This window comes from Pituophis catenifer, unplaced genomic scaffold, assembly GCF_029215685.1.
Source record: "Pituophis catenifer annectens isolate HBS135680 unplaced genomic scaffold, rPitCat1.0.hap2 SCAF_9, whole genome shotgun sequence".
Taxonomy (NCBI): Eukaryota; Metazoa; Chordata; class Lepidosauria; order Squamata; family Colubridae; genus Pituophis; species Pituophis catenifer.
In genome coordinates this window covers 5,272,303-5,343,256 of record NW_027256889.1, presented here as the reverse complement: position 1 = coordinate 5,343,256, position 70,954 = coordinate 5,272,303, and the positions used below count along the sequence as shown (strand labels likewise).

Here is a 70,954-nt window from a genome sequence, read left to right as displayed (position 1 = left end):
CTGGTTTATTGCCAATATAATCATTGTTAATATTCTTCTGTATCCTGATATGAAAAAGCCAGTGCTTCCATCAGTTGTCCTGAAATTGATGCACTCCTAATGTCTGGATTGCAGTTCCCATCATCCCCAAACAACATAACTGACAGACCTGCAATGTATCACGCAACATCGAGGCTATTAAAAGTGTGCATATTCCAAATACTACAATTTATGGGGGAAAAAATGATGTATTTCTCCCATCATCCCTCTTTAACAGCCCAAGCGGTTTTTTTATAGGCCTGCAATTTTAGCTAAAATACTCCTAATTGCCAATTATTTTCTTCTTTCTCATCACGATAACCATGTCTCCCTTTTGGAAAAGTTACATCTCTGCAATTTCATTCTCCACATCCCCTTCCTTGTCTCCTTCCATAAGATCTTCCATGAACATCTCAACCTTCTCCTTTTCCTGAATACTTTCTCTCTCTATCTTTGCTGTTGCATATCTCATAACAAACCCTTTTGATTCCCCTTCCTCTCTAAAACTTTTGGGCAGAGACTCTGGTCTTTGTGCTGTATCTAACATCTACCAACTTGGTGATCCGACCTGCTTCAATGCAGTGTGGCTTGGTCACTCAGTCATTTAAATATATGGAGTAGTGTCTGCTTTTATAGATGAGTCATTACACCTCAAAACAGTTGGCATCTTGTCTTTGCTACTACATCAGAATAACAGAATAAGAGAGTTGGAAGGGACCTTGGAGATCTTCTAGTCCAACCCCCTGCTCAGGCAGGAAGCCCTACACCATTTCAGACAAATGGTTGTCCAATCTCTTCTTAAAAACCTCCAGTATTGGAGCACCTACAACTTCTGGAGGCAAATCATTCCACTGATGAATTGTTCTAACTGTCAGGAAATTTATTCTTAGTTCTAGATTGGTTCTCTTCTTCATTAGCTTCCACCCATTCCTTCTTGTCTTGCCTTCAGGTGCTTTGGACCCCCTCTTCTTTGTGGCAGTCCCTCAAATTGGATCCTATCCATCCATATAGATCCTATCCTATGATCAATACCACTTGATATTATTGTTATTCAGGAATTGTGCCTAATGCCAGAAATTAATGCTGTCTCCAGACCGTCATCTCCTGCCTGTGAGGCCCACCAGTCCTGGCCTTATTGTTAGTGGAAACTCTTCCAGACTAAGTACGAGCCAGCCGTGTGCAGCAACTGCCAAAAAAGCCAACACAGTTCTAAGCTGCATAAACAGAGGGATAGAATCAAGATCACGTGAAATGTTAATACCACTTTATAAGGCCTTGGTAATACCACACTTGGAATACTGCATTCAGATTTGGTCGCCCCGATGTAAAAAAGATGTTGAGACTCTAGAAAGAGTGCAGAGAAGAGCAACAAAGATGATTAGGGGACTGGAGGCTAAAACATATGAAGAATGGTTGCAGGAACTGGGCATGGCTAGTCTAGTGAAGAGAAGGACCAGGGGATACATGATAGCAGTGTTCTAATATCTCAGGGGCTGCCACAAAGAAGGGGGAGTCAAGCTCTTCTCCAAAGCACCTGAAGGCAGGACAAGAAGCAATGGGTGGAAACTAATCAAGGAGAGAAGCAACTTAGAACTAAGGAGAAATTTCCTGACTGTTAGAACAGTTAACCAGTGGAACAACTTGCCTCCAGAAGTTGTGAATGCTCCAACACTGGACGTTTTTAAGAAGAGGTTGCACAACCATTTGTCTGAAGTGGTGTAGGGTTTCCTGCCTAAGCAAGTGGTTGGACTAGAAGACCTCCAAGGCCCCTTCCAACTCTGTTAGTTTTTGGTGTCATCCAGTCAGGGAATTTTTCTGCATTCTTAATGTACCTGCTCAAGTGGAGATATGCTTGTAATAAGATGCAGAGGCCAAAGATAAGCATCAGTTCAGTTAATCTAGGTTAAGTTTAGCCCCTCCCCCCCCAAAAAAAATCTGCTGGAATTGCAGCTTCTAGAATTTCTGCCCCTGAAACAACCAGAAAAAAAAAATATGGAGAAAAGAGCCACCAAAAAAAACAACAACAAAAAAACCCCAAAGAAGAGGCTAGAAAAACTCTATGTAGACATCTCATAATATCTTAAAAACGTAAATAGAAGCTTATACAAATTTTGCATAGTGTGGGAAAAATGGATGTGTTTATGTTTCTTCCTTTTATAACACTCCTCTGCGGAAATTGAATAGTGAAAGATTCAGGACAGACAAAGGCACTTGTTTTCACAATAGACAGCCACAGAATCTCTAATCTATAGAACCTCACAGGGATATATGTTGGTGAGAATTACTAGCTTAGGAGGCTTTAAATAAAGGAGAAATAGAATATTCACGGACAATAAAGTGATTGTCAGTGGCTAATCAGGATGGCCATATCTTCTTCCTGGATCAGTGCAAAATGCCTTTCGCTGAGTCCATTGCCCATTTTAGGCTTCTTCTACTTTGGTCACCATAGGAACAGATAGATGATGGAGTGGAACTTCTCCCTCCTCTGATCCAGGAAAGTTTTGCCAGATTCCCATGTAGCCACCTGAGGGAATGGTGAACGATAATAATACCCCGTTGTAAAAAGCTTCTGTGAATTGGCACGAAGGGAATAGCTAAGGAAACTTTGTCAGGTCCAGCTGCAGTGGCTTACGTGGTTAATTTTGGCTAATGCTATAGATGCAAAGGATTCCTGTATTCAGTTTCCAGCAGTGGCTCCATGCTTGGGCTAACAGAAAAAGTCATGTTTAAGAATCTGGCGAGTGCTTCCAATCATTGTAGAGCTATTCCTCTTCATACTTTACAGGCCTGGAAATTAGTGTCGCTATTTCCATTCGTGGCTGAAGTTGATGAGCATTATCATCCGTCTCATCTGGAAGGCTTTGGGCTGGGAAAAGGGGCTGCCCTGAACTAGATGAATCTTCCTGTGACTTAATACGGGGTACCATAAAGAGAGGCGTGTTAACTAGCTGAATCTTTTAGATTTCTGCAGACTCCATTTCCAGAAGAATATCAACAGATCGGAGAGCATTAAGAATCGGCCAAGAAAGATGATTCAAAGTACTTTAGGACATGCACTATGGGGACAGGCTGAAAGATTTTGGGATCTTCAATCAGATACATAGATTTAGCAGAAACAGAGACATAAAAGTCATGTTTAGGTACATACAGGGATGACTCCAGGGAAGATGGACCATGAACTGTCTTTCGTGGCCTCAGAAACTAGCACCACAAATAACAGGTATCAATTGCAGCTACCTAGACTCCATTTGAATATCAACTCAAGCTTCCTGATGGCAAAAATCTGTTCAACACTGCAGTAGTCTTTCTGAATTGTGGCTCTTTCATCTCAAGAGGTTAAGACCCTGCTAGTTACACTCCTCTCTTTATGGTACCCCCGTATTAAGTCACAGGAAGAAGCCACCTTTCATGGATAGTTGAAATGATTTCCTTGCACAATGTGGAGAGTTGGACTAGAGGATCTTTCTGGTTCCTTCCAACTCGATAGTTCTGTGGTTCTATGAGAAGAGAGAGAAACTAGGATCCAGAGGAAGGTTAAGCAAGAATTCCCACCAATGGGATTCCCCGATCACCAGAGTTTCTAATGGAAAATCAGGTTCGCAGCTGAGCTGAAAATAAATTGGTTCAGCTGCCAAACATAGACAGCAGAATAGGATTTCACCAATACAAAGCTCATTTGAAGGCCCCCTCCCACCCCCTGTGTAGAGTACATTTTGTTTTGCTGCTTGGGTTTTTTTTTTATTATTATTATTGCATGACTCCCCCATCCTTTTATGCACAGTGGCTTTGAGTAGAAATGCCGAGGCCTGCGTTTGTGTTATTCTAGAGTCACTTTGATGAGATGGGTGGCGTAGAAATTTAATAAATAAATACATAAATAATTCCGCATGCAAATATAAAGTCAGCCAGTGAGCTACAGATTCGGTGAACGTCTCATCCAAACAGGTGACTTTACAATGAGTAGGTGACTTTGAGAAGAAGTCCCTTGGACTGTGGACTAGAAGTTTAGGTGAGAAGGGGAGAGGGATGGTGTGTGGGGTCTTCTCAAGGAATGTCAACATTTAGCTTTCCTCTTACCTGGTCAAGAGAGAGACTTATTTCAGCCCCAAGAGGATCTTTTCTCTCCCCCCCCCTTAAAAAAGTAAGCAGCTACAGTGCAATTCTCTTTGGAAAAGTGGATTTTGGTGAGAATCATGGAATCGTAAGTTTGGAAGAAGACACTTAGGCTGCAAAGTCCCATTGGCAGCTCTGTGCAAGAACCTTTCTTGAAGAAACTCCCAACGGCAGAAACTTCTAAAGTTAATCGGCCAAAAAGGGTTTTTTTGCGTGCTACCTTTAAAATAATAAAATACTTATCGGCTTTTAGCCTTTTTTTTTCTTCTTCCACATTTCTCACTGATGACACTGTGATGGAGTTGGAATTGTCTACCTCAGGGGCATCCAAAGGTCTAGTGATCGTATCTATGTTCTGCCAAGGGATGTGGCCTGCAGCAGCGTCCAAACTTGGCAAATTTAAGACTTGTGGACTTCAGCTCCCAGAATTCCCCAGCCAGCCATGCTGTTGAAGTCCACAAACTTGCCAAGCTTGGACACCCCCTGATCTGCCTTTAATCAAGGCTCAACTTCTCATGCAAGAGAGAACACATTTGCCAAATGCCCTTTCTGATGCATAACCCTTCAAAAGTGCAAGGCCCAGAGTTTTCTTTTTCATGTTGATAACCCTTAAATCTACAGCAGGAGGCGTAATTCCTCCCCCCCCCATTTCCTCCTCTTTTTTTTAAAGGCATGGTTACTTTACCTCTGACTCCATCTCCGATGCGAGAGCACATAGTGAGGTTGTTTTCTGGTTCAGTGCTATGTTCTGCACATGCTTAAAAGTGACCTTTTTCACAGCCTCTGATGTTCTGTCACAAAATAAATGTGTCAACAAAATTGTGGGCCAGACTTTGGGCCTCAAAGCTAGTGTGGCGATGAACCGGTTACATAGATTATAAGGACATTCTTAAGACTAATAAGAAGGCAGACTAACTTGCATTAATACTTCCGGTTGACCTATGGCGAGGAAGGTTGGTGATTGGGGTAGGGAGAGCTGTTGCTGCAAATTGCCATGTCTGAGCAGGCTGCAAAAATAGGATTAGGTCAATACTCAGGCAAGCCAAACCATAGTTTAGTGTTTTAGGGGAAAGACTAAACTGCATTGAATCATAGGATTAGGCCACATTCAGGCAAGCTAAACCATAGTTTAGGGGAAAGACATAAACTACATTGAATCTTGGAATCCTGCCTTTCTCAAAGGCGCTTTTTCAAAAGGCATCTGAACTTTGTTTTTCCTTTAAAGATCTTTCACTTCTCATCCAAGAAGCTTCTTCAGTCCTGAAGTTTCAGTTCAAAACTGAAGAAGCTTCTTGGATGAGAAGCGAAAGATCTTCAAGAAAAAGCAAAGTCCAGTTGCTTTTGAAAAAAACACCTTTGGGACAACTACGACCTGGATGACTGAGAATCTCCATAGATAATTCTGCCCTCTCTTTCTCCTCTGGCACAGCCCCAAAGATGCGTTGGGAAACTGCCACCTGCCTTTCACATTTACCATATTGCCAGAAGCTGACAAACGATGTCCCTCTTAATTAAGCATCGTGGAAACCATGACTTTTAAACCACGCTCGGTGAAGCTGGTTACTTTCAGCCGAGCCTCGTTAAGATTAATCACAATTTCAGTTGGGATGGCACGCTGAATTGTGCTTAACGCTCAGTGGAAGGAGAAACGGCGTCAGAGGAGCGAAGACGTGGATCGGAAGCAAAAATTGAACGGCAGTCTCACCTGGAACTTGAAGTGTGTTCCCCTAGAGCAGGAGTGAAGAACTTTATGGCCCCTTTATGGCCCGTGGACTTCAACTCCCAGAATTCCTGAGCCATGGTTCCCCAACCCTGCCTTAGAGTGAAATATATTAGGGAAACCCAAAGGTGCTTTTTCAAAAGGCAGCTGGACTTTCTTTGTTTTTCCTTGAAGACGTCTCGCTTCTCATCCTAGAAGCTTCCTCAGTTTTGAACAGAAGCTTCAGAACTGAAGAAGCTTCTGGGATGAGAAGCGAAACGCCTTCAAGGAAAAGCAAAGAAAGCCCAGCTGCCTGTTGAAAGAGCATCTTTGGGACAACCGTGACCTGGACGGCTGAGAATCTCCATAGACATATCCGCGGGGAAATTACGAAAATCCTGAACAAAATTTCTCAGCAGGCTTCAGGGCATTTCTAGTTTGCCACTTAGCAAGGTTTGAATTTTGAAGTTTGGAAACTTGGGCACGGACCCTTAGTTGAAACCCAAGAGCACTTTTAAGAAGGGTCGCCAGATGTTTCAACACCTGGAGCAAAACTTGAGGAACTTTTGCACCGTTTTAAGCGAGAAGTGCAGTCATGTTAAGTTCCTTGTGGACTATCTTGGAAAAAACTCCTTTCTCCTCGTAGGCAAAAGAAGACACAAAGATTCTCTACTTTGTCCCCTCCCTCTGCCTCTTTTCAAACTTGTTCTGCCATCCTGCCCCCCCCAACATGCTCTCTACTTTCACCCCCCCCTTGCTCTTTCCCTTTCCTGCCCACCCTGCTCCTTGGTCCCCTGGGAGCGCACTCTAATAATGTATTTGATCGACTGGCGGCCGCGGACAAGCGATTATTGTCTTGTAGGGAGTCAAAAGTATTGATCGGGGGAGAAATATGAGCAGCGCGATGGAGCCGGCGCGTCACATACAATAACCACAGCCCCGGGGGAGCGCCCACGACACCGGCCGTCTCCTCTCATTACCGCCTGCCTCAGCCAGCCATGGGAACAGGGAGACGGGGCTGGGCAGGGTGCCTGCCTCTTGGTCCTTACTACTGACCTATAGGCCTATTGCTATTCTAGCCACAGGTTCCTCACATACAGCACTGGGGAGGGCGGGGAGGAAACATAGCTAGTTGTTTAATGAATCTCCCCCTTTCTTTCGCCCAAGACACAGCTCTGCTGTATGCCTTGTACGGTGCTTCCAACCTGTAGCTACCTCCCCAGTCAAATACCAAGCAGGAAAAACAGCCTCATATTTCGATTGGCCAGCAATTCCGAACGGGGAAGGTGAGATCCGTGGCGATGCACACGGAGAAGGTACCGCAGCACAAGGCCGATGTGCCAAACCATAGATCAGAGGAAGACTTGGCTGAAATCGCGCTCCCAAACTGCTCCACGCCTCATTTCCTTAGTCTGTAAACTTCAATAGTCAACTCCAACGGCTTTCTGTGCACTTTGGGGATGTTGGGTCCATGCACACAAGTCCCCAAAAACTTTTGGTGAGATTTATTTTTAGTCTGCTGCTAGGGAAGTGGCAAGGCTGATCTCAGCATGGGGTCTATCTTCACAGCAAAGTTTTAAAATAAGCATTGGAAGAGTTCAAATATTAGATTCTAGATTGTTCTCTCAAAATAGAGCTAGGTGGCCATCAGTGGCTTATATTGCAATCCTAGACATCTGATGAAGACACCAATTTCATTAAACTTAGAAGGATTTATTTCCAGGTATTTTAAAATTGGGCTGTTAAAGCCAACATTCATTCTTTCTTTCTTTCTTTCTTTCTTTCTTTCTTTCTTTCTTTCTTTCTTTCTTTCTTTCTTTCTTTCTTTCTTTCTTTCTTTCCTTTCTTTCTTTCTTTCTTTCTTCTCTCTCTCTCTCTCTCTCTCTCTCTCTCTCTCTCTCTCTCTCTCTCTCTCTCTTTCTTTCTTTCTTTCTTTCTCTCTCTCTCTCTCTCTCTCTCTCTCTCTCTCTCTCTCTTTCTTTCTTTCTTTCTTTCTTTCTTTCCCCTGTAGAGATCAGCAGTGACCCAATTTTACGGGCCTAAATTGACCAGGATCATTTTTTAAAAACTCACAAAACTATTTTTATAAAACATTTCTTTGAAAAATGACGTAATTCCCATTTTACAGATAGTGGACTGAGGTGATTAAACCGAATGTATAAATATAGAAAGCTGTCTCATGTGAAGTTCATTTAGTTTAGTCACGTGACAGAGGATCTTTAAGCGATCAATAAAAGTTCCTTCCCAAGTTTGCAAGCTTTAAATCTTTAAACAGGAAGACTTGGGCATTGGGAGAAGGGGATTATATGGTTTTTTTCCCCCTCAGGATAACAGACATTTTATGCAAGAGGGATCATTACTGATTCTGTAGCTTGGTAAATTTCCCTGTTACTGAGTTAAACTGCTCTCCATCCACCCTTGAGTCAGCAGAAAATTACAGCATAATATAATTTGAGTTTCCATTGCAGATCCCCATCCTGCCTCTGCCGCCTCTGTAGCCAGTCGCATCAGTCACTTGACTTCCTTTCAGGTTAATGGGACATAAAGCCTCACAAATTTTAGACACCTCGAGGCTGCCCTTGACTAATGTTGGAAGAGGAGAAAAACAACTTAACCCTGGCACTGCTAAGGACAACTTAAAACTGGCTTATCATGGGTTGGGGACAAAGCATGGCAACGTCACAGGGACACAGCAGGAAAGGTAGTGCCAGGTGTGAGTGTGGTTAAAGTCCCTTAGCCTGAATGCTGTGGGCATAGATAGCAGATTTGTATAGACGTGAGCAACTGTGCATTTGAGCCCCCAGTTGCCAACTTCAGTAGAAAATTCAGCTTTGAATAAGCCCCACTACTATCTGTGCCACACCGAGATGTGACAATGTGTGTGCACAAACTGGTGGACTTGGCTCTATCATGCCCTTCAGATGTACCTCTGAATTGTCCCAAAGGTTCTTTTTCAAAAGGCAACTGGATTGCCTTTGTTTTTCCTTGAAGATGTTTCGCTTCTCATCCAAGGAAGCCGCTTCAGAGATTTGGAGAAGTTTCTTGGATGATCAGCGAAACATCTTCAAGGGAAAAAAAAAACACACACACACAAAGAAATCCAGTTGCCTTTTGAAAAAAAAGCACCTTTGGGACAACCATGACCTGAGAAATACCTTTGAATTGGGTTACAACTGCAATGTGGTTGTCTCCAGACAAGCTTTTTTTTTTTTTTGGCATTATGTGGGTTTATTCTGAATAGGACAATGGAATGCTCCCATGTAGAAACACTCCTGGGTCTACATCTGGTAGGGGAGATCAGGAGTACAATTTAGTGAATACTGTAGAGGCCTCACTGTCTGATGTTGAGAACAGACATGATGATCATAAGTCTGCTGCTAGCATGGTGTTGCCGTCTCCCGACTGTTGTGGATTGTATGGCCACAACAGGTGAGTTGGAGAATTTGTGGCATTCTGCTTCCCCCAAGTGTTGAGTGGACAAAAATGCAAGTCTAGCCGTTAACAATACAGCCGTCTTACAGACATTAAAAGGTGACTTATCAGAACTTAGCTCCAAACCAGAGGTGGGTTTCAGCAGGTTCTGACCAGTTCTGGAGAACCGGTAGTGGAAATTTTGAGTAGTTCGGAAAACTGGTAGTAAAAATTCTGATTGGCCCCACCCCCATCTATTCTCTGCCTCCTGAGTCCCAGCTGATCGGGAGGGAATGGGGATTTTGCAGTAATCTTTCCCCCTGGAATGGGGACGGAATGGAGATTTTACAGTATCCTTCCCCTGGAGTGTGGTGGGAATGGAGATTTTACAGTATCCTTCCCCTGCCACGCCCACCAAGCCACGCCCAGAGAACCGGTAGTAAAAAATTTTGAAACCCACCACTGCTCCAAACCATATTTTAGATGCTGGAGATCAGTCCTAAATGTGCATAAAGTCATAAAATGTCCCATGGACCATGAACAGGGAGCTTTTCTCCAGCTCAGCTTGATTCTTCCTACTTGATCTTTTAAAGATTCCCTGCGCTGAAATTTCCCTGGATACAAAGACAGGTGAACAAGTCTCTTCCATATACTATAAATATTTTAGATCTAACAATGCCGGATCCATTTTGGGTCGCATGCAGTGTGAGTTGTGTGGTTCCCTACAATGAAGATATTCACGAGTAGGTTTTTGTCTAAGCGATGGATATGGAGTTATAATGTGGTTGCTAATACAGATTCTGAGATGTCACCAGGACGACAGAGGTTGGATTCGTGCTAAGTCGTGAGAGTTGTTGAATAAGCCACAGTGACTGGACCCACATATTTTGCCAAGCCATAAGCCTGATCTATATACTGCAGTGGCTGAGTTTCCACAAGGCACCAAGCCAGAGTCAAACAGATCAGATTTGCATGCTAGGCTCGGCTATTGGGACCACAATTTCCACTGCTTGAGAAAGTTGGTTGTGAAGTGAGTTCTTCCCAATTTTGCAATCTTTTTTTTTTTTGCTGCAAAAAGCTTGGTAAATGAAAGCTCGTATGGTCATTAAGCGAACATGCCGTCCCCCGTTGACTTTGCTTCTCAAAAGCCGGCTTGGAAGCTTGCAGATGGCGATCGCATGCGGCAATGGTCATAAAGTTGTGCCATTCGCCAAGCGCCTGAATTTTGATCATGTGATCATGGGGATGCTACATTGGTCCTAAGTCCAAGGACCAGTTTCCGCTGCCGTTGTAACTTCAACTGGTTGCTAAATGAATGGTTGTAAGTCGAGGACTACCTGCAGCTCATAACATGCTAAGCCTAAAACCACTCACTGAACCATAAAACGCCCAATCGCATTTTAGCCTATACACACATTCTATAGATCCTGTGCCATGCCGATCCTTTGAACTCAACTATGGGGTCCCTTGAGCTTTGGGCACCGCAGACAGAAGCATGGGCACCTGTGGCTACCGTGGCAATTGCACACGTATATCTGTATCTGCTGTGTGACAGTCCTTGCAGTTTTCTTCGCTCCCCCCCACCCCACCCCAGCACACACGCACACCCTGCCATGTCTTCTTCCTCCCAGCTGCTTCCTGCCACATTCACTGTTCTTGCTTCTCAAGCGCCTGGGGACTCCCCAGGCCTGCCCCTAGCTTAGAGGCCCTTCCTTGTCCTGCCACCTGCTTTTTCCTCTCTGGAACAAGTGCCATCCGTCACTGGCAAGCAGGGCCCTTTGGGTCTGTCTCTTCCACATCAGAAGAATTATAGCCATGGTGAACTCGGGCCTGTGGGCAACAGGTAAGCGATAAGAGGTGTACTGCAACTTGGAGGCATCTCACTGTGTTTTCTCTCTCTCTCTGTCTCTGACTCTCTCTCTCTCTTCCTCTGGAATACATTGCCGTCTTCTTCTGGAGATTTCCTTGATGCCGATAAAAAGTTGATTGTAGGGTGGGCTGGCGAAAAGGCAGGGTGCGGGTAACCGAAGCAATGCTGCCTATTCTGGCTGCTTCTGCTTTGAGGCTCGCGACTGCTCTGTCCTAAGCTTCAAGGCTCATCGAGACAAACCCTCCTCTACGGAGTTGTGGAGTGTGTCCCAGACAAATTTTATCTGCCTTCAATCCTGTCTTGCATGGGGTGGAGGGAGAAGAGGGGACAGTATTAGGGGAGGGGCTAGTAAGCCTAAGGTTGGAGGGGGAACACGGGGCTAGGAAGTGGATGTAAGGGGAATTGCACCACTCAGTAATGCCTTAAGAGGACTTGGGAAGTATGGAGCAACCTTACACCGAAGATCAGCTAGAGATAAATGAAAGAGGAAAGCTTGCCTCACTCAGCAAGAGGGCAAGCTATAGATCTACTGGATTCCTATTGAAATCACTGGATCTTTGAAAAGGATGGTCCAACCAGGACCACAGGGCAAGGTTTTTTTTTTTTTTTTTTTGGACTAGCTTGTGAGCCAGCCACTGTCACTATGCTTTAAACAGCGGTTTGACACACAATCATGGTTTCTTTCCGTGCCGTGAAGTTTTGCTGCTGATCTCTGCAGATGCAGAAGTTTGTTAAGGGCCATATGATTGGCAGGTCAGATGTTGGTCTCTAGACACAAGCTGCCTTGGAACCAAACCATACCTGGTGTTTATAGAGTGGTCAGTCTGCTCACCTGGCTTTGTTGTTTGGAAGGTAATTATTTTAGTAGGGCTTTTCCTGGTGTGCAAAGTATATTTCAGGCAAAAGTGGATTTTTTACCTACCCCCCGAAATTTGCAATGTAGATGGGAACCTACCTCCTCCCCCCCCCCCACCCAGGCCACTCCAGTGTTTTTAATCCCAGCTTTTTCTGTAATTGGGCAGCCATAGAAAGCAAGGCAGGGGAACTAGGACTGGCAATGAAGAGGAGGAGGAGGAGGAGGAGGAGGAGGAGTTCTACCCGGAGCTGGCAAGGGGGCTGGTTTTGGGGCTTCTGTTTTTAGTTTGAGTTTCAGTAAATTGAAGGCTTTTTTTAAACCATCTAAAAATGTGAAAGGGAAGCAGAAGTGAAAGCCGACAAAGAGTGGCCAGCAATTTGGAGAGAGGGGGGTGGGCCGCAAATCCCTGGTCCTGATAAATTGGCCAGCACTTCCTGTGTTTTCTGAACAACCCCCTCCCCCCCTTGAAAAGAAAATCCCACCAGATTGCAGTTTTTCCAACGTACGGCATATTCCACGAAGAATAATCCAAACTCAGTCTCTACAATACTTAGTGTCTCCAGAAACTCTGAATTTCATCACAGAAGTTGCCGCTTTCTTTTACCCTTCCTGCTTGTGTTTCGGGACATCCACTTGGTTCTCAGACATATTACATTTCCTCATCTGGAATTTTTTTTTTAAAAATGGAGAAAATTTCACTTAGTCTATGTCTGTAAGACCAGCTGCTGCTTTAAAGGTTCAGGAGCAGAGCAAAAAATGACATAATAAAAGCAGTGGATCTGAATTACAGATAGTCCTCGACTTACAATGACAATTGAACCCAGCATTTCTGTTGTTAAGTGAGACATGTGTTAAGTGAGTTTTCCCTGTTTTACGACCTTTCTTGTCACAGTTGTAAAATGAATCACTGCAGTTGGTCAGTTATAACAAGGTTGTTAAGTGAATCTGGCTTCCCCATTGACTTCACTTGTCAGAAGGTCACAAAGGAGGATCATATAACCCAGGACACTGCAACGGTCATAAATATGAATCAGTTGACAAGCCTCTAAATTTTGATCATGTGACCATGGAGATGCTGCAATGGTCATGAGTGTGAAAAATGGCCATGTCACCTTTTTCGGTTCTGAATCTGGATACATCTTCAGTCCTAGGCTATAACACTCAACTTATTTTTTTTTAAATCTGGAGCATGCATTATTCACTTTCACTAGATATTTTACAAAGAAGCTATAATTTGATTTGTTCCGTCACATCTTGTGAAAGCCGTTGCTATTTGGAACCAGTACAATAGCTTTTAAAATTTTTATTTGATTTTTGATTTTATTTGATTTTATTATTTTATAAGTAACTCAAAGCAATAAACGCAGATAATTGTTCTGCCCCAGCTACGGACCCCGAAGAACGCAGCACACACAAAGTCTGTACAAACCTTAGTTTACTAAATTAAATCAGTCTTTTTCAAACAAAGGCTGTTAATTAACTTTCTTAACAGCCTACAAGAGTCCAAAGAATAAATAATCGTAATCTTACTATGGTTGGCAGAAAGCCCAGAAGCAATTTGCAGGAAACTGATAAGAGAACTAAGATCAAGGCGCGAGGGAGAGTGAACAAAGTTGTTCCCTGCAAATTGCCTCAGTTGTTGTCCTTCCTTAAATAGGCTAAGGAAGTGGCCAATTAGCCCCAAACCTTACTCTCGAGGAGACCTCCTCCTGAGGAGCCACTCCTGCCTTTTGGCAGCTCTGTGCGCCTGTGCATCGAGAAGAGGCTCCTCCTCTTCTTCCTCTTCACTTAAGGGAGCTTCTGGAGGTTCTGAAGGCCCTGGCTGAATCCCTGCCTCTGGCACCACATCTTCTCCAGCCTCCTCATTGTCCAACTCGAGTGCCAGCTGCAGAGGCTGCTGGCGCAGCACCACACCAGCCTCCTTGCTGTCGGAATCAGCTACTAGCTGCACAGGCCGCTGACGGGCCACAACCATAATTCTATTTTGTCCTTCTATTTTTCTAACAACAATCCTGTGAAGTGGGCTGAGAGAGATTGACTGTCCCGACGTCACCCAGCCGGCTTTCATGCCTAAGGTGGGACTAGAACTCACATGCTCCTGGTTTCTAGGCCAGCCTCTAAACCACGATACCAAATTGGGTCTCTAAGTTCCAAATAACATACAGTAGTTTATGGCTTAGCAAAAATTACAAATTTAGCCATGTTTTCTTGCCTCTACCTCTCCTGCTGGCTGTCACTTTTTCCTTTTCTTTCTTTCTATCTTTCCTCCCCTTCCCCTTAAAAAAAATCTTTGTCAAACAAATCTGGGATGCCTGCAATCGGATCACTCCACGCAGGTTCAATCCAGGAACCAACCCTAACCTACCATTTGCTTATTTATATGATGCGGAGTCCTTCTTTTTTTTAAAAAAAAAAAACCCTTCAGAAGGTGCCTTACAACATATGAAAATACAAATAATGCTCATAGTTAAGGGATAAAACCAGTTTGAGACATAAAAATATATGAAGGAAATCCACAACACGAGCAAACCATAACACAAAAATAACGACATTCATTTTTGCATCACTGTTGACCTTCCTGAATCCAATCAACATCCTTCTAATGAAACAATGAGCTGTTTTGTGTTTTTTTAAAAATCTACTACAGCAAAGAGATTGAACTATTCTGGGAATTCCAGAATACAAGGGGAAAACATGCAGCCGGAGTTAACGTTTGCTGCATTTCTGTTTTTAAAATTTAGTACATTGACTTTTAATAGTGCTGTATTGCAGACTCTAGTGAAAAATGAACATGAGATTCAGACACGTCCTAAATTCAGTGTTCTAACACTGAGCCATCCTTAGCAGAATAACAGTTTGAAGACGCTTCTGACACAAATAAAGAATCTGCACTGATACGTCCTCCTCGAAGAGCAGGTAGCAGCTGTAGCAGAATAACAGAATAACAAGGAAGGGACCTTAGAGGTCTTCTAGCCCACCCCCTTCTCAAGCAGGAAACCATTTCAGACAAGTGACTGTCCAGTCTCTTCTCAAAAGCCTTCAATGTTGGAGCACCCAAAATTTCTGAAGGCAGGCTGTTGCACGGGTTAATTGTTCTCACTGTCAAGGAAATTTCTCCTTAATTCCAAGTTGCTTCTCTCCTTGATTAATTTCCATCCGTTGCTTCTTGTCCTGCCTTCAGGGGCTTTGGAAAATAACAAATTGAGTCCCTCTTCTTTGTAGCAGCCCCTCCAATACCGGAACACTGCTATCAATGTTCTCCATGGGTCTTCTACATCCATGGGATATAGACCTTCAATCAAGAATCAAGAATTCGTTCGCCCTTAGTTTTCTGCGTGTCAAGAACAGATTCTTCCTTGTCGGATATCTGCATGTTTCAGAAATCTTGTTAGAGACAAATGAACAAACACACAGTTCCAGATGAAAATGTGCTTCAGAAAATCTACTGCCAGGTGCTTTTATCCCAAATGATCCTGAGAATCGCGCTAGGATTTCTTTCAGCTCTGAAAAAAATTAATAGTCGGGGACATGGTTGATGAAAAGAATGAATTTAACTTGAAAACAGGCTCCATTATATGTTGACTCTGCATTACACAATATTCACAGCTAAGAGGTATTTTCATATCTCTCATAAAAACCTCCCGTTCAGCTTTTATTCAGTCTCAAAAATCCAATTTGATTCTTATGTACATAACGCCTCTCTATTATCTTTGATCACAGATTATAGATTGACATTTCTGGGTTATTTCACCAGCTGTTATCGTACCCACGATCGTTCCCGTATTACCAAACGCTTGCAGCATTAAATGCCAGCTGTGCAGATTGTGGTGGATATACGAGAATGCCATTTGCCCAGCATCACGTACTCTATGGCTTTAGTGTGGGTTTGATAGAAAGAAACTAGGGTGTGAACTTTTACCTTCACTATACCAGGAAAAAGCTCTCTGTTTGCTACCTCTCTAAAAAGATTGCAATTCCTTGAGTTGCTGAAGTTCGTTTTACTACGGGAATTAAGTTCTCCAACAGCCAACTCTCGTCTAGTCAGAGTGGCAGCAACCTTGCGCACACAAAAAAATATATCAAAAAGCTTTGGGAACTACCAGGTTGGCTGAATTACGCAAAAAAAAAAAAAAAAGGGTAACATGGAAACTGTAGAGAGGATTCTGATGGGGAGAAGAGCAGAAATGTCCCATATTGCAGCTGCTACAGAGGTGGGTTTCAGCAGGTTCTGACCAGCGGAAATTTTGAGTAGTTCGAAGAACTGGTAGTAAAAATTCTCACTGGTCCCGCCCCCATCTATTCTCTGCCTCCCAAGTCCCAGCTCCCATCGGGAGGAAATGGGGATTTTGCAGTATCCTTCCCCTGGAGTGGGGTGGTAATGGAGATTTTACAATATCCTTCCCCTGCCACGCCCACCAAGCTATGCCACGCCCACCAAACCACACCTACAGAACTGGTAGTAAAAAAATTTGAAACCCACCGCTTTCCGAAGAGGGAGCGAAATAGAAAACCAGACAGGAAAAGGAATAAATCTGAATATCCTAGAATACAGTTAGTCCTTGACTTCCAACCATAATTGCGCCCAAAATATCCATTGCTAAGCAAGACAGTTGTTAAGTGAATTTTGCCTCATTTTATGACCTTTCTTGCCACATTTGTTAAATGAATCACTGCCGTTGTTAAGTTAGTAAGAAGGTTGTTAAGTGAAATCTGGCTCCCCCCGTTGACTTTGCTTGTCAGAAGGTCGCAAAAGGGGATGACGTGACACCCGGGATGCTGCGACCGTCATAAAAAAATTCCATGGCCAAGTGTGTGAATTTTGATCACGTGACTCTGGGGATGCTGCAATGGTTGTAAATGTGAAAAATGGTCATAAATGACTTTTTTCAGCACCCTTGTACCTAACTTCGAACGGTCACTAAAAGAATTGTTGTAACTTGTGGAAAACCTGTGTTCAGGGCAGGGTGGGCTCTGGATAGGAATAGTTTTATCTAGCAACCTTTCGTTACAAATCTCAAGCTTTAGTTGCAAGTTCTGAAACTATTTTGCTTTTCCTTTTTTTGCACGGCATTCCCTGAAAACTGGTGGAAGGTGGGGTGGAGAGTAGCAATGGCAGTCTCTCCTAAAGTTTCCTTTTTATTACGAAGGAGACGAAGAAATGTAAGGGGAGATGCTGAAAAGGGCGGGCTCCTTCTTCCCTGCTGGGTCTTTAATAGGGGCACGTTTGGCTGAATCTGTTGGACTTATCCTATTCATTATATGAAGGTAAAATCAGTGGTGACACCGGTTGAACTCCTGCTCTGATGTCCAGTTTTTTAAAAAGTGATAGCTTCCAGTGTTTGCTTACAGACCAAGTGGGATTCTGACTGGTGTTGAATGAATAGGAAAACACAGAGAAGCATTTATCATGCTGAACAAGTGGCCTTCCTTCCTTCCTTCCTCCCTCCCTCCCTCCCTCACTATCCTTCCTCCCTTCCCTTTTGTTCTTCCCTCCCTCCCTCCCTCCCTCCCTCCCTCCCTCCCTCCCTCCCTCACTATCCTTCCTTTCCTTTCCTTTCCTTTCCTTTCCTTTCCTTTCCTTTCCTTTCCTTTCCTTTCCTTTCCTTTCCTTTCCTTTCCTTTCCTTCCCGTCCCTTCCCTCCCTCCCCTTCCTTCCACACTTCCTCTCTCCTTCCTTCCCTCCCTCCCTCCCTATCCTTCCTTCCTCCCTCCCTCCCTTCCTGCCATCCCCTTCCTCCTTCCCCTCACTATCCTTCCTCCCTTCCCTTCCCTTTCATTCCTCCCTCCCTCACTATCCTTCCTTCCCTTCCCTTCCCTTCCCTTCCCTTCCCTTCCCGTCCCTCCCTCCCCTTCCTTCCACACTTCGTCTCTCCTGCCCTCCCTCTCTCCCTCCCTCCCATCCCCTTCCTCCTTCCCTCACTATCCTTCCTCCCTTCCCTTCCCTTTCGTTCCTCCCTCCCTCCGTCACTATCCTTTCCTTTCCTTTCCTTTCCTTTCCTTTCCTTTCCTTTCCTTTCCTTTCCTTTCCTTTCCTTTCCTTTCCTTTCCTTTCCTTTCCTTTCCTTCCCTTCCCTTCCCTTTCCTTCCCTTCCCTTCCCTTCCCTTCCCTTCCCTTCCTCCCCTTCCTTCCACACTTCCTCTCTCCTTCCCTCCCTCCCTCCCTCCCTATCCTTCCTTCCTCCCTCCTTCCCTCTCTCCCACCCTCCCTTTCTCCCTTCCTTCCGTATCGCGCTAGATTTAAAAAAGTGGTGATTATGAAACTATCAAATGGCAGAACCTCATTGATGGAAAGAGTGAATTACCTTGGCTGATGATGATGTCACAATACTAACCAGTAGATTCTTTTGCCTCCAATGGATCTTGAACAGACGTTTGGTGGACTCTACTGGTAGGATGGCTCCCTTTTTCCAATCCCTGTTCTACTAGATTACCATACATAGTTTAGATTAGACTATAGTAGGTTATTTAGCACACACTGTCTGTAACAATATCTAAATCAGAAGAACAACCAAGAAACCCAAGCTGTGAGATCACCAGAGTTGGCCACCTCCAGCATCTGCTACCAGAGACCATTGTCTTACTTTATCTAATGAAATGACCGGCAGTATGAATAATATCAACAACCAGTTAGCATAATTTCTTGGAAAGAAATCACTAAATAAAGTGTCACAGAGTCGATGTCCATGATAGGGGCTTATATCTCTATCCACTGAGATGAGCAGACTTAGCGTTAAAGGAGGCTTACTTGGTACAAATTTCCTGCCTCAGAAGGGGAATAATAAACCTGGTTCTCAACCATGGAAGCAACGTATCAGGTTAGTTTTCTCAACATAGGATATAAATGGGAGAAGAGGCTTTATAACAGGAGTCCCCAAACTTGACAACTTCAAGATTTGTGGACTTCAACGCTCAGAATTCTGACTGAGGAATTCTGAGAGTTGAAGTCCACAAGTCTTAAAGTTGCCCGAATTTGGAGACCCCTGCTTTATTTAAAAAGAGCAAAGATATATCAGGGCCAAGGTTCTCTGGATCGAGTAACCAGATATCTCAGGAAAAACCACAAGTAAGACTTGAAGGTAACAATTAGGGAACTGGAGGCTAAAACATATGAAGAACGGTTGCAGGAACTGGGTATGTCTATTCTGATGAAAAGAAGGACTAGGGGAGATATGATAGCAGTCTTCCAATATCTCAGGGGCTGCCACAAAGAAGAGGGAGTCAAGCTCTTCTCCAAAGCACCTGAAGGCAGGACAAGAAGCAATGGGTAGAAACTAATGAAGGAGAGAAGCAACTTAGAACGAAGGAGAAATTTCCTGACTGTTAGAACAATTAACCAGTGGAACGACTTGCCTCCAGAAGTTGTGAATGCTCCAACACTGAAAGTTTTTAAGAAGATATTGGATAACCATTTTGTCTGAAGTGATGTAGGGTTTCCTGCCTAAGCAGGGGGTTGGACTAGAAGACCTCCAAGGTCCCTTCCAACTCTGTTATTCTATTCTATTGTAACCCCATCCTTGTGTTTCCTCTCCAGCAATAATCTTAGTGCCATTTCGCAAAGCTAATAGGAAGCGACATAACTTTCATTCTCCGCGTCTGTCTTAATCCCCTGTTAAAGTCCGTGGTTGTGATCCCCATCGCAAAACCACAGATTCCTGAAAACAGATGTTGTCCTAGGAAGATAGCAGGCAGTGCTTTCTAGAATACAATGTGCCCATCTAGTCCTGGTATGTAGAGGGGGGGGGCTATTGAGGGGTTCCCCTTCTTTGCCAGAGCCATGGGGGTACAAACCTGACAACGAGCCTTCCAATGCTGGCCCCCATGCTTGGCGTATTCTCCTGCCAAAGCTTGGATGGTCCCAAATCCCTGCTTGCATTTCACAAACAACTGAGAATTATTTGGTTTAAATTTTTTTGATTTGGGTGACTTCTGAGGCCACTGGATGCTAACTTTATTTATTGAAGTTTTGTATTATTTTCTTGCATGGTTATCTGCCCACCACGGAGGAGGTATTTAGATATTGAAAAAAAAGAATAAAAAAATAGCAACTTCTTGAAAATGTTAAAGGGGTCTGCAAAAATCTAGATAATTACTCAATGTCAAATTCTAGTGGTCATCCAATATTTCTGCGGTTCCAAATGTTTAGCTTCCTAAGTATATGCTCATTTCTGGATTTTTTTCTTTTCCCTAATTATCCATCCATGCATTCATTGCCCAAATGTGGGCGGGGCCAGCCAGTCCATGTAACTACCGGTTCAGCAAACCAGATGTAAAATTAGCATCCAGTTCACCCGAATCGGTCCGAACCGGCTGAATCCCACCCCTGGTTCCAAGCAAGAATATACTGTGTAGCCTAGATCTCTCAGGGATTTTTTTTTCAGCTGCTTTGCTGAATTACAGTTTTCATTAAAAGAAAACCAAGATTAAACCATTTTATTTCTCGGAGGAGATTTAGAAAAAAAATATATGCAGGCAATAGTCTTCCTACATTTCTTTTCTTTTTTTTAAATATAGCTACACATCTCACACCAGTGACTGTAGGCAGCTTACAAAGATTAAAACACTGAGAACTCACAAGCAATGGTTTTGGAAGTTTCAGAGTTATGGGTTGTTGGAATAATTTGACATCTATGAGGCATTTATTTTCAGATTTTATACAGTTTGAATTCTGCAGTGTCATATTACAAGGTAGGAAGGAGCGAACCTGATAACGTTTTTGTTTCATTTCTTTCTTTTGTTTTAAAGCCATCAATGTTGGTTTCTCTCCAATTCTCAGTTTTTCATTTGTTGGTTTGGTACAAGTCATGTTACCTAGATTTGGCACATAATAGAGCCCTGGTGGAGCAATGGATAGAGTTCGATCCTAACCAGCTCCAGGTTGACTCAGCCTTCCATCCTTCCAAGGGGCCTGGTGGCTCAGCAGACTAATAGCATTATGATTAACACCAGCTGTCTGCAATTACTGCGAGTTCAATTCTCACCAGGCTCAAGGTTGACTCAGCCTTCCATCCTTTCTAAGGTAGGTAAATTGAGGACCCAGTTTGTGGGGGCAATAAGCTGACTTTGTATAAATATACAAAAGTATGAAGGCTATTGCTTAACGCATTGTAAGCCGCCCTGAGTCTCTGGAGAAGAGCGGCATATAAATCAAATTTTTTTAAAAAAAAGGTTGATAAAATGAGGATCCAGTTTGTTGGGGGCCCTAGGCTGAAACTGTAACCACTTAGAGCAGGGGTGTCAAACTCAAGGCCTGTGGGCTGAATCCGGCCTGCAGGGTGCTTAGATCTGGCCCGTAGGACCACTCTGGAAACAGTGAAGGTCCAGCCCACAATGCCTCTGCTAGCAAAAATGGAGCTCGGATGGACCACGCACAGCCCTCATGAGCTCTGTTTTTTGCCGCAACGGCCTCCTGCAGCCGTCTGCCAATGAAAACGGAGCTCCCAAGTTCCGTGCGTGGCCCTCCCGAGCTTCGTTTTTGCTGGCAGAGGGTTGCAGGAGGCCGTCGCAGCCAAAAATGGAGCTTGGGAGCCTGCTGGCAGAGCGCTCAGGCCGCCACAGGCGCCCCCGACACGAGTGACATTGAGTTGGCCATGCCCACCCCACAGCCCCCCCCCCGAGGTCAAACACAACCCTGATGCGACCCTCAATGAAATCAAGTTTGACACCCCTGGCTTAGAGAGAGCTTGTAAAGCACTATGAAGCAGTATATAAGTCTAAGCGCTATTGCTATTGGCACTGATTTCTGGCCCCACTTACCTTCTGTGTATCTTTATCAAAACTCATCTGCATTTTCCTTTCCTCTCCATTTTTTTTTTTTTGGTTCCTTCCTTTTTCTCACAGAAGTAAGAATGTCTAAGCCCTTGGAACTGGAGAAGGTGCGCCTGGAGCTGCAAGAAGACCACACAGGTAAATTGGTTGGATGGGAAGGATAAGAATGTATGTATTCATTAACAAAAAGGCTCTTGCGGAGGCTGGGTGAAATGAGAACCCCCCTTTCCCTGCAGTCTCTGCAGCGGTGGCCTCTTTGAAGCTAATTCATTTTCTTTCTCCTTTTAAATGTAAGAAGGTATTAAAAATACAGAATGCAAGTGAATAAATAAATAAAGAAGATCCCTGCAGGGTCAGTCTCCAGCTTTTCGTTAGAGAGTCTTAATAGAAAAGTCAGGAACCCAGAAATTGGCTTTTTTATACATAATTTTCCCCCAGTCATCTTCAAGATATAAAGGAGCCATTAGGCCTAATAAATAGTATTAATATACTCCTGAGACAACTCGGTGCTACTGTATTGCATTAGCCAGTTCTGGACATGGATCAGAATTAGTATCCGAAGTAGTAGATGAAGGGGAACAAGAGAAAATGATGAAGAATGGAAGGAAGGCTTCTCGGTGCACTGAAAAACAAAGCATTGGGGGGAAAAAAACTATTAAAAGTTACTGTCCTGGGAAAGATAAGGAACTAAGCAAAGGAGAATGGACCAAAGAGAAGAATCAGGCAACGTTTCGTATAAAGTATTGTTATTCAGGAAGGGCAAGCACTGGCTTGATAACCCCAAATCTGATGCTAAATTGAACATCCAACAATTGAAAGAAGCTGTGCTTGACACAGGGTAGATGGAGAGCCCTTGCCTATAAAAGTCACCAAGAATCGGATAGGACTAAATGGTTAAAAACAAGCCAAATGACCAATTGTTATTCATTGGTTTGGGTGCCACTTCAGCAATTGAAGCATTAACAAAAAAATCTCCCTTTGGGACACCATTACCAAATAAATAAAATAAGTATTAAAAGGAGATGCTGCCACAAAGAAGAGGGATCATGTCTTGGTAAGGCCACACTTGGAATACTGCATCAATTTTGGTTGGCACGATGTAAAAAAGATGTTGAGACTCTAGAAAGAGGGCAGAGAAGAGCAACAAAGGTGATTAGGGGACTGGAGACTAAAACATATGAAGAACGGTTGCAGGAACTGGCATGGCTAGTCTAGTGAAGAGAAGGACTGGGTTGACATGATAGCAGTGTTCCAATATCTCAGGGGTTGCCACAAAGAAGAGGGAGTCAAGCTATTTTCCAAAGCACCTGAGGGTAGAACAAGAAGCAATGGATGGAAACTAAAGGAGAGAAGCAACCGAGAACTAAGGAGAAATTTCCTGACAGTTAGAACAAATAATCAGTGGAAAACTTGCCTCCAGAAGTTGTGAATGCTCCAACACTGGAAGTTTTTAAGAAGATGTTGGATAACTATTTGCCTGAAGTGGCGTAGTTTCCTGTCTAAGCAGGGGGTTGGACTAGAAGACCTCTAAAGTCCCTTCCAACTCTGTTATTCTAGTCTATTCTTCAAAGTACCAGAGGGCAGGACAAGAAGCAAAGGATGGACACTAATCAAGGAAAGAAGCAAACTGGAATTAAGGAGAAACTTTCTAACAGTGAGGACAATTAACCAGTGGAAAAGCTTGCCTCCAGAAGTCATGGATGGGTGTTCCATCACTGGAGGTTTTTAAGAAGAGACTGCATAGCCACCTGTATGAAATGGTACAGGGGCTCCTGCTTGAGAAGAGGGTTGGACTAGAAGACCTCCAAGGTCCCTTCCAGCTCTATTCTGAAGGAAGAAAATAACGCAATTCTGCTTCATTGGGCAGCCCCATTCTCTTGTGCAAAGCGAAGCTGGAAGCAAGTGCTTTGGGACTCTTGGATTGCCAAGAATGGGATTATCCCAATTCTGGATGAGACAAGAATCACCTCTGGCTGGGAAGGTGGGACAGATAAAGATTGCTCCAAAAGAAGGTGTTGAAGGGGATGAGTTAGGGGAGGAATGTTCGGAGAACCACTTGTTCCTTCAGCCGGAAAATATTCCCCACTCTATTTTAGAGAAAAGAAGAATAGTAGAGTTGGAAGGGACTTTAGATGTCTTCTATCTAGCCCATCTCCTTGCTCAAGCAGGAAATCTTATACCATTTTAGTCAAGGGGCTGTCCACTCTCTTCTTAAAATCCGCCAGTGATAGAGCACCCACAACTTCTGGAGGCAAGTCATCCCACTGATTAATCACTCATTAAATTTCTCCTCCGTTCTAGGTTGCTTCTCCCCTTGATTGGTTTCCATCCGTTGCTTCTGTGCTGCCTTCAGTTTTCTTTGTAGGATAGGTTGACTCCCTCTTCTTTGTGGCAACCCCTCAGAACCCTGCCGTCACTGCTCTCACAGAAGTACCACATTTCAGAATGATTCTTAAACTAATCGGAACATTAACAAGACCACACCAATAACTTGTGAATGAGGAACAGCGATGCACGATCACACAAATACTTAATACTTTCACAGATCAGCCTTGAAGGATCATCTATCTATATCTAAATACAAATAATGTAAATGAATTGGGAACGGTTGGAGGTGACAAAAATAATGATTGCTTCCTCTGTTTCTTTATCGGCACTATCAAAATTATCAGGGCCATAACAAGATCTTGTACACTGATCTTGTTTTTGGAGAACGAAGCGTGTGAACTCAAAATATACTCGGCAATACATTATATTCTAGGCATTTTTCCTCATTTTTTATTCCTTTTTTTTAATTTTTTTAATTTATTTTTTTTAATTTGATTTATATGTCGCCCTTCTCCGGAGACTCAGGGCGGCTTACAATGCGTTAAGCAATAGCCTTCATCCTTTTGTATATTTATACAAAGTCAGCTTATTGCCCCCACAACTGGGTCCTCAATTTACCTACCTTAGAAAGGATGGAAGGCTGAGTCAACCTTGAGCCTTGGCGAGATTCGAACCCTGCAGTAATTGCAGGCAGCTGGTCTTAATAACCAGCTTAATAACAGGGTGCCTTAAACCCCTGTACTACCAAGGCTCTTTTTGATGTGTCGCTCTGGAGTCTGTTATCTATCCCAATGTATGGGGGGTTATCCGTGGCCCAGAGCCAATGATTCAGCTATTGATATAACACTGCAGAATTGTAGAAACATCTTCACCAGAAATTCAAATTCTTCCAGTTACTATAAGCGGCAGAAGTAGGCGCAGGATGTATCAAGGAATATGAGAAAGAAACAAATGGATCAGCCTCTGTCTGAGGATTTATTATGGAGATTGAGAGATGGGTGGATTGTTCAGATCAAGTTGGCCATTCTTGAGATTCTTTTAGTTTGGACCCTATGTGGTGAATTTAACTTTTTTGCTTCTAGATACAGAAAGAAATGGACCTGACACAAACCATCAGGTGAGAACATTTGGGCAGGAGCAGTGGGAGTAAGGAAATAGTTATACCCTGAAGTGGGCCACAGTCTTAGAGTGCCAGTGCTGAAGTTGCTTCGTGTTTTCCCTTCCAGACTCAGCAGAGCAAACCTTCCCCGTTCTCCCCATCCCCAACCATCACGGGCACCAAGGTAAGTCCCACTTTTTCCTCTGACTACCTACAGATCCACGAGGTGGTGTCATTTCTTCTCAGAATTCCCAATGTTTCTCAACCTTTGACTACTTTCAGATGGGCGGACTCCAACTCCCAGAATTCCTCACCAAGCATTTCTGGCTGGGGAGTTCTGGGAGTTGAAGTCCACCATCATTTAAAGTTGAGGAAGGTTGAGAAACATTGCTCTAAAAAGGCATCTGGCATTCAGATTGGCTTGGACTGACCCTGGGTCAGAAGCTGTGTGGAGGTGGGCTTTAATTTCAGCCCAGGACAGAGGAAAATGGTGGATTCTTGAGGGATGAGGTAATAGGAGTGGTCACCTTTTGTTCTGGGGAATTCTGGGAGTTGAAGTCCACCCATCTTCAAATTGCCACAGTTGAGAAACACTGGTCTAAGCCAGGGGTCTCCAACCTTGGCAACTTTAAGCCTGGTGGACTTCAACTCCCAGAATTCCCCAGCCAGCAAAGCTTTAAAACTAACTGTGTACTAAGTCTTTATAACCAGCTCAACAAACATCTTATTTGTCAGCGATTATATACATCATCTTTTTAAATCTTGGAGGTATGATAGAAGGAAAGGTCACAGGCCATAATTCAGCACCCCAGTTTTTAAACTGCCTCTCTATCCTTGTCTGACTCTAGGGTCTGTTAAGCTTTGAAATGTGACCAAAACCCTTGACGCTTGCTTGAAGGATGCTATGAGAAGTCTGTAAACTCTCTCTCTGCGTGTCTGTTTAGCTGGATTAATCACTTGCATTTTGATTAACTGATTGCACAGAAAAAATTTGCATATTGCCCAAACCACAATCTGTTCCCTTTCTCTCTCTCTCTCTCTCTCTTTTTTTTTGAGACATAGAATTAGATAACTTCAACGCTCAACTCTTAACATAATTTTAAAAGTTGCACTTTCTGCAATATTGCAAACGATTCTGGGTGGCCCTTCAAGCTGCCCACTCCCCTGGAAATCCTGAAACTCCCCCTCCCAAGAAAGGCCAGAGCCAGGCATTGCAGGTCAAAATCGCGCTGACAAAGAAAGACCCCCCAATGGGAAGTGCCCTGCGCTTTTGTTATCAGCCTGATAGGAACTTCTGAATCAAGGTTTGGTTTAAGGGGGGAATTCCCTGCGCCCCAACCCTGGCAGCAAAACAGGAAGCCAAGTAACGATAAAACATCTTGCACTGGTCAGTGGGCGGGATATGAATGTATTGTACTGCATTATTTCTCATCCCTACAAAGAACTCCTTACTAAATATCTGCAGGGTAGCAGAGATTTTAACTTTGCAGGATTTGGATCCCCTTGCTTGGAATTCCTCAAGTCGAAGTACACATGATCTTGGCTGCAGTTGAGGGTCTCCACTGAATCACCCCCTTCGTTTCCCTGCTGGGATAGAGAGCTCAATCTCTCCAGTACAGGATCCTTCCGACAACTGCCCCGTTTCCTTTCTTGACCCTTGGTTCTAGTGTGAGACATAACTATTCGGTTCAGATGAGGGAGCTTCAGGTTTTTTTAAAAAAAAAAATACAAGAAAGGAGCCATCTGTCTTTGTAATAATGGAGTTTGGGCACAGGAAGAAAACACTAGAGTCAGAAAGAGTTTTTCTATGTGGAATTGGAAAGCAAACGGCCTTTATAGGTAGTCCTTGGCTTACAACCCCCATTGAACCCCAGATCTCTGTTGCTAAGCGAAACATTTGTTAAGCAGTTTTGCCCCATTTTATGACCTTTCTTGCCATGGTTGTTAAGTGAATCACTGCAGTTGTTAAGTTAGTAACACGGTTGTTTAAGGAATCTGGCTTCCCCATTTGACTTTGCTTGTCACAAGGTCCCAAAAGGTGACCTGGGGACACTGCAAACCGTCATAAATAAGAGTCAGTTGCCAAGCATCTGAATTTTGATCGCGTGACCCTGAAGCTGCTGCAACGGTTGTAAGTGTGAAAATGGTTCTAAGTCACCGTTTTCAGTGCCGTTGTAACTTTGAACGGTCACTAAACGAACTGTTGTAAGTCGAGAACCATCTGTTTTATGGTTGATCACTACACTCAGCCAGATGTTCAGACTGGACTTGACATTTTTATTTGCCTATCGGGTCCTTCCCAAGCATCTGGGATAGGCAGCTGTGAATATTTGATGGTATTAGAAATTTATTTATTTATTTATTTATTGCGATTTATATGCCGCCTTTCTCCCTAGGGACTCAAGGCGGCTTACAAAATGACAACTTCAATATAAATCACAATACAATACCAAATTAAAATCAGTAACCCAATTAAAAAACAATGTAAAATTATACCAGTGTACCCCCAAACGGATCAGTTTAATTGGCGAAAGAGCCACGTCTTCAGCTCGCGACGGAAGGAAAGAAGGTCGGGGGCTGTCCTGAGCTCAATGGGCAATCCATTCCAAAGGGTCGGGGCTCCCACAGAGAACGCCCTCCCCCTGGGGGTCGTCAGCCGACATTGTTTGGCCGACGGCACCCTGAGGAGGCCGACTCTGTGAGAGCGCACAGGACGATGGGAGAACGGCTGGAGATGGTCCTGCAAGTACCCCGGGCCTAAGCCAAAATATCGTCGCAGGATGTAAGCTGTTCCGAGTAAAGCTGCCTTTTGCAATTGACTGAGGGTGATTTTGTCAGTGCTGATGAAGTTCAGATGTTTTATAATTGCACGCAAGGTGCCTATTACTATTACTCTATGTGGGTAATCTGCAGTTAGGTCCACAGTCTAAGACTGGTGGAAACTCAACAATTCAATAAATAGTAATTAACAATTAATCGATAATTCAATTCAAAATTATGATTATTCCCTTCCAGATCAAAGCTGAAGACTCTACAGAAATGCCTCCAGCTCCAGCCCCAGCTCCAGCCCCTCAAGCTCAGCAGCCGCACCTACCCCAGGCTCAGCTAATGTTAGCGGGCAGCCAACTGGCTGGGGTAAGTGCAACAGGCAGTCTCTGCAGTTGACCCTTGGGTGAAGCGAGGTGAGGTGGAACAGAACGGGATTGAAACCTCTTGAATGATTTCTACCCCGAGTATTGCCATCAAAGGTTGAAGAAAGTGGAGGAGGGAGCTTGCAATCCATGCTGGCAAAATTCAAAACATTCGCTGTAGGATTGGCAATAGCGATAGCACTTACACTTATATACCACTTCACGCTGCCTTACAGCCTTCTCTAAGCGGTTTACTATGTCAGCCTATTAATAGCCTCAGCAATCTGGATCCTCGGAAGGATGGAAGGCTGAGTCAACCTTCAGCCATCGAACTGCCAAACTGAGCCATCGAACTGCCAACAGTTCGATTCTCAGCCTTGAGAATTGAACTGCCAAACTGCGAGCAGTCGGCAGTCAGCAGAATTAGCCTGCAGTACTGCATTCTAACTACTGTGACACCATGGATCATACAATACGACTTTCTCCTAAAAGGAGACTCTCCATGCTAAACATAGTTAAATGGTTTATTGTGATCTAGACGTTACTTACATAGACGTTCATATAAGTACAGGTAGTCCTTGACTTACGGCGACAATTGAGCCCACAATTTCTGTCGTTAAGCGAGACATTTTGTTGAGTGAGGTTTTTTTTCCTTTTTACAACTTTTCTTGCCACCAATTCCCGCAGTTGGTAAGTTAGTAACATGGTTGTTAAGTGAATCTGGCTTCTCCATTGACTTTGCTGGTCAGAAGGTTGGAAAAGGGGATTGTGTGACCCTTGGACGCTACGACCGTCATAAATATGAGCCATTTGCTGAATTTTGATCACGAGACTGTGGGGATGCTTGCAATGACCATTAAGCATGTAAAACGGTCATCTAAATCACTTTTTTCAGTGCCTTTGTAACTTTGGTCCCTAAACAAACGGTCGTAAATCGGGGTCCACTTGTAATCCTCACAACAAGTGGTCTATATCACATTGGGAGGGGTTGTCTGACCCACACAAGGAACGGAAGGAAATGGGTCGTTTTGGAGCCCCACATTCTCTTCAGTTGTGAATGTTAGTGCTCTCCTGAGATGGATGGAGGCCGGGGAAACAGATGGAAAGATCTCAGCCTCTGCCCCAAAGGTTGCTGGAGAAGGAGATGCCATTCCACCCTGCGTAGTAAAATTCGGCTGCTGCCTCCCTCTTAGCAGCAACCCTCCCTTGTCCCTCCCGTGCCTTTTCCAGTGGACAAGGAGGAATCCAACAGGTACTTTGGCTTTCCCTGAACCTCCACGCATGACAATGAGCAACACAGCCGCTTCTCTCCCACCTGGCCAAGTTCTCCATGGTGTGTGTGAGTCCAGACTCTGGCAAAAGAAGAAATGCATGGCTGCCTACCTGAGGAAGTTTCTGGCTCTTTGCTGAGGGCAGGGAATGTAGTTGACTAACTTGCTCCTTCCTTCCTTCCTTCCTTCCTTCCTTCCTTCCTTCCTTCCTTCCTTCCTTCCTTCCTTCCTTCCTTCCTTCCTCCCTCCCTCCCTTCTCTGATCCTTCCTTCTTCCTTCCTTCTGATCCTTCCTTTCTCCCTCCCTCCTTTCTTTCTCTGATCCTTCCTCCTTCTTTCCTTCCTTCCTTCCTCCCTCCCTCCCTTCCTTCCTCCCTCCCTCGCTCCCTTCCTCCTTCCCTTCTCTGATCCTTCCTTCTTCCTTCCTTCTGATCCTTCCTTTCTCCCTCCCTCCTTTCTTTCTCTGATCCTTCCTCCTTCCTTCCTTCCTCCCTCCCTCCCTCCCTCCCTCCCTCCCTCCCTCCCTCCCTCCCTCCCTTCCTCCCTTCCTTCCTTCCTTCTCTGATCTTTCCTTCTTCCTTCCCTCTGATCCTTTCTTCCTTCCCTCTGATCCTTCTTTCTTCCTTCCCTCTGATCCTTCCTTCCTTCCTTCCTTCCTTCCTTCCTTCCTTCCTTCCTTCCTTCCTTCCTTCCTTCCTTCCTTCCTTCCTTCCCCTTTGCCTCCTGCTTGCTGCCCGCCCTGCCTGCTGCCTCCTCTCTCATACAGCTGACTGCCCTGATGCCCGCCCAACAGCAGCTGCTCCTGCAGCAGGCGCAAGCACAGCTTTTGGCGGCTGCTGTACAGCAATCTAACGCTGCTGCCGCCGCCGCCGCCTCCGCCTCCTCTCAGCAACCTGGGGCTGAACTGCCAGCACCACAGAGCCAGCCCCAGGCGCCCCAGCTGGCCTTGTCCCAACCAATCCAACTCACGGCACAGGTAAGGGCTTGTGCACGAAGCAGGGCGCTTTGCAGGGCCGGCCAGCCACAAGAGGTTCTCTGCATTGCCAGGCCACTTTTCCTTGGAAGGGGAGACGGTCACTCCTGGGGGGGGGCAGGGGGGTTTCAAAGGAAAAACTGGTTCTCGGATGGCCTGAGACATGGTCTGCCTTGCATTGTCCATTGAAACTGGTCCCTTAAGCCCAGCGGTCTTCAACCTTGGCAACTTTTAAGACTTGCGGACTTCAACTCCCAGAATTCCTCAGCCAGCTTTGCTGGCTGAGGAACTCTGGGAGTTGAAGTCCGCAAGTCTTAAAGTTGCCAAGGTTGGAGACTCCTTCCCTAGCCATCACCTCTTTTCTGGGAAGCTCCCGGCAGCCATGGTTCCAGGGGAGAAAAGTGCTCAGTGGCCTCAGGGCAAGTATAATTCTCAGGAATCTCTTAAGAAGTTCAACCGCGTTGGAAATTGGGTAACTGCACTGTGTGTAGATGTTTTTTCACCCTGTTTCTCCTCCCGATTCGTTTTCTTCTAGGATATCCAGCAGCTGCTGCAGCTCCAGCAGTTAGTCCTTGTCCCAGGGCACCCTCTCCAGCCACCTGCACAGTTCCTGCTGCCACAGGCCCAGCAGGGACAGCAAGGTGAGGAGATAATTTAAAAAAAAAAAAAAGCATCCCTCCTTTATTATTTTAAGAAACAACTCGAGGTGGCAGACATACCTCATACTTCTTCTTCTTCTTCCTATTTCCCACACCATAACAACTCTGTGAGGTGGGTTGGACTGAGAGAGAAAGATTAGTCCAAAGTCACCCAATTGGCTTTCATGCCTGAGGTGGACTAGACCTCACCGTCTCCTGGTGATTGGCCCAAAGCCACCCAACCAACTTTCATGTCTTACGACTAGAACTCGCTATCTCCTAGTGATTGGCCCAAAGTCATCCAGCCAATTTTCATGCCTAAGGCAGGACTAGAACTCTCCACCTCCTGGTGATTGGCCCAAAGTCACCTGGCCAACTTTCATGCCTAAGGCAGGACTAGAACTCACCGTCTCCTGGTGATTGGCCCCAAAGTCACCCAACCGGCTTTCATGCTTAAAGCCGCACTAAACTTCAAGCTGTTGCTGCTTATGGCTTAACTGGGTTGTAACTTGGCACACAAAGAACCAAAATATGTTGGGTCTCTTCAGAGAGAAACTCGAGCCTTTTCCTCCCCACAGGGCTGCTTCCGACACCAAATTTATTTCAGCTACCTCAGCAGAATCCAGGGAGCCTCCTGCCGAACCAGCCTCGTGCAGGACTCCCAGCACAGGTGAGCAAAGAAGGAAAGAAGGGTAGGTGTAAAAAAGAAGAAAAGAAAGAAAGAACGTGTAAAACATTCATTGAGGTAAAAGAAGGAAATAAATAACCATGCAAATATTTTGGCTTTCCCTCTTTTTTTTTCTTTTTTAGATGAATTATACTGCTTCGTTTTCTCCAGTATTAAATCAGTTGCGAGCGTTTAATTTTAAGCCCTGAATCTCAGAGGGCAAATTCGTCCATTCCTAACCCGCCAAACACTGAAAGTTGTCAATGACATTTGCAACTCATGAAGGGAGGGAGGTGCCTCCCATCTTGGCCCAGGCGTAGCAATCGCTATTCAATAAATTAATAAATTATCAAGGTTATTTCTCCCCTTGAGTTTGGTAATACAGCCTGCCTGGACTTGTGTGTGGTGGTCCTTCTGGATCTCTTGGATTCCCATTTCTTTGATTTCTTCCTCTTTTTCCAGCAAGTGACTCGGCCTGGCCTCCCCGAGTCCCACCTCACTCACTCACAGCCGCCCAAATGCCTGGAGACCCCTTCTCACCCTGAGGAGCCCAGCGACCTGGAAGAGCTGGAGCAGTTTGCTCGCACCTTCAAACAACGGCGCATCAAACTGGGCTTCACGCAGGTAAACCTCAGAATGCTTGGCTCAGATGAGGAAGAGTAAGATGTAGCTCTCCCTAATGAAAGGAGAAGAATTATGTGCAGGGAATTGTGAAATACAGGCAGCCTTGGCATTCTCTCAGTAACCGCTTCTCTCCCTTTTCTTCCCTCCATCCTTCACAGGGTGATGTGGGGTTGGCTATGGGGAAGCTTTATGGGAATGACTTCAGCCAAACAACCATCTCGCGCTTTGAGGCACTGAACCTCAGCTTCAAGAACATGTGCAAACTCAAACCACTTCTGGAGAAATGGCTGAATGATGCTGGTAAGGAAAGACAGTGGAGTGTGATTCAAGCCGAGTCCTGCTCAGGGTGACCAACCTGGGAGTGGGATAATGTTAAGAATGCCAGAGAAGAAAAGAGAATTTGGTCAAGGAGATGATTGTTGAAAGTTGCAGTGAAGGTAACAGAAAAGAGCCAACTGCATTCACACACACAAGCTATTGCTCCAGTTTGGGTCACCACGATATAAAAAAAGATGTTGAGACCCTGGAAAGAATGCAGAGAGGAGCAACAAAGATGAGAGAAATAGAGGCTAAAACATCTAAAAGACTTCCAAGGTGCCTTCCAACTCTTGTTATTCTGTTATTCCATTTTTTTAAAAAAAATTGGGCTTTCCTGCCATTGGTAGCCCAGATAAACAAGCTTAGCCTGCTGTGGGGAAGCCAGCGAATCGTGGCTCAGTCAAAAACCATAGTTTAGCACGAGGTAGGGGGCCAAGCGACAGCCTTCATGGTCTGAGCCTGACAGGAGGAAGAAAGGGTAGCACAATATAAGCAGGACTGAGTGGTGGGAATTACGGCACCATAAAGAGCGTATTATGTTCCAGTGAGAAACTTCGTTCTTGTTTGCTCCATCAGCATATTCACACATGGTTCCGATTAAGTGGGAGAGAAAAGTGATGCCATTTCTGGAGAGGATGAAGGTTAAGGAAAGGAGGCATTTGAAAAGAGATAGATGGAAAGAGAAGAGAAGTCATATAGGGCAGGCGCCCCCAACCTTAGCAACTTTAAGACTTGTGGGCTTCAACTCCCAGAGTTCCTCAGCCTGGCTGAGGAACTCTAGGAGTTAAAGTCCACAAGTCTTAAAGTTGCCAAGGTTGGAGACCCCTGGTATAGGTATATGTGGAGGTTGGAGGCCCCTGGTATAGAGGATGTGCTTTATGAGTGTTACTCAAGAGGCAATTAAATGTTTCTCCTCAACTTGTTACAGAGACAATGTCCGTGGACTCCACGCTTCCCAGCCCCAACCAGTTGAACAGTCCCAACCTTGGCTTTGATGGGCTGCCAGGCCGACGTCGCAAGAAACGGACTAGCATTGAGACCAATGTCCGCTTTGCATTGGAAAAAAGCTTTCTAGCGGTAAAAAGTTCCCTACCAAGCAACCCGCCTTCCCTCGTCCCTTCCCTCCCCAAATTATTATCAGTTGTGCCGTGCAGTGGAGAAGTAACTTGGGTGAAGTTTTAACCTGTGCTGCCTTCTTCAATGCTTCCATTTGAAGTGTTCCATTTAAAACTGATTTCATATACCCTGTTTCCCCGAAAATAAGACCCAACCGGAAAATAAGCCCTAGCGTGATTTTTCAGGATGCTCGTAATATAAGCCTTACCCCCAAAATAAGCCCCAGTTAAGATTGTCAGCCAGATGGGTGCATTTAGTACCGTATTTCCCCCCCCCAAATAAGACCTAACCAGAAAATAAGCCCTAATGTGTCTTTTGGAGCAAAAATTAATATAAGATTCGGTCTTATTTTCGGGGAAACATGGTACTTATTTAAAATATTTATATAGTTGCCTATGTTATAGTCCTCGATTTACAACCATTTGTTCTGTGACTTTGAAGTTACAACAGTAATGAAAAAAGTGACTTACGACCATTTTCCACATTTATGATCATTGCAACATCCCCATGGTCACGTGACCAAGATTCAGATGTTTGGCAACTGGCTCCTATTTATGACAGTTCTGTCTTCCAGGTCATATGATCACCTTTTGTGACACTTTCTGACAAGCAAAGTCAATGGGGGAAGTCAGATTCACTTAACAGCCGTGTTACTAACTTAACAACTGAACACTAACCGATTCACTTAACAACTCTGGCAGGAAAGGTCGTAAAAGTGGGCCAAATCTTGCTTAACAACTGTCTTGCTTAGCAACAGACATTTTGGGCTCAATTGTGGTCGTAAGTCGAGGACTACCTGTAACCAACTACAAGCTGCTGTATAGACCATTTTATCCATTTTGTCAGACTGTTAAAAGAATAGTTCCCTGTCCTGCTGCATGATGTTCACTTCTCGCTAGGACCGGATAGCAATGGCACTTAGACTTATATACTGCTTTACAGTGCTTTACAGCCCTCTCTAAGCGGTTTACAGAGTCAGCACATTGCCTCCAACAATTTGGGTCCTCATTTTACCGACCTCGGAAGGATGGGAGGCTGAGTCATCCTTGAGCCGGTCAGGATCGAACTGCTGGCAGCCGGCAGAGTTAGCCTGCAATGCTGCATTCTAACCACTGCACACTAAGGGAGGGAGGGAAGGTGGGAGGGAGGAAGGACGAAAGGAAGGAAGGACAGAAGGAAGGAAGAGCAATAGCACTTAGACTTACATACCGCTTCACAGCCCTTTACAGCCCTCTCTAAGCGGTTTACCGAGTCAGCCTATTGCCCCCAAGAATCTGGTTCCTCATTTTACCCACCTCGGAAGGATGGAAGACTGAGTCAACCTTGAGCCTGGTGAGATTCGAACTGCCAAATTGCAGGCAGCCAGCAGTCGGCAGAAGTAGCCTGCAGTACTGTACTCTCACCACTGCGCCACCGCGGATGTCGTTCTTACACTTCTATCTTCCCCCGTCAGAACCAGAAGCCTACCTCAGAGGAGATCTTACTTATTGCCGAACAGTTGAACATGGAGAAAGAGGTGATTCGTGTCTGGTTCTGCAACCGCCGTCAGAAGGAGAAACGGATCAACCCTTGTAGCTCTGCTCCCATTTTGCCTGCCCAGAGCAAACCTGCTGGCTACAGTCCTCACATGGTAAACTCCCACTTTTCCCTCATACGTGATCGTCTGTCTCGGTTGACCTCTCTGGTGGCTTTCCCAGGGGACACTGACATTTGCAAGAGTCCCTCGAGGGACACGTCTTACATTATTTTTGCCCACTCGGAAGTCTGAGAGTTCAATCCTAGGTAGCGACAGATACTTCTCTCCCTAAGGTGCGAAGGAAAAATATTTGCTGTGAACTCTGTGTAGGTGTCAGGAAGGGCATCCGGCCAGTAAATGCTCAACTCCATTCAGACATCCCGATTCTACCCCAGTTAGGGACTACAGGGTCATAAAGCAGGACCTATCAGTGCAGGTTCTTTATTCGTGTCAGAAGCACCTTCAAATTATAGACATACAACGTTCAACACTGAACAAATAAACCAGTGCAGGTAAACACTCCACCCACCCCCAACTGCATGCCATTTCCATCTGGGGAAATGCAATCCTATGGAGAGCTAAGCTTGGGAAATCCTCAGTATTGACTGGTCCATGAACCTACAGCTACTTGATCATGCTGACGTAGTGGTTAAGCCAAATGTGCCTCTCCATCCAGACTCCAACAGCTTCCAGGCCCTGGGACAAGGCCTGGCAGCATCTCTTGGTCAGCCAGGGGTTCAGAGATACAGTTGGTTGTCCTCTTTGTGCTGCCCACTATGGCTGATGCCATCTCCTCCATTCAACAAGTCTTAAGTAGCCCTTTTGGAAAACCTTTCCTGCCCCCTGGTGGTGGAAGAGAGAAAGCGTGCTACCATTATCTACATCCGTTATGTCCGTGACAGATTCTTGTCTCTATTTTTGTTCCTCAGGTGACCAGCCCAGGCACCGGCACAGGTTTGCCCCTCTCCCAGGCTTCCAGTAGTCTGAGCACAACAGGTACACACTCCCCCCTTCATTTTTCCTTTCCTTTATTTCCCTTTGGAATACTTTACCGGGGTGGAATGATGAGAGCTTGTTGAGACTGTGTATTAAATTGACGCTGTTAAGCACAGGAACATAAGTGCATCCTGATCTTTGACCCACAAAGGGTTCCAACCTTTGTTGGAACAAATTGTGATTTGTTGAACAATCTCAACGAATTTTTGAGAATTGTTTGAGACTCTGGATTTTAAGAGACCAAAATTAGGGATTGATCGTGCTGAATGCCTGAAACCGGGGGAGGTGAGGGGGGGGGGGCACCTGGTTTCAGACTTTGGGGATCAGGTGATCACCTTTTACAACCTTCTCACAAAGTCAGTGGGGTAGCCAGATTCCCTTAAGAACTGTGTTATTAGCAAAAATTTGCAAGGACGCCCTTAAGATCCCTGGCAAGAAAGGTCGTATAAGGGACATAAATCGATTTAACAACTGTCTTGCTTAGCAACTGGAATGTTGGGCTCCACTGTGGCCATAAGTGGAAGACTACCTGTGAAGGCAGAAGACTTCGCTTGGGCTTCCTCTGCGTGAAGCTCTCATTTTAACTTCCTGTTCTTCTTTTGGGACAGTTACTACCTTGTCCCCAGCAATCTGCTCCCTAACCCCCAGTCGGACAGCGGTTGGAGCAGGGGGCACCGCCCTCAACTCGGTCACGCCACCCCCAAGCAACAGCACAAATCCCAGTCCCCAGAGCAGCAGCCATCCAGCTCTCAGCTTGCAAGGCCTGAATCCCAGTACGGGGTAAGTGGCAAGACTGGGAACGCTTTTGGAGGGTTGAGTTCCTGCAGAGGTTGGACTGCGACTCTCTGTGGAGCTTCTTTAACACCCCCTTGACAGAAGAACAGAGTTGGAAGGGACCTTGGAGGTCTTCTAGTCCAACCCTCTGCTTAAGCAGGAAACCCTAAACCATTTCAGACAAGCCTCTTCTTAAAAACTTCCACTGTTGTTGCACCCACAACTTCTGGAGGCAAGTCGTTCCCCACTGATGAATTGCTCCAACTGTCAGGAAATTTCTCCTTAGTTCTAAGTTGCTTCTCTCCTTGATTGGTTTCCACCCGTTGCTTCTTGTCCTGCCCTCAGGTGCTTTGGAGAATAGATTTCCCCCCCTCCTTTTGGGGGCCCTCAAATACGGGAAGACTGCTATCATTTGAGTCACGGGGACTAACTTCTGGGTTTCTTTCTTTATCTAACATATTTATGTAGCCACCTAACTCATACAAAAATGATGCTGGGCAGCTTACAACATTTAAAAACCCACCAAATTAACTCCCCCTCCCCCCCCCCCCATGGCAGCAATAATATAATCAAATCAAGTTGCTCTTGATTGGTCCCGTCTCCGTTGGGGATTCCCTGCCCATTTACAAAATTAGGTTTGTTAGGACCTTTCAGGGTGTGGAACAATCATACGTTGAGAGGAATGATACTCCATAGAGAAGGGACCTCCACCGTGAAGGCCCTTTTTGGTGGTCCCACCAGATGTACATTCCTAATCGATGGGACCTGTAACATGCCCTGCCTTCTCATCCTTCATTTAAGGTCCCCAAACCATGTTTTAAAAAAGAGGTTTGGGATTCATAACCGTTCTTCAGATCTCTGCTTTTACATTGGAGCTTATTGTATTTATGGGTTTAATTCTTTTGGTGAATCTTGAATCTCTATGCCACTTCAGTAGGGGACGTGGTGGCTCAGTGGCTAAAACACTGAGCTTGTCAATCGAAAGGTCAGCAGTTCCAGCGGTTCGAATCCCTAGTATTGCGTAACCGGCTGAGCTCCCAGCTTCTTGTCCCAGCTTCTGCCAACCTAGCAGTTCGAAAGCACATAAAAAATGCAAGTAGAAAAATAGGGACCACCTTTGGTGGGAAGGTAACAGCGTTCCGTGCGCCTTTGGTGTTGAGTCATGCCGGCCACATGACCACGGAGACGTCTTCGGACAGCGCTGGCTCTTTGGCTTGGAAACGGAGATGAGCACCACCCCCTAGAGTCGGAAAATGACTAGCACATATATGCAAGGGGAACCTTTACCTTTACCTATGCCACTTCAGTAACTGATAGGGTAATAAGTAGGTAAATCAACCAATGTGAAGGGAGAGAGATTATGATGTGTTAAATGTACAGTATTTGCCGCCTATCTTGCTATGAGTCTACTCTAGGCAGCTTGCAAGAATAAAAAGGAAAAAAAATGAAAAGAATATAACGGAACAGTAGTAAGATAATAGAACGATAAAACAAACCATGAAAAATAGCACAGCGAAAATACGTCAAAATCATAACTGAAAAAGATGGACTGGTGGAGAACAGAAGGGGAGGGAGGTGGAATCTGCCATCAATCCAGCAGCCACCTCCAGAATGGAAGCCCGTTATTTGAACCCCAGGCCAACCGGCAGAGCCAGGTCTTTAGATAGAAGGGTGGGGGCAGATTTTACCCTAGAGCAGGGGTGGGGAACTATGGGCCTTTTATGACTTGTGGACTTCATTTCCCAGAATTCCTGAGTCAGTCATGCTGGCTGAGGAATTCTGGGAGTTGAAGTCCACAGGTCATAAAAGGGCCATAGTTTCTCATGCTGGCTGAGGAATTCTAGGAGTTGAAGTCCTCTGCCCTGGAGGAAAAGATATAAAATCTACACTGACTCAACTATTGTAAGTTGGATCCTACTGATACATTCCTGGGCACACCGGAGAGGAAAAAAAATGGGTATGGGGGTGACAAGAGCACAATCATCTTTGCCACCCCAAAGCCCCCACTTTAACTCACTGCCTTTGATTTGATTGCAGAAGCACAGTGCTAGGGGTGAATGCAGGGTTAAACCCAGCGCTAATGGCCACCAACCCTCTGGCCACCATACAAGGTTTGTGAAAGAAAAGACAAAAAAAAACCCCATGGTGTCGTGGCTGCCATCCACTCCACTGGCTTGCTGGCGTGAGAGAAAAAGTATGTGAAGGAACGGATGTGAGTTTGTAGAGGTTGCATGTTGGGCTCACAGCATCTGCAGATTCCTGTATGTCTGGCCAAGCTTGGAAGATACCTGCTTGTGTGTTGGGGTGGTGGTGGTATAATAACTATGGATCCTCTTAATGACCGCAACAATTTATGGGTGTAATTCCAGGCTCATTTATGGTCGTAAATTGAGGACCATCTGTAAGGACCAAGCCTTGTGAAAGGGGCCATAGACTTGACTGTTTATCCCCCACCAGCCTAGAAGAATAGAATAGACAGGGATGTCAGAAGCAGCTGAGACATCCAGGACAAAAGAAAATGCATAAATGCTGCCTATATTTAAAGTGTATCCAGGGGTGGGATTCAGCCGGTTCGGACCGGCTTGGGCCAACCGGATGCTAATTTTACCTCTGGTTCGCTGAACCGGTAGTTGCAAGGAATGGCTGGCCCGGCTCACCCTGCCCCTCCCCGCCCCTCCTAGGAGTCTCCATATGGCCCATTTTGGGTGCCAGGTAAGTGCAGCGCCTGCACGGAGGCTCTGGGAGGGGGAAAAATGGGCCTACCAGAAGAACTGGAAGTTTCCAGCCTCCAGAGCCCAGGAGAGGCCTCTGGAGCCTGGGGAGGGCGAAAATGCCCCCCCCCCCACCATGGGGGACTAGGCCACACCCACCATGGCCACACCCAGCCAGCAAGCGGGCAGAGAACTGGTTGCTAAAATGTTTGAATCCCACCCCTGGGTGTACCTCATATTAGAAGCCAACGGAGAAGGTTACCTATCAGTTTGGGGTAAGGTATCCTCCACATGTGTGATTTATCCAAACCCATCGATTCCGTTTAATTTTTTTTTTTTTCTATTATAATTGTAAACCACCAGAGTCACTTTGGAATCGGGTGGCCCTTAAATCAAATGAACAAATAACAGGGATGATCCCAGTTGTGGATCTCTACCCTGGAATTAAACAGGAGAAACTGTGGAGATCCCTATGGGAAGGTTGGAGGTTGGGCTTGGCAAGACAGAGTGATGACACAGTATCATCCACAAGAGCGACCACCCCTGGTGTGGAAAAGCTGATTTATCTGGGTTCTTTTTTTTCCAGCCAGGACCTTGGTATGAAACCTGATCGAAAACAATCCAGATAAACTGCTTCACTTAAGATCCTTTGCAGTTGTTTAAGACTGTGCAGATAGAGATTGTCTAATCCGGTGCGTTAGAGAGAGAGCACGCCATTTTCTCTTTCAAGGAGGCATTGACTGAATTACGCCTCTCTTCCCCACCGCTTGGTCTGACCCAAGACGCGAGATTGCTTGTGAGCTGGTGTGCAAGGGTAATACAGGCGTGTGAGTGTGCAGCCAGTCGGTGGAGTCCCTCACACCCTCCTCTCATTCATCTTGAGGGCTTTCTCCATTCCATCTTGAATTTGCACACAGCAGAAGCCTTCACGCTCCATTACATGCATCCTTCACCTCATATATGCTAACCATTGATTGTGCAACCTGTCTTCCCACACCGTGCGTCTTTTCCGTGTGAATCATGTTGGGGGAGAGAAATGACAGAGCTGTCAGAGGACAAAGAAGTGCCTTTTCAATTATACCTGTCTTTTTGACAGTCTCCAAAAAGGAAGCCTCTAAAAAAATTTTTTTTTGCTTGCAAAGATAAGAATGGTTTCCTGTGAGTGGTGCGATGGCCTAGAGGTGGAGCTCTCGCCTCACCATCAGGAGGCTGTGAGTTCAATCCTAGAGGCAGATATCTCTCTCTCTCTGGGCACGATGAGAATATATCTGCTGAACAAAGCTCCACATTGGAGACAGGAAGGGCATCCGGCCAGTAAACCCTCAGCTCCATTCAGTTGCCCAGACTCCACCCTGCAAGGGATTATGGAGTTGTTAAAAGAAGATGATAAGAATGGTTTCCTGCAAGATTATCCTTCAAGAGGGCAATCTTGGCACTGTGTCTCATTTGGACCAATTCTATATTGATCCCAAGGCCAAGGATGGGAAGTCATTGCAGATGTGGTCTAACCAACTTTTTTCTCTCTCTTCATGTAGCCCTGGCCAGTGGTGGAAGCCTGCCAATTACCAGCCTTGATGCCAGTGGTAACTTAATCTTGGGTACCACCGCAGGCACAACTGGAAGCCAGAGCATCGTGACCTCGCCGCTCTTCCTCAACCACGCGGGCCTGCCTTTGCTGAGTGCTGCCCCCGGAGGCGTGGGGCTGGTGTCAGCAGCTGCTGCCGTAGCTGCTTCTATGCCTAGCAAGTCCCCTACCCTGACTTCCTCCTCCTCCTCTTCCTCTTCCTCCTCCTCTTGTTCCTCATGCAGCTCCTCCAGTGACATGGCGCAGACAATGGGGCAAGTTGGACCCGGATCCACTGAACCGGATGCCAAGACGGAGTGAGGACTCAGGCGCATGCATCCACGCTGCCTTTTCTGACATGGCGGGGGTAGCCCGGAGTGGACGTACAAACCGACACATGAAACCAAAAAAAAAAAAAAAAAACCCCAAGCAAACCAAAACCACCAAAACCAAACATAGAAATGTCAGCAACAGCCAAACGAAAACAAAAAACAAAAAAACCAACAACCAAAAAATAAGCAAAGAAGCAAAGCAAAAAGGGGGGGGGGGAAAGGAAGAAACCAAAAAACAAAAGTTCCCCAAACCTTTGGCATTCATTTGTTTTTCCCCTCTGCAAAAGGTGACAGTCGATGGTCTGTTTGATTTTTTTTAATGATTTATCTTTTTTTTTTCATCTGCTCGTTTCCTGGACAGTATCAGAAGGGAAACCAATAAATGGGGATATTTTTTTTGTAAAAAAAAAAAAAGAAAAAGAAAAAAATACTTTTAAAAGAACCTTTAAAAATCCTTAAGGGGAATACAGATCTCACACCAAAAATCACCAGTTCTAGCTTCACCCAAAGCTTTTTACAAACTTTTCTATCTTCAGTGTCTGGTCGAATGTCTTTCAAAATGCTTTTATTTATTCTTATTTATTCTTTCTCTTTTCCTTGGATCCGGAAAGGGTTGGGCAGGAAAAGAATGGATTGATTTAATTTCAGGATCTTCCTATAAATATTTTCTTTATTTTTTAAATGGTTAACAAATGTTTCTGCTTTTTTTGCGCTCTCTCTCTTTTTTTTTTTCTTAAATGAAACAAATAAGAAGCTTTATACAAATAGGGGGATTCTTATAAGAAATGAAGGCTAGGATTTTCAAAGGCAATAATGAAAATCAGACACCGGGTTCCCACTCTGGAAACTGGTTTCTCGATTGATGTCCTGCAATGAGTTATCTTTTAAAATTATTTCTGCTCCTTCTTGTTTGCAAAGAGGTTATTTAATTAATCAGCCCGGGGATAGGCTCCACCAAAGGAGTTGGTGATCAAAAAATTCAGATTACTTGCCAGCTAAAATCTATATTGCCAGTAGTTCTCTGGGGCTTGAAGCAAGAAGAAGGTGGGGAACCATTTTACAAAATTTCTTTGTTGAAGACTCTCCTCCTGAGATATGGATACACATTGCAAGCATTTAGTGCATCAAAACCCAGATATTTGCAATGCCTGTTTCTGTCTCTCTCAAAAAAAACTCCCTCACTCCTACAGTAAGGATGAAGGAGTTACATCCGGTTGGAATTATTTTATTACTATTAGCAGGGCTACTCAGAGGGTATATAACGTAAGTACTTTTTGCAGGACAAGAGGCATTATTGAAAGTCACAGTCTTCAAATTTTTAAGGATGGACAGCACTAAATCTATGCTTTTTTTCTATCGGCTTGAACCTTTTCTTTGCCAGTTTTAATTTTCTATTGAGCTTAGCGGGGGGGGGGGATTGTTTTTAATTGGTTTTGCCTGGGGTTAGTATCAGGGGTTATTTTTCTGAAAACGGGATGTGTGGTTTTTTATTTTTATTGTTATTATTATTTTTATAGCTGTGTTCTGAAAAAAAAAATACTCATATTCCAGTGCCTGACAAAAACCAAAACAAAAAAAAATGGGAATTTCAGCATTCTTTACATTTTTCAGAAAAAAAAACCAAAAATTGATAGACATCACTACAGAAAACACCAAAATGAAGACCACTGGGGAATATAAATAAAAGCAAAGACAGAAGAGGGATAAAAAAAAAAATCTTCTCAAGAAAGTGGGTATCACAGAGACTCGGAGGCGAGAGAAACTTTTAACCAAAAAGAACCAACCATGCGAACAAAAGAAGCTAAAATGAATAACCACAAGAAACTTTTAAATGAAGAAGAAAGGATGAAAAAAATGTGTGGGAATAAAAGGGACATCTTTACTTTCTCTGGTTAAGACAAAATGGCTCAACCGTCTTTCTCTGTCCTGATTAAAAAAAAATACCTCATGGAAAGTTGTGTTGAGAAGCCAAGATTTTATAAATGGCAAAGAGACAAATAAGTAAAACCAAATCAACTGAAGTGGGAGGGCAAGATCAGAAGATCCTGTGACTTTCTCCCAGAAGTCTAGAAAGCTTTAAAAATGGCTTCTCAAAACACTGATTTTATTTTATTTTTTAAACTTCTTTTTTTTGTACATTTCTTTTCTTGGTCTTTGGTTTCATTTTAAACTGGATGGTTTGGGATCTTTTTTTATATATGTTGAGTGGGTTAATTGATGTTTTGGGGGCTCTTTGAATGTTTGTCGTTTATTTTCAAACTCCTGCGAACCAAAGTTTTGCTGTTGCAGAGAAGGAAGTTAGCCATGGCATACTGCGATCTGGTAGAAAACAAAAAACCAAACCAAAAGGACAGAGTTAAAAAAAAAAAAAAAGATAAACAAGCAAACAAAAAAAGTACTTTGAACCTTTCTTAAAGGACAGAAACAAAAAACCCTCAACCTCATTTTATCTCCTGCTTTTGCTGTGCTCTAACGTTCAGGTGGGTTTGAGATAACAAAAGAAAAAAAAATACTGTGAAACTTTCCAAAAACAGAAACAAATCAACAACAAAACAAAACAAAACAAAAAAAAAACCCAGGAAACACCTAGTTTAAAAGACTGACTTGAAAAAAAGGAAAAGTTTTCATCCCATTCTGTGCGTGAGTGAGAGAGAAACGCCAAGTATTTATTCAGCCCTTTTAAGATTTTCAGTTATGGTATAATGGTGGACATCTGAGGGAAAAAAAAAAACATTGGAGAGAAATATTTCTCTCTCTTTCTCTCCCTTTCTCTCTCTCTCTTTCTCTCTCTCTCTCTCTCTCGTGCTACTGAACGTGTTTCTAGGTGGAATGTAACTGTTTTAGTGATCTTTGTTATTTTCCTTTCATTTTTACTTTTTTTGGGGGGGTATCTATTTTTTTTTAATAGAGAAAATTCTATGTTCCGCTTTATCGCTTCTTACTGTATTAAGAAAAAAAGACAAAAAACAAACGCTAAAGGTTTGCAACAAAAAAAAAGATAAAAAAGGGAAAAAAGGAAACAAAAAACAAACAAAAAAAATACCAAAAACCAAAATGTGTTTTTTTTTTCTTTAAAAAAAAAAAAAGAATTGATTCTAGACCAAAAATGACCCTATCTCCATGCATGGAGCTGAGTGGTGGCTGAATGGCGTGGAGGGAAAAATTTTATAGGGCAAGTAAGGATGTTGGGAAGTAGGTTAGATTGCTGTCAACCTGGAGATGAGGAGGAGCAGCAGCTGTTTCAGAAAGATGAAAAAGGTTTGAAAAAGGGGGTGCCTGGTAATTGCTCCCTCTTTTGCCTTCAAAAAACCAGCCAAAGGTTTGACCGGAGTGAGACAGAAGAAAATATATATACACAAGCAGGTTGTAGATATGATACCTCTTTTTAAAGGTTGGCTTTAACTTTAGGAAAGGAAATATGGGAGAGACATCTAAACCACGGGGGACATCGCTCTCTCCCCCTTCCCTCCCAAATGGCTGATTATATAAGATGTGAAACATAAAAACTAATTTTGCTGTAGGGATGCTTGAGGTTGATGGATCCAGAGCTAAAAAATGGCCTGATCTTTAGTTTTAAATTGGCCGATGATTTTATTGATAGGTCAAAAGTCCATAACCAACTGTACCTCTCTAGTCCACATACTTCTTCAACTGGCTGGTTTTTAAGAAAAAAAGAAGATGCTTAAAAAATAGCTGCATCTTTCTGTTCTGCTGAGCTCCCCCACTCCTAGGAGTTTTAGAACGAGGAAATAAAAGTAAAACCAAAGCTGTCAAACCAAATATTTGCTCACATGCCTCCGTGCCAGTGCCTGTCCCAGGGTTGGGTGGGGGGCACGAGGGAGGGAGACAGGCTAACCACCCCCCCTCCCTCTCCTTACAGTGCCAAGACATCCACCACAAGGCTCTTTGGAGATAGCCCGCCATATACCTCATATACTTTAATGATAAACCAAATAGAAAAGCTTTATTAAGGGTGTGTGCCGTACAGGTCTGTTTGGGGCGGTGGGGGAAATCGGGCGCAGCATTCCTCTCAGCCCCATGGTGGGAAACCATCCGTAGGACAGCCCAGGTCCAATGAAATCTGATCTATTAAGCTTCTAGGGTTCCGGGGGTGACGTTTGATCTGGAAAAAGGACGACGTGGTTAGGATGGAACCGTGACAAGGACTGAAGACTGCATCCACAAAGACGTGAGAAAGAAGGAAAAAGAAAAAGAATTAAAAAAAGACACACTAGGGGCTGGACATTGCTCTGCGTGGGCCTCGCTTCCCCGATGTAACTGGCACTTTGTACATCAGGGTTAAACTGGAGGATAGCTGGAATTCAGCTGTGATGCAAGAGCATTTTTTTGTATCGAAGAAAGTTGAAGCTGGGCTTTTTTGTTTCTAGCTGGGACACGAATCTCCCTTTAGAAACCTTGACTGGGACCATGTTCGGGTCCAATTGGAAGGTCCTCTGCCTTCCATGAACTGGCTTCTCCAGGTTGCTCTCTTATCAACTCTGACCGGTGTTGAGGTTAATGTGAAAAAAAGGGAATCTCGTTTATATGCCCAGGAAAGTCGGTCAGTTTGATAGCGCCTAGAGGAGTGGATCAAATGGGCTGGCCTTTTGCATGAAGGATGCTGCACTAGAACCCAGTTTCTTGCCGACACCACCCCAACATGACTGGCCTGTTGCTGTAGCCGACCTGGGGAGCAGTGGGAAAATCGTGTGATAACTTTGCCAAAGGTAGTTAGTTCCTAGTATTCATTTTTTTTTTTACATTTTTAATCTTCCGGGGTCTGATCCTGTCTTGTTAATTTATTTGTAACTGTGGGGCTTAGAAGTGACTTGAAAAAAAAAAAAATGATGATGATGATGATGATAATGTAACAAATATTCTGAGTGCTTTTTTAATTTGTTCTTTCATTTGGTTCTGTCGTGGTTTTGTGTTTTTTTTCCCTGTCTTTTTTTAAAATTAAAAACAAAAAAAAAAACAAAATAAAAATCTTGCAACCAAAGACGAGTTGAAAAGAAGTTGAGAATCTGTTATGGTGACTTATTCGTGGCACAGAGCTTGCAGACCACAGGAGGGAAGGAAAAAATGGTGGATCAGCAACCTGGCACCTGAAAACAGTGTTCTGTCCGCAGATACATCTTCGCCAACCAGTTAGGCCCCAAAGGTATTACTGGAAGATAATGTGATCTACAGCCGATTGCAGGACAGGTAGTCCTTGACTTATAACCATGATTGAGACCGTTGCTAAGCAAGGTGATTGTTAAATAAGTTGTGCCCGATTTCACAACCTTTTTTTTTTTTTTGCTATGGTCATTAAGCAAATCATTTGAAGCACAGTCATTAAATGAATTTGCATGCCCCCATTGACCTTGCTTTTCAGAAGCCGGCTGTGAAGTTCACAAATGTCAATCATATAATCCCAGGATGTTGCAACTGTCATAAATCCACACGAGTTTCCAAGGGCCTGAATTTTGATCATGTGACCACAGGGATGCTGTAATGGTTGTAAGTACAAGGACTGGTCGTCTCTTCTTCAGTGCTGTCATAACTGAACAGTCTCTAAATGAATGGTTGTAAATTGAGGACTACCTGCATATATTGTGATTTACCACTTCCATTACTGTGACGGATCTTTTCATGAGAACAATAGTGCTTATAACGTCTCCACATTCCAAATGTGGTCATTCGTCCAAAACTCTTCTGGACCCCTATTCTAAAAGATCAAAAGTATTGGAGGGAGGAAAAGGCTGCCAATCTTACCTCCCATCATTGACCACTGATGTTCTCCGTTGCTATGCTGCTCTATCCAAATGTTCCCATTAAGCCATTTAGCAGCATTGCCCCTAACCTTTTGCGTGACGTTTCTTTCCTTTTTTGCTGCAAAACCAACTGAGGATAGATAGTGGAGCTGAAGAGCGGAGGCTGACTTGGCACTCTTGCATTGGGTCCCTGGAGAAAGAGGGCTCTTTGGCTAGTCCAAGTTCTTGCAACAGCTGTAGTGGGATAAGGGTGGACCTTAGCAAAGGGGCCCTCAGCATTTAGGAACTGTGGCTTTGTAAAAATGTCCAGAAAGAGAATTTTAGAAGGACAGCTGTTGGCAACAAAAGAAAACAGAGATAGAAATAAAATTATTGTCTACATTCTTGGTTATTCCAGGTATTTCAGATTAGATCTGAAGGGAACGAGCTTTGAAAATATGTCCTTTTATACATAAAAACAGACCTAATTATTTCTCTAAATCTCTACCAAATTCTGTACCCAGGTCAAATTTCCATTTTGGCATATGATGCCGTGTTGGTGTATGACAAATTCAAAAGTTGTTTAACAAGCATACGAACGCCACCGTACCATTTTAACTGTTCTGCAGGGCTCTCTAAACAGGTTTTGTAATTCACCATTGCACCCAGTTCTAAACTATTTGTCATAAATTACATATCCGTTTTCTGGAAACTCAAATTGTGGTTGCTGGGTTTTATATGTTGTATTGTAGACAGTTCCCATTAGCCATACACTTTGTTTAAAGAACTGGGAGTATTAAATCATCCAGTTTAGTGTAGTGGTCAAAGGCATCAGGCTAGAAACCAGGGGACTGCGAGTTCTAGTCCTATTTTAGTCAAATACCAGCTGGGTATGACCTTCAGCCAGCAACCCTCTCTCAGCCCCAGGAAGGAGGCAATGGCTAACCAGGTCCAAAAATATATTGTCAGGAAAACCAGTTGCCAAGAATCAATACTGACTCAAAGGAACTATATATATATATGTGAGGTAAAATCATGTGCACGTTCACTACTTATGCCCTTATATTAACTGTTTTTTAAAATGTCCCTTATGCAAGCGGATAAGTGGATTCGTACAAAATTAAGGCAGAAATTTCTATATAGAGCATAGACATTTTTTTTCCTGTCTCTTGTTATAGGAAAGATTGTGCTGAACAATCATCTTTTCAGTCCCATGTCTAACTCTAGCTGCAGTTTCAGTGGTTTCCAGGGCTCCATCTGACCTTTTGAGAGCATAACAAAGATTTTCGTATTATTCCTGACCTACCATCTTTTTGGTCACTCGCCTTTTAAAGAAAAACCCAGTTAGTGACTTGGCTAAATCTTTACATGGCAGTATTTTATAAGCTTTCTTTAAAAAAAAAATAAAGAAAAGTATCTTTTAGAGTAAGCTCCAATTGTAGCATTGGCATTTGTAGTATGAATTAAAGTCGTACCAAAGGATTAGTCTGTGTTTAATTTTAAAAGTTTCTTCCTTAGATAGCTAGCGTTTTCCTTCTTTTTATTGCTTAGGTAGACATTAGCAATTCATTGTTTATCAATTAGTCAATTTCTCTTTCCTGCTGAGGTTTGGGGATTAATAACTGGCTTCCTTTAACTCCCCCCCCCTTTATTGTGAAAAGGCAGTTTTTCATTATAAAACAAAGAGGAAAAAAATAAAAGAAACAAGTAATTAAAGCTGCCATCTCCCCCTTTGTGGAGAACAGAAGCACTCTAATTAAGTGGTAAATCACCACTAATCCCTCAACAAACTGAACAGAAGAGCAATGAAACAGGAACAACCTGCAAGGGGGAAACTTAATTGCAGGGAACCTTTGCTGAACTGTGCTTGCAGATGAGTAAACATTAAAAAAAAGGATCTAGTCTCTGTGGAGCAGCATTACGAGATAACATGAGAACGAGTTTAAATCTTGTATATCAGAGGTCCCCAACTCCTGGCCAATGGACCAGCACTGGTCTGCCACATGCCAGAAACCAGGCTTTGCAAATGACCAAAGCCCCATCCACTGGATGCAGGCAGCACATGAAACCAGGCCCCCTCTGGTCCTCTGGAAAAATCTCTCTCCACGAAACTGGTCCCTGGTACCCAAAAGGTTGGGGGCCGCTGCTGAACGTAGTAATTTTTTAATTCAACCTGCAACCAGCTGTAAAAGCAACCCAGGTCAGACATTTTCCCCAAGTTGTGTCTGCACACAAGGCCTTTGGCATTCAACTGCCTGGCCTCAAAAACAAAATTTAGAGTTTGCTAACATGGTTTCCTATCATTTCTGCCAATTCACTTTCTTCAATTTCAATTCAGTAACACTCAGCAGTGTCTGGAAGTTCTAATTACCATGTTTCCCTGAAAACAAGACACTGTCTTATATTTTTTTGAACCCTGAAATAAACGCTTGGCCTTATTGCCATGTGCTCAAAAGCCCAATTGGGCTTATTATCAGGGGATGTTTTACTTTGGGGGAAACAGAGTACCAGAAAGAATTACTGAACCCGACCAGATGGACAGTGATCAGGTGCCACACTTTCATACTGGCTACACCTCTGACATTGCTTTAGTGGCTGCAGTCTGGTTGTGGGGGTAGTTTCAAACAAACAGTCCTAGTGGCAGAACCTGTTACTATTCTGTGTTCTTATGCTCTTGAGGCAGATCGGAAGTAAACTAGGGGTCCCCGTGGTCCGCGGCCCGATGTCAAGTCATGGCCCCTTGGGAACCGGGCCGCACAAGCAGTGGGCAAGCACATGAGCGCACAAAGCTGCATTTGTGCAATCACCATGTGCAAAACCAATGCCTCTCTTCCCCCTCTTGCCGCCACTGCCAGTCCGCAGAAGTAGAAAGGTTGAGGACTGCTGATTAAGTGCAGGCAATCGTTCCCTATTTCATCTTCTGCCCCACCACCAAATAAGACCTAGATGCATTTAGGATCTGCTTGAGATTGAGAACACGGAGACACACATTTTGGATCAGTATGCAAAGTGGAACAGATGATCAAGTGCATTGCTCATCGTAAAAGCACTTGAAGAGAAAAATGGATTTTGGAGGGAAAGGAGTCAACACCGTCACACCCGGTGCATGTAATTTGCAAGTTATTCATAAATCCTCCACACCCGATGTGCTCTTTTCGTAGACGGTTCTCACCAACAGAGGATTAACGGATTGGGTTGTCTTTCAGGCCAAGGCGCTAGAGAAACTGGTGAGGACCGTGGTAGACAAGCCTCCTTATCTGTTCAGCCAACAAATTCTGAGCCTGCTGTAACATAGCAGCTGCATATCTTGTTGTTAAGTGTTTTTCTACAGGCTGGCTTGAGAATGAGGTGGGAAATAGGGTGTGTGATAGACAAATTCTTCAATGAAACGATCTACAACCATGGGAGGAATGCATGGGAAATTTCATTCCACTGGCTTGTGAAGCATATAACGAGAGCATAGAAATAAGGTTGCTATGTCTGAAATTGATGTTTCCTGTGGTTTCTGAAGTGCTATGCTGGCTTGCTAATGGAGATTTGTAACTGGAATGTGTGTATTTAGCAGCAGAGTCACAGTAGTGTGATGGTGTGGTAGACTGCAGTGTTAGGAGGACAAGTTGGAGCATGCATCACGTATTTCAGGAGTGAGTGAGTCAGTTAACACACTGATAAGACAATGCGTGTGTAGATCCAACTTCTGTTCCACTACTATTTTAATACTACATAATCTTTGCAGTAACAAATGTCAGTCTCCACCTATAGTCACCTGATCCAAAATAACAAAATGCTTGCATCGTTAATATTTATACAGAACTGAGAATCTTTTTTCAAAAAAATATCAACAACAAAGGATTGACGATTCCTACTCCTCAAGAAAGAACAAAAATATAAATGGATGGATTGGATCAAAAGAAAGAAAACGTTAATAGCTAAGCTGCAAAGTTTCAAAAAGACTCTGTGGAAGTTTTCTCACCGACTCAATTGGAAGTAGCCCCAAGATTGGGGTTAAAAAAGTCAGAATGGTGGCCATGACGGTGCACCCAAATCCCAATACTATCAAGTGGTAGGGAAATGAATCTAGTATATAGCCGCCCAGAGTCGTTTTGAAACAAGATGGATGGCAAATAAACTTAAGAAGTATATTAATATATCCTAGTTGATTGGTAAGAAACAACTGCTAAGTATCTCTTTCTCTGCCTTAGAAGATCTGCAATTAGTGTTTCTCATGGTGTTTCTTCACCAAGTCAGTTCTTCAGATTTCCCTTTCCAATCTTTCCTTCTCTAAACAGTCCCTTTGCTCACTTTCCTTCCATCTTCTTCTTTTTTGAGAGACAGCTTTCTTTCTCCCTTCGTCTTCTCTTTCACCCATCATTTTTCTTTCCTCTGTTGGAAGAAATATCCTTCTGGGTTCAGTTCCAAGTGGGGAAAAAGACACTGGAAACATGGAGACTGCTTGGAAAGATGGTTTAATGGTGGACAGGATCACATGGTTTTAGTTCCTGAACAGAAAAGGGCCGAGATGCTGAGAGTCCGTGGGTTTTATACCCTCTGGCTTTGAACTTCCTGGGACCCAGGAAGAGTATCCTGATTGGTTGCTGTCAGAGGCCATAGCTAGCCTTGCTGGCTGATGTAATCTCCCCAGGTACCATGTGGGGAGTTTCTATTGTTAGGTGGGTCCTATTGTGTTGCAGATGATGGCCCATTGACAAAGTTGGGGGGGGGCAGTGCTGGGATTCAAATAATTTAACAACCGGTTCTCTGCCCTAATGTCCATCTGGGTTCAGTTCCAAGTGGGGAGAAAGATACTGGAAACTGCTTGATGGTGGACCAGTGGTGTGGCTTAGTGGGCATGGCAGGGGAAGGATACTGCAAAATCCCCATTCCCTCCCCACTCCTGAGGGAAGGATATTGCAAAATCTTCATTCCCACCCCACTCTGGGGCCAGCCAGAGGTGATATTTGCCGGTTCTCCAAACTGCTCAAAATTTCCATTATGGGTTCTCCAGAACCTGTCAGAATCTGCTGAATTTCACCCCTGGACCACATGGTTTTGAGGTCCTGGGCAAAAAAGCACATGGGTGAGAGACAGAAAGAGATTTATTCCCTCTGTTGGGCTTTGAATTTGACTTTGTATCCTGATTGGTTGTCAGACTCTCATGGGGCCATGCAGGGGTAACTTTGTAGATTGTCTTTTGAGTCCCAGGCTTGGTTGAGCCTTGCTGGGTGATGCAATCTCCCCAGGTGCCATGTGGCGAGTTCTGTTGCTAGATGGGTAGAGGGCTAATCCTATCTTTGTTGGATCTAGGGTGAGGGCATTTGCTTATGAATAGACCTAGAGTATCTCTTTATCTCTTCAGTGCTGGCATATGCTGTGGGCTATTGAGAGTGTGGGGAGAGTGAGTCTGCTTCCTGCCTCAAAAACATGTTTCTTCATTTCTCATCCAGGGAGGTATTATATTTTGCCTTTTTAATATTTCCTAGAATATTTCATTCTTCTAGGAGAGGGGTGGGTGCTACCTTCCTACAACAGAATCGATCTTCCTTCCTTTTCCTCCAAGTTCAGAACTGCAGCTGGAGAACATAAAGGGGAAACATCTGCCCAAAGGTGGTCTTTATGGAATTTATCTTCTTTCCTCCAAGTCAGTGTTTCTTTCTCACAGCTTGGCAACTTGAAGACGTGCAGACTTCAACTCCCAAAATTCTCCAGGCAGCACAGCACAGATGTAGCAATTCATTGGTTCATAATTCAAGATCTATTTAACTTGTACATATTTTAATCTTGTATATTTCATGTCATACAGTATGCCCTATTTTAACTGTGATGCTTCTGAGATGAATAAATAAGTTCATAATTCATAATAAAACATTGTTTGACGCATTAAGGCGTCAAAGGTCTGGGGAGAATTTCTGAGGTGAGATAAATTTCCTGTATGAAAAAAAATAAAAATAAAATAATATATAATCTACCTACCTACCTACCTACCTACCTACCTACCTACCTACCTACCGCGCTCAATCATTCCTCCCATCGCTGAGGGAACCATTAGCTTCTTCACACTCGCCCAGCACTTTGGTTCAGTCCAACTGCCACTCTCGTTCCCCCTTTTTATGCCCCACCCCCCCGACTGCTCACGTTGGTACAGCCCAGCCGGCCGGTTCCCTCGCTTTTCCTTTTCGCCCCGCCCACCTTTCTCAAGGGGAAAGGGAGCCGCCTGGCTCGAGCCTCGCCGCGACGTCATTGTGACGTCTCCCTATGCGAATCCCGACGGCTTCGGGCAAAGGCTCGCGCGCCGCGCACCAAGGGGGCCGCCGATTGGCCGGAGGTTGAGTAAGCCGTCTCCGGATTGGCTGCGCCCTGTAATCCAATAGAGAGACGGTTTGCTCGACCAGGAGGGTGAGCGAGAAGGTTGGGCTGTGGGGGACAGAAGGGAGGAAAAAAAGGTGAGGGGAGGGGGGCTGGGGGAGAGCGCCCCTAGTGCAGGGGGGAGCTAAGGGGGAGGGAGACGAGGGGAGGCTGGAGCCCTCCCCACCCTTTATGGGGGGGGAGAGCGGCGGAGCAGACGGGCCTCCACCCCCCCTCCCGCCGGGGTGGGGGAGGGGAGCCCGGAGCGCGCAACGTGAGAGGATGTGAGAGATAAAAGGGGGGGGGGGTGTTAGGTGTTTTCCCCTCCCAACTTGCAATGCTGTGGGAGGGGAGAGCCTCCTGGCGCATGGGAGGGGTTGACCTCCGTGGGGGGGGGGGGTGAAAGGGAAAAGAATGTGTATTATGGGGTGGGGTGGGGGCCTACAGGCCACAGGACAGGGGTGCGATTGGGGGGGTGGGGGTGTTGCATCTGAGGATGTGGCTTCCCTGGAATTACCCTGCCAGAAATGAGGGAACCTCCATTGTGTGGGATCTGGGGGGACGGGGGGGGGTGTTTGTTCTTCGTTGCAGAGGAAGCAAGGAGGTTTGTCTGGGAAAGTGAGGGTGAAGGGGGACGCCTGAGGTAGGCCTTCTGCTTCATCCTTGTAGGTGAAGAATTAAAGGCTTGAAGGAGGAGTGGGGCTCCTTCCTTCTGAAGGGCGGGTGGCTCAAAAGCTGGGACCTGAGGTGGATGAAATGATCTGCAACCTCTGCTGTCTTCTTTGTAGTCTTTTAAAACTCCCAAGTCTTTCAGAAAGGATCTTCCGCTCCGAAACGTGGTGCATGTTGCTGACAGAAGCCAGACTGGATGAATTTCTAAGGCCTAAAGTCCTTGAATTTGGGCCTGGAAGGTATGTGAGAGAAAACTAGATGAAACTGTATTGGCTAAACCACATTGGAGCATTGGGCATGCTGTCTGGGCATTGTTCTTTAAAAGGACAGAGAGAAGTTGAAATGAACTGCCAGAGAATTGCTATTAAAGTTGATAAGGATCTGGAAACCAACATTAAAAAGAATTGGATTGGTTTAGTTGGAAGAAAATACTAAATACAGTAAGGGGAGATGAGATATTGGCGAACAATTAAAGGATGCAGTGTCGAAGAAAACAAGAATAGGAGAAAGACCAAGGGGTTGAAATTAGATTCTGGCTGAATATTAGATATAATTTCTGTGTTGTAAGAAATGTTTAGAAAAGTTAGTCTACTCTAGAGCAGTGCTAGGGCCGTCCTTGTTAGCAGCTGTCAAATGAGGACTCCCACTTGCCTGAGATGATTTAATAACTTTCTCTTCAGTTTATGATTTCCTGAGGCTCAAGAAAATAAAGACAAAAGAAGAGAGACGAGAACCTTGTGGTCCATTTAAATAGAGCTATTTAAATTCATTTGCCAATTTAGAAATTTCCTTTTGCAGCTTTTTGCAATCCCATGAGTTTTTATCATCCTGAATAATTTAGTATAATCCTGAAATCGGATTGGCATTCAGATTGATTTTTACTCTGTGCCAAAAATATTTATTTTTTACTGTTTTACTTTTTTTATGCTTCATGATGTACACTGCCCTGAGCTACTTATTGAGATGGGCGGCTGTAGAAATCAAATAAATATTGTGGGAGAATCCCAAACTAAGGAACAATATGCTTAATGAGAGAGAGAGACAGTGTCAGTCTCAGTAGATAATATGGGAGAAGGCAGATAAATTATCTGAACAGGAATCAAATAATGTTCTCTTTTCTTAATTGCATGGTTACTTTCTGAAAGTCCTTGTTGTTACAAAGAAGTGACATCTTTAATATTTAATTTTTCATATCCTGAAGCAAGAATGAATAGAAGTAAGCCTTCAAACCTAATAAGATAAACCAAACAACCCTTTCAAATAAACCAGGTGATAATTAACATTTTCTCCTTTAACCAACTTGCAGCCTGTAGTTGATTGATGAAGACTAGAATTCCACACACTCTTATTTGACAGTAATCTCCAGTGGGACAGTCCACGTTGGATGGTGTTGCTTGCTATTTTTGCTTTACAACTCAAATTTCTTGCTGCGGAATTTGCCAATGAGCTTTTGACTGTCTGTTTCATGATAGGTATAATGTAGGAGACAGATGTTACTCGTTCAAAAAAAAAAGATTATCAATTGAACAAGAAAGGTTTATTTTTTTGTTTAAAAAGGATAGATTCCTTTATCACAGCACTTTGCAATTCTATCTGAAAAAAATGCTTCTGAGTAGCTTCCTGCCACCCATGGATTTGAAAGTGCTTGCATTACAAATGGCCCTTTTAAAAGTCTGAGGGCGCTTTTAAAATAACTTAAGTGTTTGTTCTCATCAATCGATGTTCCAAGCACAGTCTCAACCAATCAGCTCCCTAATTTTTTCCCCTCTCTCTTTCTCTTCCCAGTACACTGGGAGCCATCTTTCGCAATGGCCGAATCAGCAGAAGAAACTCTGTTGTATGTAGAGCACCGCTATGTCTGCTCAGAGTGCAGCCAGCAGTTTAGTTCCTTAGAGGATGCTTTGGTGCATCAGCAGAGCCACATGTGCTCCCAGGAGCAGCAGTATGAAGTAGTCGGGCTGGCAGAAGCTGGGTTGATGGCAAGTGGCGAGGCTGGTCTCTATCAAGCAGTGACTGTGCAGGAAAGCCAGTACCAATGTTTGGAGTGTGGACAGATTCTCATGTCTCCAAGTCAGTTGCTTGAACATCAGGAGATGCATTTGAAGATGGTTACTCATGAACCAGAACCTTTGGTCAAACCTCTGAGTTCCAGTCAAATCCACTACGAGTGTATAGAATGCAAAGCGCTGTTTACCAGTCAGGATGTGTGGCTTGCCCACCGTCAGAGCCACCGCAAGCCACCAGAACCAGCAGCTGCTGCTGCTGCTGCTCCTCCTCCTCCTCCTCCACCACCACCACCACCTCCTCCTCCTCAGAGTCAGGCCCTTGTAAACCTGGAACATTCCTACCGTAAGCCAGAGGAAGGAGGGGATTCCTGTGGAACTGTGCAGTTATTGCTCTATGAGTGTGGTGAGTGTCTCCAGCTGTTCCAGTCAACCACAGACTTCCTAGAGCATCAAGCCTCACATCAAGTGATACAGCCAACCCCAGGGACACAAATTAGGGAGTTGCCTGCTTCTTGCCCTGCAGAGACAAAAGAGTTATTGCCGCCAAATTTAATGGGCATACAAAATGGTGCTGTGCCGGCACAAATCCAGACTAGCGTCACAGCCACGGATCACAGTTATGAACTTAAAAACAACCCTGGGGAGCAGCCACCCCGTAAAGCGAAGCAGGCCGTTAAGGAGTATTTGTGCACCGAGTGTGACCAGCTGTTTCCATCAGCCCATAAGCTGCAGTTGCACATGAGGAGTCACCGGCAGGGTGCCTTCAAATGCCCACTTTGTAGCAAGGTGCTGCCATCTCCAGCTGCTCTCGAGAAACATCGGGAGGAGCACAGTGGCGAGTCGCGCTTCCTCTGTGTGGAATGCGGCTTGGGCTTTGGCACTGAGGCGGTGCTGTTGTCCCATCGGCGCACCCATTCGTCAAACCCCCTGTACCGTTGCACTTGTGGCAAGACGTTCATCAACATGACCAAGTTTCTCTATCATCGGCGTTCCCACAGCGCCAATTCAGCACAGATCTACGAATTGCCTTCCTCTCCTCCTGAGGACCAGCCCCTTGAGGAAGAGCCCTCGGAAGCCTCAGAGCAACCAGAAGAAAAGCAAGAAATCATCCCTCTGGCCCTCATTTGTTCTTTGGGCACCTCTGTGGAGGGTGGCGCCCAGGAGAAAAAATCTGTCGAGTTTCAGTGCCAGATGTGTAGCAAGGCCTTTCCCAAGCAGACCCAGCTGTCACGCCATCAGCGCTTTGCCCACAAGATGGAGCGCCGCCACAAATGCTTGACGTGCGGTAAGATGTTCAAGAAGAAGTCCCATATGCGCAACCATCTCTTGACGCATACTGGGGAAAGGCCGTACCACTGCAAGGAGTGTGGCAAAAGCTTCAATTCCCCGGCCAATTTGCAGCGCCACCGTTTGACGCACACGGGCGAGCGTCCCTATCGCTGTGACATCTGCCAAAAGTGCTTCACGCAGTCGTCCACGCTGCAGCAGCACCTCCTGGTGCATAGTCGCCACTATCCTTACAAATGCCAGGAGTGCGGCAGTGTCTTCCACCGGCCTTACCGCCTGCTTATGCACCGCTATCACCACACCGGGGAGTATCCCTACAAGTGCCAGACCTGTGGCCGTTCGTTCTTGCTTCGCCGTCTGCTGGAGGTTCACCAGTTGAGTCACACTGGCCAACAGCCACATCGCTGCACCTCCGGCTGTGGGGCTGCCTTTGTCACGGCCGAGCAGCTGAAGGAGCACAAGTGTGGCAAGATGAGTCGCCACTTCGAGTGTTCTGTGTGTGGCAAGAAGGTTGGCTCGACGGTGCAGCTGAGAGCCCACGAACGGCTGCATGGGGACATCCAGATCCCTGAAGGGATCGAGGAGGAGCTGCCGGTTCTGGAGCCACCCCCACCCCGTCCCCGTCGCCCTGCCTGCCCGAAGGCCTTTGAGTGCACCGACTGCAAGAAATTGTTCAGCACAGAGACGTCCCTGCAGGTCCACCGCCGTATCCATACCGGGGAGCGTCCCTACCCTTGCCCGGATTGCGGGAAGGCCTTCCGGCAGTCCACCCACCTCAAGGATCATCGGCGCTTGCACACTGGGGAGAAGCCCTTTAAATGTGAAGAGTGTGGGAAGGCCTTTACGATCGCGGTGCGGTTGGCCGAGCACAAGCGCATCCACACAGGAGAACGCCCCTACCACTGTGATGCTTGCGGGAAGGCCTACCGCTCCTTCTCCAACCTCTGGAAGCATCGTAAAATGCACCAGCAGCAGCGGCTGCAGCATGAGCAGGAAGTCATGGCCGAGGCCGTTGCTGCCGCCGCCGCAGCAGCCGCAGCTGCGACAGCAACATCCTCGGCCTCGGTGGTCTCGAGCGAACCCGTCTATGGCAACACGGTGACCATTATGGAAACCATCCCTGTGGTGGAGACCATCGAGATCTACCCAACGGATGGAGGTGTTCACTTTGAGAATATCCAGGTGGAAAATGTCCAGATTGGGGGCGTTTGAGTCAGGCTGGGGGGAGTGAAGAGGGGCAGCTGGTTTCTTGAGGTGGACTGGGAGCTGCTGCTCTTTGGCTCCCCCTTCGCAGGCTCTGGTGTTTGCCGAAACGACTCCTCCTCTCCGCCTTCTCTCCGTACTTCTGCTGCTCTCTGCATTCCTGGAATGTGATCGCATCTTTTATTTTTCCACCCGTTCTGCATATGAGCCGGGTGTCGCTTTGTCCCACCCACTACCCACTCAGATAGCCATACTGATGGCTGGGCACTCCATGCCATTCTGTGGTCTGATGCTTCCCTTCCCTTCTGTTACTGGGCCGTTTTTTCCCCTCTCAGCAGAACGAAACAATTTCTCTCCCGACTTGGGCAACCTTTGGTCCTTGCAATGCCCATGGCAACCTTCTCTACAGTTGAATCCTTCTAATGCTATTTTATTTTGTGTGTATGGGGGGGGTGTTGTTGTTGTTGTTGATGATCCCCTTGCTTGGGATTGAGCTGGGTTGTAAATACCTCTTGAGTCTGCTCTCTTCATTATCGGATTCTCTCCCTGTTTGCTGTTGGTTTCCTGCTCTAAGATATCCTTCATGATCCATGATACGAATTATTATAATTATTTTGTTTCTTGCTAACTGGGCTCATTCCCATGGCTGTGGGAGCATTTTGTTATTTCATATTAAAATAAAATAGAAATGAAAGCACTTGTGATTTTTTTCCCCCTCCCAATTGAGCACTGTATAGTTTTTTTTTTCTGGTTTGGGAAGGAGAAGATCCCAATGTGAGTGAAATGTGGTAGTGAAGAATGAATAAGGTTGAATATAAAAAGAAACTACCAACCTTTGAGTTAATTTGGTAATCATTTATGTTAACTGATCACTGAAATTTTCCCAGACATATATATTTATCTGATTAGTTACTTGATGAGAAATGCTTCATTAAATAGGAAAGTGTGCCTGATTAACTGATTATTTTAAATGCATAGCATTTTGAAAAGCACATTTCTCCACCTTACCCTCGAAAGATAGCGCCTGTCATAACATTTATTTAAACAGGAGGAAATTCCTGGTTGAGATTAATCAAATAAAAGGTTTCCATCTGCAGAAATTTCATTCAGCCCTAAATATGTTTTTTAGAGTAAAACAATAAACAGAAACTGTTATTAACTTTAGGAAGGAAATAATAGATTCAATATTACCTTTTCAGAGTTCAAGATAACACTAAAATGTGTCACAAAATTTTGAATGAAACAATCTATGCCCAACACCCCCCCCCCCCCGTGTATAATCGACTCAAATGTTAATTAGCCAAAAAGTCTTGGCTTTAACGGAAAGTAATGAGGTGTGGCAAATGTAAAGGAAATGTCTAGTTATTGTGAAGGTTTTTCTTTCCCACCCAAGACTGGCAAAAATGTTGCTGTGGTGAATGCACCTTGAAGGGCCTTCCCTCATTTGGGGAGGAGGGCAGTTTGGCATCACGTCCACTAGGTGGGTCTGTAGACCAGAATTCTCTCCTTGAATTTTACTAAGAAATGGTTTGGCCCAGCAATCTGCTTCCAATATTAGTCAACCGAGTGGCCCAGAGGAGATCAAAAGCAGGACTGGTGTCTTTTCCCAACGGCACGAACTTTGAATGTGGGAATTTCATTTGAAATATAATTACCGTTCATGCTATTTGTTGTCCCACTGAAAATTTCAACACCATAGCCATTCCTAAAGAAAACTTAAAGATAGGGGCCCTGATTTGTTTGTTTGTTTGTTTGTTTGTTTGTTTATTTATTTATTTATTTATTTATTTATTTATTTGTTAGATTTATATGCCGCCCTTCTCTGGAGACTCAGGGCGGCTTACAATGCATTAAGCAAAAGCCTTCATACTTTTGTATATACCTGCTTAGTAGGGCTTTCGGCCCCCCCTGAGCGGTGTTCTATTTTAAACAAAGTCAGCTTATTGCCCCCACAATCCGGGTCCTCATTTTACCTACCTCGAAAGGAGGGAAGGCTGAGTCAACCTTGAGCCTGGTGAGATTTGAACTTGCAGTAATTGCAGGCAGCTGGTGTTATTTAACAGCACTTTAGTCTGCTGCGCCACCAAGGCTCTTAATATTGAAAGATTGAAATGGGTTACAGAAATAAAGTTTAAATTAGAAACGCCCAGTCATACTTTTAAGATGAAATGGATCCTGAGAGGCTAAATAAAAGTCCGAAATAGGCAATACAGCGAGAAACCTGTTTCCTTTACAACCCAATATTTTCGGGAGAATTGCTCTAGGTCCGTGATGGTGAGTCTATGGCACGTGTGCAGAGCCCTCTGTGGGCACACATGCTGTCACCAGCTGCTCTTCCAGTTTCCAGCACGCACATGTGTTTTTCCTCTTCTACCCCTTCCTGTTTCCACACACAAGATGAGTGAATGTAAGTGGGAGGAGAAGGACCTCTGAATCTTGCATGGCAAGAATAGTAGAGAGAGCTTCATGCCATGGGATGCCCTAAGGTGGAAATCTTAGCGGTTAACCAGTTCCTCTTCAGTGGTTTGGCTGGCTAAGGAGCTGGCCATGGTGCTGAGGGCACCAGACAGAAAAGCACAGTCTGGTAAATATGGATCGGATCAAATAACATTTGCCTTTGGATTTTCATATAACAAGTATTCCATTCTCCCAGGGTGGCAGAGCAACTCTTGTGCTTTTATTTTTTTGATGATACACTTTCGTTTTTGTCACAACCCGCTGGAAGGTTTCCGTTCTGGTAATTCTTCTCATTCCTGCTGTTTGCTCCCTAAGCTTATACTTCTATACATTTCCACTTGTCTCTGAATCTTCCACTTCAGTGGAACACATTAACATTTTTTTGAAGGAATGCCTTGGAGCAGATGTTACTGAGCTTGGAAGGAAGGACTATGTTCTCCAATATGTAGAAGCTTTTTTTTTTTTTCCCCAAAAAGGGTTGTGCACAAATTGTACATATGTTTCATGAGGACACACATGAAGGCATGCGTGTATGCATGCCTATACCATGCTTGAATCTGAAAGGATGCTGGAGCAGTTTATACACAATCACTGAGTACTATAGAATAGAATAGAATCCTTTATTGGCCAAGTGTGATTGGACACACAAGGAATTTGAATTAGGTGTATATGCTCTCAGTGTACATAAGGAGAATAAAATACATCAAGAATAAAAAGATACAACACTTAGTGATAGTCAAGGTTATTAATAAGCTATCAAATCGTACTAGGAAACAAAAACAATATAATTGAAAGATACAAGCAACATGGTTATAACATGTTTCCCCAAAAATAAGACCCTGTCTTATATCGTTTTGAACCCTGAAATAAGCGCTTGGCCTTATTGCCATGCGCTCAAAAGCCTGATTGGGTTTATTATCAGGGGAGGTCTTATTTTGGGGGAAACAGGGTAGTAATAAGTGGGAAGAGATAGATACTAGTAAGGAAGAGAAGAATAATAGTAATACAGTTTTAGTAAATTATTTGACAGTGTTGTGGGAATTAGTTGTTAAGCAGAGTGATGGCATTCGGGGAAAAACTGTGCTTGTGTCTAGTTGTTCTGGTGTACAGTGCCCTATAGCGTCGTTTTGAGGGTAGAAGTTGAAACAATTTATGTCCAGGATGTGAGGGGTCTGTAGATATTTTCCCAGCCCTCTTTTTGACTCGTGCAGTATACAGGTCCTCAATGAAAGGCAGGTTGGTAGCCATTGCTTTTTCTGCAGTTCTAATTATCCTCTGAAGTCTGTGTCTGTCTTGTTGGGTTGCAGAGCCAAACCAGACAGTTATGGAGGTGCAGATGACAGACTCAATAATTTTACGGTAGAACTGAATCAGCAGTTCTTTGGGCAGTTTGAGATTTCTGAGTGGGCGCAGAAAGAACATTCTTTTTTGAGCTTTTTTTTGATGTTTTTGATGTTCGGTATCCATTTTAAATCTTGAGATATGATAGAACCTAGAAACTTGAAGGACTCTATTGTTGATACTGTGTTGCCTAGTATTGTAAGAGGTGGTAGTATAGGAGGGTTTCTCCTAAAATCCACCACCATTTCTACGGTTTTGAGTGTCTTTAGTTCAAGATTGTTCTGGTTGCACCACAAGACTACTAGTTGTTCAACCTCCCGTCTGTATGCAGATTCATTGTTGTCTTGAATGAGACCAATCACTGTTGTATCATCTGCAAACTTCAGTATTTTAACAGAAGGATCTTTTGAGATACAGTCATTGGTGTATAGAGAGAAGTGGAGAGAGCACCCAGCCCTGAGGGGCGCCTGTGCTAATTGTGCAGGTATCTGATGTGATTTTACATAATAGTAACATAATAAATATAATAATAATGAACCCTCAAGACATGGTTTTCTCAGTGGGCCTTAGATCAGATGAAATGGCTTGTACGGTTGTGTTTCAGCGTTCCAAATTAGGCTCTTTTCCAGCGCTGACATGATTGGAATGAATGAAAGAGAAGAAGCGTTGATTTATTGCTGAGATGAACTTTTACCTAGTTTTCTGCAGACAGCAGATAGGGTTACCTGGGTGATAGAGGGAGGGGGGCAAATTCCTGTGAAAGAACGTGCTGGGACGAAGAGATGGATCTGCATGATGGCCAATGGGACATTGGGGTTGGAGAGCGGAAGGGGAAGGTGTTGGAAGGAGGGGCCAGTTTGGCTGCAAAAGAGTTCAGAAATGTCGTTCTCTATCCTTAAATAAAAAAAAAAAAAAGATTCATTAGAGACTTTGCGTTTGAAAATGAAGTTTATTTAAGATAGCAACGAAACCTGACATTGTGTTTGTTGCTGCCAGGGAGGATGGGTGGGGCTTTCTGAGGTCTTTATACTGTTCATTTGTAATGCTGTATGCTGCCTAGAATCACCATGAGGGTGGCTATTAAATACATAAATAATACAGCAATACTGTGTATCCTAATATTGAGATAGATTTTAGGGCATCACCCCAAAGAAGGCTCTCTTTGCTGGATGATAGATGAGTTCACGAAAGAAACAGACATGTAGTGGTCCTTGGTGCTCTCTGAGCTTGGTTGTTTTCTTGCAGTCATTTCATTACCCAATTAGGTAACATCATCAGTGCTATGCAGACTTTAGAAACAGACACTGAAGCAAAGTTTTCCATGAATATGTTCAGGGCCTGGGGGAGAACTTTCTTCCTTTCATTTCAAGGAAGGTAGCAGCTCTTACACACTTGTTCAACCTTGCCAGCCAAGGGTTAAAGAAGTTAATTTAAAAAAAAAAAAAAGTATTCCAGAGATGCTTTAAGTCCTTAAGGCTGTGAAAGACTTTAGATGAAGACTGAACTGTTGGTGAAAAAGGTGACTTAACATCTGGCAGAATGCAGGTGTTCCATATTTGAAAAGTTGGCTTCACCAAATTTGCCAGCTCTCAAAGAGGCTTTGAATACGTTTTGTACTAAATGCAAGACTGGACGATAGGGTTCCATTTCGTCTGGGTTCAACGCATTGTCTAAAAGCTAAATTACGTTGAAAATTGAAGATACTTCATTTTAATAACAATTAAGTTGGTTTTTAAATAGCGTTTTTTCCCCCCTACTTATATTTTGAATGAGATTTCCTTTTTGTTTAGTTTGTTGTTTTCTTTTTAAAAATCTGTTTGTTTAAAGATCTGTTTGTTCTCTGAGGACTTTGCAATTTTCTTTTAATGCGTTAGATTTCTTTTTGACTGTGTGTATATTAATTACACCCTCACACACAGACCGTACATGATGTTTCCCTTTTGATCACATAATTGAGAACATGAGAGGAATGGGTTCTTAGATGTTTGGTCCACCTGTGATTTATAAACATCCAGCTGAAGTACTCTTTATTCTTCAAAATGAGGCAATATGCTTGGTAACTTAGAAAAATCATTGAATCTAGCTGTGAAGAGTCTGTGGAGAGAATCCAATTCAATGGTTTTCAACCTTGGCCACTTGAACATGTGTGGACTTCAACTCCCAGAATTCCCCAGCGAGCAATGGTGTTTATGACTCTTTGTCACACGTCATAAGTCACTTTTTTCAATGCCATTGTAACTTCCAATGGTCGCTAAATGACTGTAAATCGAGGACTATCTGTACATAATAACCACGATCCACAACAGCTGCAGCAATTCGGGGTGGGGTGAATTCTTTATTGGCCAAGCGTGATTGGACACACAAGGAATTTGTCTTGGTGCATACACTCTCGGAGTATATGAAAGAAAAGATACATTTGTCAAGAATCATAAGGTACAACACTTGATGATAGTCATAGGGAAACAGTCAATATAAAACTTAAAGATACAAGCAACAAGGTTACAGTCATACAGTCATAAGTGGGAGGAGATGGGTGATAGGAATGATGAGAAGATCAATAGTAATGCAGACTCAGTAACTAGTTTGACAGTGTTGAGGGAATTATTTTTTTGGCAGAGTGATGGCGTTCGGGGAAAAACAGTTCTTGTTTCTAGTTGCTCTTCTCTGCACTGTTTCCAAATGTGCAATATTTGGAAAGAGTGCAAAATATGCACTTTTCCCCAATATTGCATATTGGGGGGGAAATATGCAAACATTCCAAATATGCAAATATTCCAAATATGCAAACAGAGGAGGCTGGAAAGGCAGAGAGAGAAAAAAAAGTTTGCAAAGGGAGGATGGCCGAAAGGAGAGGCAGGAAAAATAATGTGGGGAAAAGACTTGCAGCCTTATTTCCTCCTTTTTCCATCGCAAAAGCAAGTTGGGAGAAGGCAGGGATAAAATACGACCGTTCGGAGCACGATGACTTTGGGTTTCTATATAATATCGGCATTAATAGCTGTTGAAAGACTTACAGTGAAGTGATAGCTGTGGTCTTTTAATGCAGTATCCCCAGGTGGCATCTGCTTGCACATGTCAGAGATGTTGTACAACATGGATTTCAACCTTTCTGCAACTGGCTTTAATTACCCAGATCAATGAAAGGCAGAATTTTAATATGACATGCTCTTTTTTTTCTCCTCTCCTTTTCTTTTGCAGGCAAGCTGGCTTTCCTGTCATTCCTTCTGTTTAGGGCAAGAATAGGCCTGGATGGTAGCTATGCTGAATGGCATTTGGAGAGAGGCTGAGGGGGCTGCAAAAGGAAAATTGAGATGTGAAATTGGTAGGACCATGTCCTATAAGCAAGTCTGGGGAAGTCTCTTCTTTTAGGATTTATACTTCAGTTTTCATGTACTTCTTGCCTCTATAAAATAGGAAACTGCCGCTGAGTTAGAGCATTCCCCGGCTGGGGAATTCTGGGAGTTAAAGTCCACAAGTCTTAAAATTGCCAAGTTTAGAGACACCTACTCTACAGACACCTACTCTACATTTCTACTTAACTGAACTAGAACTCCCAAAATTGTGTGTGCGCCTGGTGTAACAAAACTGCATAAACTCAGCATAGAAGATACAACTCAGTCTGACTTCCCAAAGTGTGTTGAATTATGGGTACAGGTAGTCCTTGATTTACAACCACCATTGCGCCCCAAATTTCCATTGCTAAGCGAGACATTTGTTAAGTGAATTCCCACCCACCCCAATTTTATGACTTTTCTTGCCACATTTGTTAAATGAATCACTTCAGTTGTTAATTTAGTAACACGATTGTGAAATGAACCTGGCTTCCCCTGTTGACTTTGCTTGTCAGAAGGTCGCAATGACCCTGGGACTCTGCAACTGTCATAAATACGAGTCCAGTTGCCAAGCATCTGAATTTTGATCACGTGACCATGAGAATGCAGCGTAAGTAGTCATAAGCGTGGAAAACAGTTATACGTCACTTTTTTCAGTGCCGTTGTAACTTCGAACGTCACTAAACGAACTGTTGTAAGTGGAGGACTACCTGTAATTGCAATCCAGGCACTTGGCAACTGGCATGTAGAGTTTCTGGGGTCATATCATCATGACCCCAATGGGGGAAGTTGGATTTGCTTAATGACCATGTGATTCATTTAACAATCGCAATGATTCACTTAACCGTGACAAAAAAAGGATGCAAAATCGGGCAAGCCCACCTTGCTCAGTGACAGAAATTCTGGCCCCCAATTGTGATCATAAGTTGAGGATTACCTGCACACTAAGAGAAATTGCCTGTATATCTAAAGGCATGATTATACTGACTAAGGCTGATAATTTTTTAAAAAAAATCTCCCAGCCTTCTGCCTTCGCGCCGCCTATTAAATTAATGATGCTAATGAAATGGCACAGGATAACTGCTCCAACTGTAAACAACTTGATGGTAAATACGTACAGATTTTAATTAGGATAGGTACAGTGCTTACCAGGGGTGGGTTCTAAAATTTTTTACTACTGGTTCTGTGGGCGTGGCTTATTTTGTGGGTGTGGTTTGATGGCCATATGACAATTCTTTAGGATTTAGTAGAGGTACTGGTCTACCAGGCTTATAACTGCTTGCAGAGCTGTACTGGTCTACCCATTTATTCTTGGAGTGTCCTGGTCTACCTATTTGTTCTTGGAGCATCCTGGTCTACCTATTTGTTTTTGGAGCATCCTGGTCTATCTATTTGTTCTTGGAGCATCCTGGTTTGTTCTTGAAGCATCCTGGTCTACCTATTTGTTTTTCGAGCGTACTGGTCTACCACCACACTGCCTTTTAACACTGATCTCTTAGGGGGTGGCCCTTTGAAGCCCCGCAGCAAGAGTTTAAACAGTTTTTTTCCTTCTAGCCGATCAGCTGGGACTCGGAGGCAGCGAATAGATTGGGGGCAGGGCCAAATAAAAGATAATAACGTGGCGGGTGGGGGGGCAGCTCCCAAACAAAGAGAACCGGTTCGGTGATGTCATATTGTCACTGCTACCGGCTCGGCAGAACCGGGCCGAACCAGGAGGAACCCACCACTGGTGCTTACCTCTTCTGTGGAAGGATGCCATTTTGCACTCTATGAAAAGGTATGATTTAAAGATTAAAAAATAAAACTTTGTCCCTGCTGGACCACACAGGTGGTCAGAAGGGCTATATTGACCCTGGAATTTAATTAGATGTGAAACTCGTGGGAAGACACACCGAGTTAGTTAAATGAAAAAGGCTCACACTGTAACCCTAGGTAACAATCCACAGTTTTTCCTCCCTTCCACTTAGCCATTGTTAAAAGAGCCTTATTTAGGACCAAATATTCATGACCACACATATATGTACATATATGAACATCAGGCAGCCCGCACCATATGACCGGTTTCATTCTATTTAAGACTCATCAGATAAAAGGTAAGCAAGATGTTGATGATAATATTTTAAACCTCTCTTAGGGATTAAATTTCTGCACATTTATTAATTTAGATCAGTGTTTCTCAACCTCAGCAACTTGAAGGTGTGTGAACTTCCAACTCCCAGAATTCCCCAGCCAGCAGACTGCTTTAAGGAATTCTGGGAGATAAATCCGCCATCTTAAAAGTTGCCAAGTTTGAAAAACACTAGTATGTGCAGCCCACCTTCCCTTAAACCAGGGGTGTCAAACTCCATTTCATTGAGGGCCGCATCAAGATTGTGTTTGATCTTGGGGGGCGTGGCCAGGGTGTGGGGGGGCATGGCCAGCTCGACATCACTTGTGTCGAGGGCGCCTGTGGTGGCCCAAGTGCTCTGCCAGAAAAAACGGGCTCCCGAGCTCCGTTTCGGCTGCGACGGCCTCCTGTAACCCTCTGCCAGTGAAAACGGAGCTTGGGAGAGCCCCAAATCTGGGCCCCGAGCCTTGAGTTTGACACTCCTGCCTTAAGCTCTCGGTTTGATGTACATCATTCTGACAATGGACATATACTTAAGAACTTACAAAAGTGCAATTAAATCAATGCATATCTTAACTCTTGTACTCTATTAATCTTTTAATTCCCTCACAAAAATACAGCAAACTGGCAGGTTTTTTTACTCCTCTGTAATCATCTGCCCATCTGCCAACGATAAAGCTGGTTTTTCTCTAGGGTCAGACTACACTACACTACAATGTAGTTTTTTTTGTCACTTGCTTGTCTGAAGTGTCTCTAAATCTGTCAGTTTGCTGCTGGAATAAAAATATGATTCCTAAACTGAAAGCTCAGTTTAGCTCTGGGTGTCTCAGCCAAACATTTTAAATGTCCCAACTGATTCGCCTAGTTTTTTCTTCTTCTTCTTAGAAACGCTGCTATTGCATCAATTCAATTGTGGGGGTCCTTGACGCTCTCTGAGGGTGGTTTTCCTGCGGAGGTTTCATTACCAAACTTGGTAACATCATTGAAACTGATTATGTCATTTAGTTTGGTTATGAAACGTCTACAGGAAAACTACCAAGCTCGGAGAGCACCAAGGACCCTACAGTTCAACCCTAAGCTACAATTCAGCTTCAAATGCAATTCATTCATCACTTACCCATCCAGCAACCTGGCTAATTAAATCTCAGAAACCATGTTTGAACTTACCTGCTGAACTTACTGTTTCCTTACCTGCTCCTCTAGTGGCATGCAAAAGCCTTGGAACAAGAGGAAGATTTTCCAAATTACTTCAAGCCATGCTATTTATTTTATTAGACATTTGTTTGAGTAGTGCACTTATGATTAAACATTCCATCTTTTCGACAAGGACCGCTCTGGGGGTCCCCTGATTTATTTATTTACCTTTTATCTCGAGGCTGCTAGGCGCCAGAGACGAAGCATAACTTTATGTATGCAATAGAAATAATAACACTTATGCTTGGCACCAACAAGTGTAAAGCAGACAATTCTCAGCGGCCTCCTGCACAGCCGTTTTTAGCAGCCTTTGAGGGCCGTGTGAGGCAGGGAGGCTGTTGCAAAGAAAGGGAAAAGGGGGTGCCTGTTTTGGACCCCGTTTCCATAGAATCAAGATCAAGTGAATAGAATCAAGATCAAGTGAATAGAATCAAAATCACTTGAAAAGATCACGTGAAATATTAATACCATTTTATAATGCCTTGGTTAAGACCACACTTGAAAAATCACATCCAGCTTCAGTTGCCACAATATAAAAAAGATGTTGAGACTCTAGAAAGAATGCAGAGAAGAGCAACAAAGATGATTAAGGGACTGGAGGCTAAAACATATGAAGAACGGTTGCAGGAACTGGGTATGTCTAGTTTAATGAAAAGAAGGACGAGGGGAGACATGATAGCAGTCTTCCGATATCTCAGGGGCTGCCCCAAAGAAGAGGGGGTCAACCTATTCTCCAAAGCACCAGAGGGTAGAACAAGAAGCAACGGGTGGAAACTAATCAAGGAGAGAAGCAACTTAGAACTAAGGAGAAATTTCCTGATAGTCAGAACAATTAATCAGTGGAATGGACTTGCCTCTGTGGGAGCCTCGAGATAAAGGGTAAATAAATCAATCAATCGGGGGACCCCCAGATAAGTTACATCACTGGAGGCTTTTAAGAAGAGGCTGGGCAACCATTTGTCTGAAATGGTATAGGGTTCCCTGCCTGAGCAAGGGATTGGACTAGAAGATCTCCAAGCTCCCTTCCAATTCTGTTGTTCTGTATTTTATTTCTTGTGGGTGGACTATCAGCAGGGCATTCAGGATTTGCTGAGGCTGCGTGGGCAGCATCTCTTCCAGCCCAGACAGTTTGATAGATAGCATCTTGAATTTCACTGAACTGGTGGATGACCTCTCTCCCAGTTGCTTCACACAGGCATTAAGGAGGAAAAAAGAAGAAGAAGAAGAAGCGAGCTCTGGAACACTCCATCACAAAGCAATGCCTGAGGGACAGACATCTTTCCTCCGGTAATTCCTGCTTGGGTTGTTGGTCCACAAAGGAAGCAGCAGGACTGCTGTAACTAAGCACCATGTCCTCTCAAGTGTTCAAAATTGGCTCAGAAGGATGCTGTGAAAGACAGCCTTGAGACCCCCTGGAGGATCCAGTAGTACAGAGACGGCCACATTCCTTCTAAGTCCCATCAAAGACCATCCATGAGGCCAGTGGAGT

At 44.2% G+C, this 70,954-nt stretch overlaps 2 protein-coding genes across 8 annotated transcripts; both read left to right on the top strand.

Moving 5' to 3' along the window:
• The first annotated feature begins 21,797 nt into the window (after positions 1–21,797).
• Positions 21,798–41,778, top strand: POU2F2 (POU class 2 homeobox 2). 6 transcript variants are annotated; one of them, XM_070949452.1, is made up of 14 exons: positions 21,798–21,870; positions 25,143–25,177; positions 25,287–25,343; positions 28,175–28,294; positions 31,069–31,174; positions 31,750–31,841; positions 32,301–32,462; positions 32,621–32,762; positions 33,709–33,857; positions 35,350–35,526; positions 36,342–36,408; positions 37,017–37,188; positions 39,220–39,293; positions 41,429–41,778. In XM_070949452.1, exons 1-14 carry the CDS (start codon positions 21,813–21,815, stop codon positions 41,776–41,778), a joined length of 1,761 nt encoding a protein of 586 aa, XP_070805553.1. In that variant the 5' UTR covers positions 21,798–21,812. The 6 variants fall into 6 exon arrangements, with proteins under 6 accessions (XP_070805553.1, XP_070805556.1, XP_070805555.1 ...); XM_070949454.1 differs by lacking the exon at positions 39,220–39,293 and adding an exon at positions 30,327–30,536 and having other exon boundaries at positions 21,810–21,870; positions 32,349–32,462; positions 41,429–41,468; XM_070949453.1 differs by lacking the exon at positions 39,220–39,293 and adding an exon at positions 30,327–30,536 and having other exon boundaries at positions 21,810–21,870; positions 41,429–41,468.
• Positions 41,779–53,918: 12,140 nt separating this feature from the next.
• On the top strand, positions 53,919–59,728 carry ZNF574 (zinc finger protein 574). Of its 2 annotated transcripts, none has more exons than XM_070949807.1 (3): positions 53,919–53,964; positions 54,655–54,777; positions 56,324–59,728. In XM_070949807.1, the coding sequence occupies exon 3, from the start codon at positions 56,347–56,349 to the stop codon at positions 59,041–59,043; it is 2,697 nt and encodes an 898-aa protein (XP_070805908.1). In that variant the 5' UTR covers positions 53,919–53,964; positions 54,655–54,777; positions 56,324–56,346; the 3' UTR covers positions 59,044–59,728. The 2 variants fall into 2 exon arrangements, with proteins under 2 accessions (XP_070805908.1, XP_070805907.1); XM_070949806.1 differs by lacking the exon at positions 53,919–53,964 and adding an exon at positions 54,086–54,140.
• Positions 59,729–70,954: the final 11,226 nt, after the last annotated feature.

Coding starts and splice junctions, on each gene's coding strand:
- POU2F2 (XM_070949452.1), top strand. CDS start 21,813: ATGTCTAAGCCCTTGGAACTGGAGAAGGTGCGCCTGGAGCTGCAAGAA. Junction 32,463..32,620: donor TCAAACTGGGCTTCACGCAG/GTAAACCTCAGA, acceptor CATCCTTCACAG/GGTGATGTGGGGTTGGCTAT. Junction 36,409..37,016: donor CAGTAGTCTGAGCACAACAG/GTACACACTCCC, acceptor CTTTTGGGACAG/TTACTACCTTGTCCCCAGCA.
- ZNF574 (XM_070949807.1), top strand. CDS start 56,347: ATGGCCGAATCAGCAGAAGAAACTCTGTTGTATGTAGAGCACCGCTAT.